Source organism: Ammodytes marinus (assembly GCF_949987685.1).
Source record: "Ammodytes marinus genome assembly, chromosome: 3".
In the NCBI taxonomy this organism is placed as follows: domain Eukaryota; kingdom Metazoa; phylum Chordata; class Actinopteri; order Uranoscopiformes; family Ammodytidae; genus Ammodytes; species Ammodytes marinus.
This window is the reverse complement of record NC_137232.1, coordinates 28522970-28593606: the sequence shown is the minus strand read 5'-3', so window position 1 is coordinate 28593606 and position 70637 is coordinate 28522970. Positions and strand designations below refer to the sequence as shown.

Below are 70637 nucleotides of genomic sequence, written 5' to 3'. Positions count from 1 at the left end.
GCAGCAGAAACATGGTGCAGATTACAATAGAAATGCTCACACACAAGATCCACCGGAACCAATTAATAAAAGGAAAAATAGGATATTTTATTCATCCATGAAAAATATGTAAATGATCTTCTCTAAGACAACAGCACTCTTTTTTTTCCATACATCCAACCTTATCATATAAGCCATAAGCGACCTCGTTAAGAGTGAGTCATATGGCGCGTCAATATACTTATGTGCATATATACTGTATGCATGAGTGTATGAGGGCTGGGGGGAGCCATGGATATTGATCACACATGGATTTTCAAACCGGTGGTACTTCACCGGCTCCATTAGCAGCCACCCGGATCAGGTTTCATTGGGCTGATAGGAGCCTCGTCTGGGAAGAGTGCTGCTGGGTTTTGCGGTGAGAGGAGCATCAGCCTTATACCAAGGGGCAAAGTAGAGGGAGGTGGTGGGGGGGGGGGGGGGGTGATGGAGGAGAATAATGGAAAAGCGAGGAACACAGAACCTCTCACTTCATCGCAGTCAGTCTCTCACTCTCTGTGACTGGCCCTCTTTGTTTTTCTCTTAATGAACTCCCTGCTATCAGTTCTTAAAATGGACAGCCCGGGTCCGCTTGTGCCTTAGGGCGGCGATTAGGAGTTTTTAATGGTGTTGCTGAGTCATATGTGGGCTGGCGTCACTGTAGCCCCGTTTCAATTTGGGTGTTCTTCTCCTTCAGCGTGTCTTCACTTCTCCAGATGATTTGTTATGTACTATAGGAAAAATGATTAAAAATCTAATTGCTGGTCGTTTGTTTTCAAAATACTTACTAAAGCTGATATGAAAACCGAGCTATTCAAGTAAAATTGTCATTGTCAAAATAAAAAATGGGCAATTTGATTTCAAAAAGCATTGTTGCTTTCTATTTCTATGCCTACTTATTTTCTTCATCCCAGAACAGTAGCCTATGGTTGCGTTCCGAATCGCATACTTTCTACTATAGTATGTAGAAAAAAGATTTAGGATGTCCCGATTCTTGTGGCCAGATTTAGGATGGTTAGAAGTACCCGGATGTCCTACTTCATGCGGCCAAGATTGTTAGTGTTGAAAAGTGCATCCTATTTGGGCGATTCTGACCCACAATCCAGTGCGCACGTGAAGTGACGTAACATCGACGAAGCTTCCATATGAAAACAAACGGGGATGCGACGGATATAAAAGCAAGAGGCAAGATCAAGGCGCAATGTTATGATGAAATAAGAGAGTAAAGTATGTCCCAATAGTATGCCTACTGCATCCTAACTAGATTCTTTTTATCGTCGGATGTAGTATGTAGAATAGAAAAAAGAAAGAGTATGCGATTCGGAACGCAACCTATGTTACTGTTCTGTTTCTCAGAGCGATGACCATTTCCATTGCCCTTTAGACAGCCTGTTGGACAATGACCCTGAAGAGAAAACACAGTTTTATGAACACACTGATATTATCATTATACTTCCACACTAACACTAAACATTTGTTTTATCTTCACAGAGATCTTGAATATGAACAGTAGGAACCGCTTGTGTCAGTGTTACACAATACAAGCCACCCAAAAAAAACCTATTGTTGAAACAAACTGTGTCATTTCCTATTTAGACAGAGGGATTGTTAATTGTCTTACACTCATGAAGCAACCAGCCAATGGATGTATGTACCAGTAGGCTACACTTGAGAACACATGGCCCAGATCAAACAAGTTTTGGTTTCAGTGGCTCCTTTTTTCACCTGGCAAATGTCGTTGCCATGGTTTTGACGGTTAGCTTGCTTCACTCATTTGCGTTGCAGTATAGCACCCCTTAGTTAAAAAGCATCTCTCTCTCTCCCCATCTCTCTCCCCCTCTCTCTCTCTCTCCTGCTCCCTGTCTGTCTCAAACTGGCACATCTGTTATTCCTGCCTGTCTATAATCCTTAGATGTAACTGTTGCACCTGCTACTTTTCAGTAGAGTTAACTGAAAGGTTATTTGATTTGGAGCAAGCCATACAGCTGTCATGTGACATGTTGTCTTTGATATGGGCGCCCACGCAGCAAGTCACAAGAGTTGTGGTTGCTCTAGGCATTTTACATTTCAGCGCTATGCTTACTTTAAATCTACATTATCCTAAATAATGACTCTGTCAAGACAAAATCAAAAGGGTTAAACCTCTCAGACAATAGATATGGCCTGACAGGTACGATATGTTGTGTGAATAGACAGCATTTAGGATGCAATCAATGAGTTACTCATTCACAGACACTCAAGCACACACACATATGGGTGATGGACATGCAGACATACACAGACTGAGAGAGAGAGAGAGCAGACAGTAAACCAGTAAAACAGTGGGGACCTTGTGGCCTCTGTCTAGTAGCTCAGTCTCAGCATAATCTGCGGTGGAAGGTGCCACAGGCTGGATGCACTCCTGCTGAGATCAGAGGGCTAGATCGGACAGGAGCGGTATCCCGGTTTGAGTGTGTGTATGTGTGTGTGTGCATGCATGTGTTTGTGTGTGTGTGTGTGTGTGTGTGTGTGTGTGTGTGTGTGTGTGTGTGTGTGTGTGTGTGTGTGTGTGTGTGTGTGTGTGTGTGTGTGTGTGTGTGTGTGTGTGCATGCATGTGTGTGTGTGTGTGTGTGTGTGTGTTGATTCACATGTACTGTGCGAGTGTACATCTTTATCCTATGCCTCACATTCCAAAGTCTCATCTGAGAGCACTTGTGTGTGTGTGTGTGTGTGTGTGTGTGTGTGTGTGTGTGTGTGTGTGTGTGTGTGTGTGTGTGTGTGTGTGTGTGTGTGTGTGTGTGTGTGTGTGTGCATGTGTGTGTGTAGCGAGTGGGTGTGTGTCTGTGTGTCTGTGTGTGTGTGTGTGCGCTCCACTAAATGGTGTGCATGTAAGTGCACTGGGAAAGTGGCAGGGCCTCCCCGAACAAAGGCTCAGCTCTTTTCTGAACAATTAGCTTCGCTAAAAAGGACATCTCTTCCTCCATTAGCGGCACCACGTGCCCCCCATCACTCCATTGTGCAGATAATTCAATTATCCCCACCCCCCTCCGAGCCTCTCTGCCTCCCAGTCCTCCCTCCTCTCGTCTTGCCCTCCCCTCCTCTCTGTTACGCTCTCAGATAAAGCACTGGCAGGAGCCGAAGCTGAGGGGAAAATACATCAATCTGCGGCTTTAATTCATTTCTAATTGAATAAATGAAGGTTGTACATTATAGTAAGTAGCAACACTCAAAGGCATTGCTCACTAAAAGATAATGATCCGTCTGTGAAAATACAGTTGCTTGTTGCTGTATTTTCTTCATTGTTATATAAATGCTCTTATTATTGAGTGATAATAGGAACAAAATGACCTCTACCTACTATGGACTCTATTCAACTATGATGCACATTACAAGACACATTACAGTAAGAATTATTCAGTCTTACCATTCCCTGTGTACACTCATTCTAGTTAACATGGAGTGCATATTACTTGTGATATAAACAATAAAACAATGAGAGGTCTCTCTTAGGATTCATTAAACTGCCACCTTTCCTGATCCGGATGAGCCAGCATCTGTTGCATCATCACCCGTCAGTGATTGCATGTGTTTCAGAACGGCATGTTCTCCAGCTGAAGTGGTGTGTAATTAGTCACCATGCTATCAAAGAGGAACTTACCACACTCACATTTCATAGAAATAAAACTTGTAGAACTCTGGGAAAGGGGAGTATTAAAATTGTGCTTTTGGATGATGCTTTTAGAGAAATTGTAGCAGAAAAGTAAGGGTTATTCCTTTGGTACATAGCCAGGAGCTTTTAGTGAGGGGAAAATACCGAGACATTTCCTAAGGACGAGAGTACTTATTTAGCCAAACACTCACATAAATGTCGCATAAGTATATCCACCAGAAATCATTATTTTAGAGGATTTATTTGAAAGTCAGCAAAGCAACACTTTGAGTTATACATTCCGGGGTGACTACATTGTGAACGCCAAATTTCAATGCACAATGCAACCACTTTTTTTTCAAAATCTAATGTGGAAACTCCAATAACTCAGATTTCTAAAAATACGTCAAAACCTGCAAACGTACAGTGTGTAGTAGTAACAGATTTCCTCATTCCTCTGTTTATTGACTAACAGTTCTTGCCTTCAGAAGAACCCGTCATCACACCGTGGCGGTTCAAATCCAGGACCAGGCGGTGTGAGTTAGCCCATTCCTCCTCCAGTTGTCTGTCGCTTATCCGTGTTTGCGCTCTTGTTTTGTTTTATTGTTGGAGGGGGGAAGTGTGCGCCGGCCTGATTAGCATCACTGTTTCCTCCTTTCCCATAACCCCCCAGACCCCCGCAGGCTGCATGTTTACTTTTAGAAATAAAAAATGGGCCTGCGCCCGTGAGGACGTGCCCCTCTTCAGAGGCGAACCCCCCCACCCTCCAAAGCTCCACATCTCAGATCCTCCTCCTCTCTCCTCCCACCAAGCAGCAGTCCCCAGTCCTGTGACTTCTCCCTCTCCTTACCCATGTTCTCTCTCTCTTTCTTTCCTCAAACTGCATGTTCTCCGCCCACTCTCTCCTTTGCTTTTTCCACCGCGTTTCCCCTCCTCTCCCGACTGTCCAGCTGTCAAATCACATCAAATAAAACAGGCCAATGGTCCCTGAGTGCCAGATCACAGCTGTGTCTGTGTGTACTAAATGGGAGGGCATGTTTAAATGTACAGTGAACTCATGAGTGCCTGGGACTGGATATGTGTGCACGTGTGTGTGTGTGTGTGTGTGTGTGTGTGTGTGTGTGTGTGTGTGTGTGTGTGTGCGTGCGTGCGCGCGCGCGTGTGCGGTGTGTGTGTGCGTGCATGCATGTGTGTGTGTGTGTGTGTGTGTATGCCTGCTTTACTGAATGGGAGGATGCAGTGATACAATGCACATGAGAGTGCAGGGTGTGAATGATATGAATGAATATGTGGAGTGTGCATCACTGCAGGATGTTGGCGGAGTGTGTGTACGCATGTGTGGGATATCTGTGTCTGGATTTCAATGAGATCACAGAGAAGTACACACTCACTCACTTTTTTTTCCCACACGCACACGCACACACACACACACACACACACACACACACACACACACACACACACACACACACATCTAGTACATTTCCACAATGGGGGTATATAACAGGCCATGTGGTGTGAGTGGTGGATAGTGAAGAGCGGAGCTGGGTTAGTGTAAACATCACTATGGCATGGCTGTTGTCAGGAAGCAGTGTGTGTGACATTGGGCTCTGGGCCAAACATGCAATGGTCCTTTTAAAATCCAACTTCCCCGCCTCACATCTGCTCTGTACTCTCTCTTTCTCACACTAGCACATTTCATTTTAACAACACCCAATCCATTACTTCTCGAAGAATTTGACTTGAGTTGTAAATGTTTTGTTACTCACCCAAGTCAAACAAAATGTACCATGTTTCAGTTTGACAGTGAATTCAGATTGTGAGATACATTAGTCAGGCAATGTTCTCAATTAAGGACAGATATACAGAGCTTTGAAAAGTAACTGCTTCCTTTCACTTTGTAACCGTACATTATTTGAAATTGCTAATTCATATTTTTAGAATTCCAATGTGAGTCTAGATTCACTAAAAACAAAAAATTACTGTAATCAATATTGTCTAATAGCTATAATGTATCATAAGACTATGTGAACGGGTCTTTTGTAAAGAAAACACTGTAAGACTGATTGTAAAGCCATTATATAACTGCTTGATTGATTTAAATTGTTTCTGGTTGATTAAAAAGAAATACTTATTTACTCTTAATCAACATTTAAAAACCAGCACAGCCTCAGTGGTTAAAAAAAAGAACATCATACACTGTGACTTCAAATTGCCAAATCACTTACACAGAAGGAAAGGAATCTGAAATAATTGTTAACCCCATGTTCGAATCATATACAAAATGAAGGCTCTGAAATTGCAAGTGCAAATAAATCAAGGGTAGACCGTGTTTTTCAGTTGGAGAGAAATGAGTCAAAGCAACGGCTGCTGGGTGTGGAGACTGTGTCAAAAGGTCCCCTTAACTGCTTTTTGAGGTTAGACTACACAGACTCATAACGCCATATGCCGGTATAGGACAAGAACTTCAGCAGCTCTTTATGAAGACACCAAGAAGAGCTAAATGACTGTAATGTCAAGGTGGCCTCGGATGCGCTTATAGACCTGTGCTCTGCATAGTGTAGGATGGAGCAGAAGTATGAGGAGGAAAAAAAAAAAAAGGTCAGCGCTCGGTCATTTTTTTCCACTCAGCAATGTTTATGTCAACGGTTTAGCGCTGGGAGCGATGGAGTGAGGGCTCCAAAGGAGTGTGTCTCTGGCAACAAACATCAGCAAATCCCATCAAATCCTGCCTCCCTTTAACACACACGCACACACACACACACACACACACACACACCCACACACACACATTTGTGAACACTCAGCCCCTCTCCACCTCTCCAGAGACCAAACCAGAGGCTTGGGAAAAAGATGGCCGCCCTTTGGCCCCCTGTCTTGCCCCCTGCATCCAGATCAGGGAGGTGACGGAAGAAAGCTTGTGCCCCCCCCCTCCCTACTCCCGTGGCGTGCGTCCCAGTCCACTAAAATCAATCACTTTAGAGGACAAGAAGAGGCCAGAGTCAAACACAGGCAAATGCACTGGAAGGAATGTTCCAGTTTAAAATAAAACTCATTTGAAAAAAAGAAAAGAAAAAAGGAATAAATTAGGAGAAGAAAAAAGAAAAGAGATTTGGAAGCAGAAGAATGCAGGGCATTTGGTTGTCGCAAGAAGAGCCGAGGGATAGAAGGAGAAGGAGTAGAGAAACGGGGGCTTTATCTGGTAAAGGCATTGCCCTCAGGGTCAGCATCGCTAACATCCCTCCTGCTGCAGACGCAGAACAAGTCAAGTGTGTGTGTGTGTGTGTGTGTGTGTGTGTGTGTGTGTGTGTGTGTGTGTGTGTGTGTGTGTGTGTGTGTGTGTGTGTGTGTGTGTGTGTGTGTGTGTGTGTGTGTGGGTGTGTGTGTGTGTGTGTGTGTGTGTGACTGTGTGTGTGGAGTTTAAATGATGTGTGTGTCAGGATCACAGACATGAATGCTAGAGTGTGAATTATGGCCCATTTGACATTTCAGTTAAAACAAAGTATTTTGTTTGCTCTAAGTTGTTTGTTCACAATGAACTTCTTTGGTTGCATTATGTATTGAAAAGGGCCTATAGTATGAGTAGAAACATGTATTTGATTTGATTTCTATAGATTATCATTATACATATTTTAGTTTTTCGATGGCTTTATCTAAATGCCTGACAAGTACAATGAAAACCAGTTTAGATTTATCAAAAATGTCTTTAACATTTCAAAGTATTGTCAATGTATGGGTCAAATAAATACAGTATACTTGTCAACATTGACCATAGGATCAGTATCTAATTCTTACCTGAAGGGCACATGTCATGTCCATTGGGCACCTCCTGCATTGGTGTGTCCTGGATGTAAAGGGGCTGTGATGGGTAGTACTGCTGCTGAGGGTGAACCACACCTGGGAAGTGGGTGTGTGGGCCCACTGCCACCCCTCCACTTTGCCTCTGGAGACAAACAACACATGGTCTGGTTCAACACTTAACTCAATGAAAAATGGTAAATGGACTCCACTTATATATAGCGCTTTTCCCTGTTTTTTTTTTATTGTTTTGTACACATTCACCCAATCATACACACATTCACACACCGATTGCAGTAGCTACCACGAAGATTGCAAGCTGACTATCAGGGATTATTTTTTTTAGTTTAGGACAGAATTCAAGCTGTAAAATAAATCATTTCAACAGCGGGGACAGCTTGAATTCCAAGCAAAACATCCCACTTGAACTATTGGAGGGGCAGTGCGACTTGCCAGTGTTTTACTGGTTTGAGACAAATCTGTATGTGTGTTTTCAATACAATAAATTAGAATAGCCAGATTTGTATGAGTTCACCAAAGAAGAAGAAAAAAACAGTTGAGATATGTGCAGTGAAAGAATGCGCTAAAAACAAACAACTCACACTATCCAGTGGCTTTGGCTGACACTGTATAACCTTGGATTTTTTTTCCTACTTTTTTTTTCATTGTTTTCTTGCACAGTCTCAGATAACCCTTGGTTCTAAATTTGACTCATTCAGTTTATCTTAGCTGTGTTGTTTTTATCCTGCTTATCACAGAAATGTCCACGTAAGGGGGTTGCACCAAGGGGGGAAGTCTAAAGTCAGAACTCGGCGGGGGGAACTGGGACAGATATGAAATTCTATGTGGATACAAGAGATAGTGGGGGGAAGAAGATAGCCAATTGGGCCATTTTTAGCATATCAAAACTTTCACTTGACAACAAACAAAAACATTCAATAGATATTGTTGGACATTTTCTGTTTGAAAGCGATGTGAACAGGGGATTGACGTTTTTCTCACAATAGCGTATTCTTTTGAACTTGCCATGTTAAAAAGGTTTTAGAAATGTCTTGGTATGTGCTTTTAGAGTATATGCTCATCTAGTGCATGTTGCTAAGGCTTGGCTGTTCAAAGAGCATGTATTGCGGAAAATGTTTCAGTTAGCCACTATGTCGGCCTCTTATAAGAGTGATGTTAGAGTGTCATGGGTTAAACGTCAAATGTAACTGACAGACTAGACTGGCTGACAGAGTGACTGAAGATCTGATAAACAGGCCCCTTTTTTTAAGCACAGCAGCATTTATCAGTAGCCAGCCAGCTTTATGGATGGTAAACATGACCACAAGGTTCTTTAGAGTTTTGTAGGCGTGGGACGCTGCTTTCTCCTATCAGTGCAGATAGGCATGGAGGGAGCCACAAGGATTATTTATGGATCAGACGAATAGACTGACACAGATAACAGTGGAGATAACATAGGCACCATCAAAGTCTTCCATCAGTTCAAGTGTAGTATTACTTGTAGTGCTCTCAGGTGAGTCAAACTTTCCATAGTGTCAATGTTTGTATATTTCCACATAACCTACAGATGCATGTCTTAATGTTTGCAATATGAATCAGTTAGGTGTCTGAGTCATATTACAGTAACATTAACATTTAACCTCTATCTTGACCAACACAGGCCTTTATTTTACTTTATTTTATTGCTGTTTTTATGGTTGTTTTATTGTCTACCCACAGCAGAAAAATAAAACAAATGAAAGGCATCAGCCTCGATGCATTGATTACAGTACAGTTAACATATAACAAATTTAAAAAAAAGACAACAATCTTAGTTGTTGGATTTAAATTTTCCTCCCTGCTGGATCTGCGAGTGTGATTATCTAGTCCCCTCTTGACATGCAAATGAGCTGACTGATCTCTATGGAATTTGTAGTGTGTGTATCTATGCTATTTATACAAACCGGTTTGTGTATGTGATGCTGTGCCTATAGTATATTTTTATTATCATCAGCCTTGCAATATTGTAACATACAAACTCCTGCACATATGAAAACAAACTTTCACCCAATAGTATGCATACTAAACCCCATATTTGACTCATTCTCTTATGTGTCACATTAACATACAGTACTTTCACATATTTATGTATTCATTTGATTCGTCATTCCTTCATTATCTGCCCCCTAGTGTTCCTGAGATCATTTGCAGTGTCTACATAGCGGACAGGTGTAATCAAATGCACCTGTGTGTTCAAAGGAAAAACACAGGTGTTATTAATAACAAGCATAAAAGGCTGGGCGATCCAGGGTTCTGGTGCTGTGCATGTTGGTTCACTAATGGCTTTCAAACTAAAAAAAAAAACTCATGCAAAAACCAATTCAAATATCTGCCAAAACAAAAGTCCTAAGCTATGCCTAAAAATCACTCCTATATATAATGCACTATATTATCCACAATTCTGAGTGTGGATCTTATGCACTTTACAGCACAATCCTACGAGGGCTGGCTTGGGCTCAGGATGGAGTCCACTGATCACAGGTTTGGCAGCACAATTCCCACCTCCTGCCTCGGGCAAGTCAATGACCCCAAATTGCTCCCGATGGTTGGCCTGCACCCTGCGTGGTAGCCTGCTGCCATCAGGGTATGAGTGTGTTTGCGAATGAGAGGCAAAATTGTAAAGCACCTTGAGTCTGAGGTTTGGGATAAAAGGGCCATATGAATTCCATATAGCATTTACTCAAAAATTCACTAAAAGAGTAATACTTTCTGCTATCAATCCCACAATGGAAGCTTTTCATTTTATAGACCCAGACATTACAGCCGCGCAAGTCAAGTCATTTTTGAGGAAACTACTGATTGTCCCTTATGTACTGTACGAAGAATGAGTGAACCGGGGGCTGATGTTGACACCTTAGTCCTTTGCATAATCATGCAGGTTGCTATGAAGCTGTTTATATTCATCAGAAGAACACTTTTTGTGAAGAAAAACTCATTCAGAAGGTTGACTGCATGTAAGTCCAAACCAAAGCTGCGCAAGAAAGAGTGCTGTAAAAATGTGTCGCTTTTGTTAAACGCACCACAGTGGGGGGGGGGGGGGGGTGGGGGTGCCAGTTTTGTATGATTTCTTATTAATGAAGATCACCTGTGCAGTGATGTGGCTTCTGGTATTTAATTGCTACAGGCTGCTTGAAAGCCCAGGTTTTTTTTTCTTTGTGTTCATTGTTCTGTGCACACAGTATTTGTGAAACTACAATAACGACAGTGCAAATACAAAAAAATCAAACACACACCATGGGCCCCACTGCCTATTTGCTCATAATTCATGTAAATTCAGGAGAATAGAGCTACAAAGGTGACCCGGTTTCACCTTTTGACCAAGTCTGCCATGGTATACAGTAGTCTCAATTTCAAAGGCAAGCCCCACCACCTGAGCCAATTAGGAGTCGGGGAGCTGTATCCTTCTATGTTTTCTATCAGGCCATGGGTGGGGTTGCCATTTGCATATAACCCCAGTCTCTTATCGTAATGTGCCGGCGCTCTGCATACAAATGGAGGCATTTATTTTGCCGCTCCTTGGCCTTCACCCTTCAGATGCTCATCTGACAGGAATCCCAATGTTCCCAACTGTCTCTGACTCTGTATTCAGCTCTCTCATTTGGAAGGCATTAAGAGCCTTGGTGTTCTTGCAAACAGACTGCTGCGAAAGGACATGTGCCGGGTGGCTTAGCCGAGAAAAGTGTTATTCAGCTGGGGATGGTCTGACTCCAATTTGATTGGTTAGTGGCGAGGTTGGAGGCCTACAGGTCTCAATATTTACAATATTACTCCCTAAAGAGAAGTGCATCTTGGCTCAGTTGGTGGTTGTGCAACCCATACAACCCGAGTTCACAGGGGGTTATTTTGCTGTCTTGTGGAACATCGTCTTGTTAAACAGCCCTGTTTCCTAACTTTTTGACGAAATCACGAGGAACAGCATGTACATATACGGAGACTGTTATAGTGCAACTCTGGTGTAGGTTGACCAAACTCAACAGGGGAAATGTTCACATAGAGTGTGAGGTGATGGGATCCAGAGTTGTTAACTGACAAAAGAACGAGCCCGCTGCTCATATGCTCCTTCACACACTCCTGCACTGCCATGTGGCTGAGTTAACTAACACACACACACACACACACACATGCACACAGACACACGCACACGCTCATTCCCTTACATTCCTGGCTTGGCCGTGTGGCAGGTAGCTAAGAGCAGGCCTTAACACTGGGGTAATTTATGAGGGGAGGTCTTACCATTGCGCCCAGACGGTCGCAGGGGTGAAGGGCCGGGTAGGACGAAACTGGATCCATGTAGTAACTCATCACGGACGCTGTGGACAGGAGAAGCAGGGTCTGCTGAAGGGATCAACACGCACACAGACCACAGGCAGGGGTGGAGCAGACCTATCTATCACGTGCTGTATACACACTGTGTGCAAGTGTGTGGTATATGTTATGTGTGTGGGCGTGTGCATCATTGGCGTGTGTATATGTAGGTGTTTGGGAGAGGGGGAGACAGAGGAAGGGAGGGAGGGAGAGGAAAAGGGGGGTCACAAAGGCAAAAGAAGAGGGAGAAAGTGAGAAATGTAAGCTGCATTTAGTGGCTTTTTTCAAAAAACACAATATCATGGCATTACATTGGGTCTTTGTCTGATTTAGGTCAGAGGGGTTTACATGAGTGTTTTTGATGTGTTTGATTTAAGTAAACAGTGCAGATTTTTTCATGTGAGAACAAATCTGAAGCAAAACCATACACACACAACCTAAATTTTCCCTCACTTCTCTCTCTCTCTCTCTATCTCTCTCTCTCTCTCTCTCTCTCTCTCCATATCACTCCCTTCTCCTTGTGCACAAAAAATGCCTCCTCCTCTCTTCTGCCTCACCTCTTCCTCCTCCTCTTCCTCCTTCCTTTTCCTCTCCTCCTACACACTCTGCTTATCACTTGACATTATTTACTTGAAGCAGCGTCAACAAAAGAGCATTGAAACTGAGCGCAAGGATTACATTACAGTAGAGGAGGAATGGTGTATATGGGCAGTGGCAGGTCCCATCCTCCTCACATTCATATGTAAAGCAATTTGGCATATCTAGTTTGTGGCAGCTGCTGACAGACTGAGGAGAAGGCTCAATGCATGCAGATGTTCATCGGCTCAGAAAGATTCAGATGCTCTTGTTTTGAAGGAAAAAAAGAAGGAAGAAAAAGTACCCATACACAAGTGCATAATGTGAAAATCAGTTATGTCATTCAAAAGCATGCACTACATTTATGATTTTACATTAATTTGAGACTGCAAAGCATTCATGTTGACCTATTTAAGCATTTTGTTGTGAATAGATTAGCTAATAATATTGCATATTTTGGAGTCCTCTATTGTAAGGTAGTTCCCAGCCCACACAAAGTGAAGGTAAACGAAAAGGGAATTTTCATTTAAAGAAATGGGTGAATATCATAGATAGTAAATAATAGGTGAATATGCAAGCAACTTTATTTTGCATTGCAGGACATTTTGATTGCTTCGGCAGGGTCGCGAAAAAATAATCAGAGAAGAAAGAGGTTTAAAGAAAGCATTGCTGCTCAATCAAAAGCAAAAAAAAAAAAAAAAAAAAAGGCGCTGCACGCTTTATGAGAATTCCTGGACGGGAAAAACCAGAAACTTTCAAAGCCAACACTTTCGCCTTTCATGCATCAAAGGAGCGCTATAGTACCGATAATATCACACAATCATCTCACCCTGTCACTTCATTTACAGTTCATAATTGTTTTGCACAATAAAACTTTGCACTTACCGACTGTTCTGCGGTGAGTGTGTGTGTGAGAAGTTTCCTGTAAACTGGACGCGCTGTGGGCTGCTGAGTGTGACAGCTGAGCGGGCTCCTGGACTGCAGAGATGCCGAAGTCTACCTGCTCGCAGCGAGTCCCACGGAGGAAGGAATATCATGCACACTTTTAGTCCCTCCCTCAATCATACGGTGGTCCTCTCCAAATTATTATTTTTTTCTCCCCACTCTCTTTGTAGTCTTCGGATTGCACAGGGAGTTGTGGTTCACATGCAGCCAACACGGCACAGGTGTAGACGTGTAGACAGAGCCATGTGAGGGTCAATAATGTTTGTGTGTGTGTGTGTGTGTGTGTGTGTGTGTGTGTGTGTGTGTGTGTGCGTGCGTGCGTGCGTGCCTGCGTGTGTGTGGGTGACACCTAACTATAGTCTTAACATCCCTCTGATAAAACCACTTTGATCCAATATTCCAAAATCATGTGACTGTGAGCGACTTATATGTATCCAATGTCAAGTCAACTAGGATGTTTATGTAGCACAAGGCAACCACACAGGTGCCATTTAAGAATCATTCCTTAACTAACAAAGATCTATATGTTCATTGTGATTCTGGGGGCAATGCTGCGATAAAATGGCCTGTTTAAAATGTTGGCTAATTTGTTTTATTTGTTTGTTTGTTTTTCCCGCTGGACTTAAAGCCAAAAGTCTCGCTGAAGAAATGAAGCAGGAAAAGGGGTCAGGAAAACATCACATGATGTGGGGGTGTGATGAAAAGGACAATGGATGTTGTCATCTGAGAAAACATCTGTGTGTGTGTATGTGTGTCACATCAGGTAGAGGTTTGTCTGAAACAACAATGCGTGGTGGACATTCCTGTCAATAGATATGTTTTAAACTTAAAGCTAAATATTGTTGCTTTGCTGGTAAAAGTCTTCTGGCTGCTGTATGTATTGTCCTGCATGGTGAACCTCTAAAATCTGGCATCGAAGAAGCCTAAAGCGAAACCATTTGAAGAACGCTCGTTGTCAAATCAATTACGTTCCTGGTCTTGCCAGAATGCACCTCAGAAGAATCTGCTTCTTGAATATGTATTTCCCCGTATCACTGACTATCATATCATCCTCCACCTCGTACCTCTAGCCAAAACCGACAGCCAATGCATGTGCGACACTGATTAAAGCTATGACAGAAACATTGACCACTCTTCTGCGAAATGAGAAGTCCTCCCCCCCCCCCCCCACACTAGTACAGCACAAGATCTACATCCACCTTCTCAGATAGAGGAACCTGATAACCTATGTCAAGGTTTATCTACTTGCTTATTTATCGTGTTATTTGCTTATTTATCTCCACACTGCAAGGTTGCAAGCTTTCCGCTGCATTGCAACCTAACTCCAGTATCTCTCTTTTCATGTCTCTCTCTCTCTCTCTCTCTCTCTCTCTCTCTCTCTCTCTCTCTCTCTCTCTCTCTCTCTCTCTCTCTCTCTCTCTATCAGCCTAACACTCAACACTTGCGAGTCTTCTGAAACACCTTACGCCTCCATGGTGATATCCGTGACCCCAGCGCAGCATTTGTTTGAATTAGAAAGTGCACAGTTCAAACCTTCTGACAGCCTCTGCTCTTAACAGTAAATCTTAAAAGTCTGGGGGTAAGGTTGTGTGTGTGTGTGTGTGTGTGTGTGTGTGTGTGTGTGTCTGTGTCTGTGTCTGTGTCTGTGTGTGTGAGAGTGAAGAGCTGAGGGGGGGTCAAGTCCAAGGTGAGAGGCGTGAAGAAGTACCATAAGGGGCTCAGTGGCAGGGAGCCTGTATTTTCTCAGAGCTGGTCTGAATCCCTCTGCGCTCTGTATAGTAGGGCCTCATCTCTCTCCGCGCCCCCGGGGGACACAGATGGGCAACACGTCGAGGGCAAAAGGCGAGGGGTATGACTTATTGCCATGTGGAGAGCAAAGCACGGGACGCGCCCCTCGTCTGATGAGACCAAATTGAATAAAAGGCAGGGGGATGAATGCGATCCAGATCTTCAAGACGATGCCCCGGCAATGCTGTTTCAATTAGCCGGCTCACCAGTTCAAAGGCGAGGGCCCTCGATACACTTCTGCTCCGCATGAAGCCACTATCATCACGTTGCCCCCCCCCCCCCGCCCCTTGTCTTTCACCTCCCCATCATGGTGCCACCTTTTTCCGATCAGAGAACTGACTGCCCGTGTGCTGGCTCATGTTATGCATTAAACAGACAGTGAACGCCTTGCCATTCCAACCAGTAAAAAGGCATCAGTCAAAAAGACCTGTAGGGGTTTAAGGGCCCTCACCATCACTTGCTTACTAAAGTCTTAAAGTGCTCTTGCATTTACGCTACATCGGCTCTGAATTATAGTGCGATGGGCCCATTTTTACCTGAATTGCTCCGATCCATACTTGTCTTCATAGTTGACAGTGTTCAATGACACATTCCTTGCCTAAAGCCAACAGTAGTTTAAAATCTTGACCATGGATCTTAACCTCTCTACCCAAGATACATTATCAGGAGTCACAAAGGGGTCATGTTCTTATCCTTACCATCTGTTTAGAAGTGACAATCCCACCATTCAGTACACTGATGTATTTAAACCCCTTTTTGGGGTACCTGGAACATCTTGAAGAAAACACTCAAATAAGATAAATACCTTCAAGCCATGGTTTACTTTAAGTCCGGCCAAAATGAGCAAAGCATGCTTTCGAGACACTTATGCCACAAACCTAATGTTTCAGTTGAGAAAACCAACGATGGTCTGACAACTGTATATGGGACTGTCCTGTAGCCCTTGGGTTGGGTTTGGTTGTCCTGTCTAGTCTGGATGTTGACGGATTTCTATCATCTCAAAGCTTTATTTAAATCAGATGTATACGTCAAACCATGCAGTTCTCTGTCCTAGTCTGGTTTCCTGCGTCTTTATGAGCAGCGCCAGACTGTGAATCCTTTTGTCTCATTTTCTCCTTTTGGATCTTCCAAAGATAGCGCTGACAGGTGATATTAATGGTCTTTTATTAGCATCATCCTGATTGCTGCAGATTTTTGGAAGTAAGAGAGAGAGAAAGAGCAAGAGGGGATAAAAAAGGAAAAGGAATATGGAAGTCCTCCGCCCACCGCTTCTCACAGGAGATCGCCTCTCTCTTTGATAGCCTGCCCGAATCTGTTCCCCCCATAGAAACTGCCCTGCAGATGTTGTTGCTGTATGCAGACTACAAAGAAGGAGCCCTTTATGAGATGGGAATCTATTTTGGGCCTCAGTGTTTCCGAAGCGGTGGTGCTCAGTGAGAGAAGCACAGGCCTAATCTTTCTGCAGATGAAAACTCTGTTTTATTCCCTGCCCATGATATTTTTAGATAAAAGCCCAGTTCTAATGAATAAAGTGAGGATGTAATATTTTATGACAGTATCAATATGCCATCACCGCGGTGGGCTTGGGCCCGAAAAAGCCGGCGTTGCTGTTGGAATCGGCAGAAAGAAAGTGGGGGAATATGGGTCTGTAACGTCAGCGAAATAAAGAACATGGAGAAGCCTTTGAATCATGCCTGACTTGATGCATTTAGAAGTGTTTGTGGTTAGGACTCTCACCCTCACCCACATAACTGTGACTTTGTTGCACTGTTGACTGTGAGGCAAAGGTCTTGGGAGCCATATTAGCTTTTGATATTATCTTTAATTAAAGCACCAATCCCTCGGCCAAGTTGTCCAAACAGTCCTAAATAGGCCTTGTAAATCAGACAAACATCCTCGATATTTGATGGGTCGAGAGTGTGCGCTTTAGCCTCCAGATGGTTTGTGTTTCTCAAGCGTTTCACAAGGGATGGTAGTGGACAGTGATCTTCTGTCCGAGTGTGCCTCTTGACAGAACCAGTTCCTCCAGAACACACGCTGAGTCATTGGATTTGTGCCTAGGTCGCTCTTTTGCCTTCTTCTTTTGTCTCCTCTGTGAGTGGGTTTATCTGTAGGCTATGTGTGTGCACATACTGGCTTTTGTAAGTCAATGTTGTGTTTAATTAATGGCGTGCCGAGAACCAACCGATTTGGCTGTCTAATGCTGCACATTGCAACAAGAAAAAAAAGAAAAGCCGGGACAGCGAGCAGTGGCAGACCATAGATTTGCATGTAGTGTCTGTCATACTTCAAAGACTTAGAGATCAACTGTCCTTTTCAAAACGTATACCTTCTTGTGTGAAGCTAACATTGCTTGGCTAAATAATGACCTTACGCCGGTCTTTTATGAGGAAAAAACAAGATGAGAGTGTAGTAAGATGAAAGGAAAAAAGCAAGATGATTAGGGAGGGAGAGAATGAGATGCTGAGTCCAACATGTCCCGGTTGATAAGCTGCTGGACTGGCGCCAGAATACTCCCCCAAAATACACACATGTGCGCGCACACACACACACACACACACACACACACACACACACACACACACACACACACACACACACACACACACACACACACACACATACACATACACACCCCACCCAGTGGCCAGCTTGACCCCCTCCCATCCCCACACACACACACACACACACATACACAGCACCGACACTCCAGTGGTGTCTAACGCTCACTATTCCTCTTCATTAGTGTCCCAGAACGAGATGCTTGTCATGTAATTAGCAGAGGAGGTTTTTCTAAATGCCTGTGTAACACACAGTCTCATTAGAGAAGTGAGAGAAGGCTGCAGAGAGAGGTGGAGAGGCAAGCCTGGAGAGGAGAGCAATCAGTGAGACAGATAGTGAGAGAGAGAGAGAGAGAGAGAGAGAGAGAGAGAGAGAGAGAGAGAGAGAGGGAGAGAGAAAGATAGAGAACACATGGTAGAAACAAGTGTTGATACCAGCAAGAAAATAAAGATACATGATGAGGGGACATGTGTTGTAATCTACTGCGCCAAGTAGGGACATGCGTGATAACTACTTGGCCTGGACACAATTATAACGACTTAAGCCGAGTCAACATTCTCTTAATATTCATGAATGCTACAAAATGCATTTTTGGCTAACCTTGTTATTTTTGCAGAGTTGTCATAATTTAAAAGTGATGATCAATGAGACAATGTGGATAAAAGGATGTAATAAACAAAATACGTAAACTATAATACTCCTACTGGGCATTGAGGATAGCTAAACTGCAAACGTACATTTCACATGTTTTTATGTTCTTTACAAATTGTGCACAATCAACCGGAAAAAAAATACAGATGGTGTCAGAGATTTTCCTCAGTTAGGTGGCTCTCACCCCTCAGTGTTGATAACTGATGCATAAACCGTCCATGCACACAACCCTCCATGATTACACTTTGTTTTGCTAAGAGTTCGCCCCCTATGCAATTAAAGAACTGGTTGAGCAATTGCAGCTTCTCAGTATTTCCCTGGTCACTTGTTGTGAGAGAGCGAGAGGTATCATTAGCTCCACTACATCCACGTCGTGTTGACACTGATAACAACATCAGTGCCGCTAGTAGACCTGACGGCTTCGTTCAGCTCATCCAGCCTGTGATGAGGTGTGTGGCTCGGGCTGCAGAGGAGGGCTTATCAAGGGTGATGAGAGGGAAGAAGGAGCCGCTTGTCAGTGGCTGGTTTTCAAGAGAGTCTGTCTTGTGTCCTAGTGTCTGATATCCTTCCCCTATCATACTTCAATTTCAACATCACCCCCCATACCAACATACAATGTCAAAATTATATTCCAAAACACGGTTTATGCTTTGCTTTATTTCCCACCCACCCAGGTGACATAAAGGATAGGTAGCAATTTTAAATTAAAACCTAAGCCCAACCATATCTGGAACTCTATTCGAATACAGAAAATACAAGATTTATTCATTTGACCCAGGTCAACACATTGCTGCTATTGTGAGCAGATTGCATCTAAATTAATCTCCCATGGCTGTATCTCTGTCTCGATCATCTGGAGGAGACAATTATGGCATACTGTATGACCATGGAAATGGTTATTCCCCCGCGGGATGATTTCACACTATTAGCTTTTCGACAAGACAAGCGTGTATTTGATTCAGGATATTCGCCCAGTCGCACTTGAATAAGATCACATGACTGGCATTTAGTACACACTTGTTGGTAACTTCTCATTTAACATATATTGCATATTTTAAAGCCTTAGAGCCATTACATATATAAGCCATTTCTACCTTACAAAAAATGTTCTCATCTGCAGTATATCTAACAGGGTCAATGTATATCGAGCATTCCGCTTACCATGAATCCAGTAGAGTAGCATAACGTTATTGATGACAAAAATGCTCCATGCATGTTTGTATAGTTGGATGAGTTAATGAGAATCATTTTGAGAATGCTTTTGTTAGGGCTGCCTCTGGCTTGCCTTGGACGAGCCCCTAGTTATGCTGCTATGCGCCTAGCCTGCCGGGGGTCTTCCCCTGATAAACTGAGCTCATTGCACCTCCTCCCCTCCTCCATCCTTACTTAATTACATCCCATTAATGCTTGTTATTAACTCTGTATACTCCTCTGAGCTTTTGTGCCCTGGTGCTGCTTTACTCCTACTGCTACTGTTGTCATTGTGTTGCATTCTTTATTACCATTGTTGTCAATTGTAGTTGTTGCTGTGCATCTCTGTGTCTCTCTGTCTCCCATCTCTCTCTTTCTCATTCAATCAAAAGGTCAAGGGAAATGGCCGCCCACCTAAAGCCAAGGTATTTCCTTGGTGCCAATGCTTGCTCATGGGGGATTGCTGGGTCCCGTGGGAGTATGGTCTAGACATGCTCTATGTGAAAAGTGCCATGGTATAACTACTGTTGTGATATGGTGCTAAAGAAGGAAAATTGACCTGACTTTTCTTGACAAGATGAATAACTTTCTCAAGCAGCTCCCTACTTTTTTCTATGCTACACAAAAGCCCCACAAAACACGTGCTGCTGGGCGGAACCAACGGATTGAATGGCCGAAACATACGTTCGGACACAATTCAAAAATCCAACTCACACTACCCAACAAAAAGGAAATTGAATACAAATGGAGTTGGCCATTAATGACATTTACATAATTGGGGATACACTCTTGAACAAAAAGCACATACCTGTTGCCACAACTTGTAATAGGGACATTTTGGAATTGTTCTGACGCAAAACCCATTTCAATTGGTGCGTGCATTGCTTGCCCCACATCTTGATGACCAATAGTTCAGTTGCTGAGCACATTTTAGGTTTATGAACAAAGTCCTGGGAATGCCTTAATGTCCATTGCTGAGAGTGGAATGGAAAAGTGTGGCTGAAAGCTGATTTTAGACTAGATAGCTCAAACATTTCACCGAACTCTGACAACATAGCATTTTGATGGATTGAGACCAATCAAATGATTGACATATGGACAGGGTATTTTCCAGGTGCTGGGGATAATCCCTGAAAGAGCATAATTTAGTTCATCTTCCAAATAGACTAAGGCAGTTTTAGTAAAGGATTTTGGCTTGAGTGATTGTGAATCCTGTTGGAATAACTTTAAATTGAAGGTCCGCTGCCTGTTTAATGCTTTCTCTTTCAGCTCAACATGCTTATAGCTACACTGAAGGTGCATTGTGGAGAACCAGTTAGAGCCCAACATAGGATCTTGTTTGTTGTCCACGTTGTGAAGATGGGTATGAATCTTTGATTGTCCTGTATTCTAGACAGACTGTGCCATTGTTTTTCTCCCTTAACTTACTGTCATGACCAGTGCGAATATGATGCTTTATCATGCTTGTGCAATCTCTTTCCTCTGAAATATTTAGTGTTTGAAATTGAACAGCACATACAGATTACACTACATGCCTCTTTAACTGGTCAAACGATGACAAAGAATGAAACTCACAAAGGTGTTGACCAGAATGCAGCTCAATGTCATCTCTCGGGGGATTTAAGACTGATACAACAGTTTAAATATATCTGATATAGTGTGCCACAATGCAGACTGGGTTTTGGCATGTCAATTGGAAAAGGAGAAGCATGTGTAGCCTCTGACGAGGATGATGGTTCAATTCATAGCTGGAATCTTAGTCCGTATAAGCACAGAGACATTACAGCAGGCATTCACTTTAAGTCATGTCCCACAGTTGTAGTGCATAGACATAAAGGAGGGTGTTTTTCCAGATAATCCTATTCTTACATGAATGGCTGTTAGTCACCTCTGACAGCTTCAAATCCGCTGCCATAATTTATTTTCAAGTCTGATTCCAATGGTTAACTTGCCTATGACGATTAGTCCCAGATAAAAAAGAGATAATATACTATAAAAAAAAATTGCATTTCAATGATCAATTGTGCATAACGATAACTTGAAAACATTGTGAGTATAGTTTTTCTATTCTATTATATCTACTTGATGTACTGTTAGGTAGTTTAATCAATAACAATGTACAGATGAATGGAGTGTACTAAATGCACTGTGAGCTAACTGCTGTAAATTGCCCATATCTCCCAAATCAGACTGCAGGTGAACACCACAATCATGCCCTGCGCTTGTCAGATTTGATTCAGTTTTAAAGACAAGAGAAAGGGTATTTCCAATAACTTAACATGTTTACCAAGTGAAAGACCTGCTTAAAACAGAGTTCCTGTGGGGGCTAGTAGATTGGGGTTTTCTCTCTTACACTTTCACACATTTACTCCCACTCTCAATCTAAATCTCTCTTCATCTCCATCTCTGTCTCTCTTTTCTCTCTCACGCACAAGCACAAGCTGCGACGCAATCTCTGGCCCATCTCTCACCACTGTCTGGCAGGGTGGCGTTTCTTTGTTTCTCTCCCAACTTTTCACTCCCAGCCTCATGCTCCCATTTCCATTTCCAGCCGCCCCCACTCACCCACACCTCACTCACCCCTTACTCCCACCTCTTACTCTGCAGAAATGGGGTTATTTTTAGAGCTCAGTTGATAGTTTAAGGATGTTAAGTCCACAATGTGCCATGGATTTTCAGGGAGGAAACAGGCTATTTCTCTTTTTGCCCCCTAACCTCCATTCAATTTCCTTTTTCTGCATCCTCTCCTTCCTTCTCAGGAGCCCTCTTTCCAAAACCCCCGCTTACTAAGACACTTTCTCTCCCCCATGCAACCAAACCACAGGCTCTCTCTAAGTAACCACCCGATTGTCAACACAACACTACCGGCATACTCTCACCTCTCCTCCTCACACCTACACAATTGTCTCGTTTTCTCATTCTCTTTCTCGACTTTGTTCTCTCTCTTCCTAGCAGCGAGCTTGTCTTGCCTCCCCTACATGTAATCTGTAGGTCTGCATGTCATCATTCAGACTGCTCACCCACTCTGCCGCCTGTCCATGGATGGAAGATGCTTTCAGCATAGCACCTCACAGTGTTGTGTTACCAAGCCTTATAACACAGTGCATGTACAAAACAATAAAAAGCATGCATGCACGCGCACACACACACACACACACACACACACACACACGCACACACACACACACACACACACACACACACACACACACACACACACACACACACACATACACACAGTACTGTACTGTATATAATTCAATGCTGAGACAACAGTGATACAATTTTGAACTCTGTTTTTTTAATTAAAAAAATAAAACTATACCCAAGCAGGTACTGCTAGAATGATCTTACATATGAGCTTGCTTCATAGGGAACACTAAGCTAAACTTGTGGAAGTTACAGTTATGGTTAAGGGTCATGGAACATATACAATAATGTTAACAATGCTGAATTTGTAATGATTTGTTTTTGTTGCATTGGCAGACTCAAAGGCCTGCACTTACTGAGAGGAGTTTTAAACACAAACGTGTCCTGTCACACTTGTTTCACAGCTCAACTCTGCCCTCTATCACTGGATCCCCGCAATGCAGATACACTTCATCTTGAACTGTAATTTTCAGCAGTAGCATGACACTAACCCAAATTACTTGACTTTGGATAAAAAATCCAGATGTGAACTTTTAATGTTCTCTGGACTTTTTCTTATTTTCTTTCACTTTGCCAAATTGGAACAAAAATCTCTGAACCTATTTGTTTAATACACTATACCTATGTACGGTTTGAGCTGACTAGGTCTTCTGTCAGAATGCAATCAGGGGGCTGGCACGGCCACCTACTAGCTTCTGTGCGTCTCACCAGCCGTCTCAAATAGCTCTCACCATATGTTAACACTTTACTCCCCAAATACCCATGATGACAGCGTCGTTCTGTCTCTTTAAGAGCCGGCGTGGAATGCTGTGGTTAGCCTAGGCGTTTGAGGGTAGTGCCCTCACCCTCACATAAACACAACCCTTAAAAAGTGACTGACTGACTCACTCTCATTCTCCATGTCCCTTTACTCTCGCATTCTTAGATGCCTCCCTATCCTTGTGACAGTGTGAGGATTTTTTGCTTATGTTGTTTTGAGCCTGTTGCTTTCATTCTGCTTCGCTTGGGTGTTTAGAAGAAAACAATGTCCTGCCCTCATCTGGCAGGCACTGAGTCAGTGCACGGCAGCGTATGTTTCCTGTTTCACACGTTTGTTTGTGCCACAGGTGAAAAAGGGAGGATGTTGTTGTTGTGTTTGGCCTCTTTTAAGCTTCAAACAGTTCAGAATAAGAAAGAACATCTTATTTTCCAGATGTCAATCTCTTGAGGTCGTATTTGTTTACTGTCTTTGGATAGACCACAGGTACCTGATATCTTAATGTGTATTACACATAGATTTGAAAAAAGGAAGAAAAAAAAGACCATTTGCACTTTTTTAATTATGAATCACCTTAATTATTTAGTACAAAACAATTTAATCACCACTGCTTATCCACAATGTCTCCCATTCTGAACAAAGGGACTGCCAAAGTCCTCAATGAGCTGCTTCTAGCTTGAGCCAGAGAGCCCTCTAGTGATGAAACTTGGCAGTGGCTTTCCATATGAATAGGATCAATAGGCAAGCTCCCTTTATTAGATCCAGATTTGACCGTCTGAAGGCACAGATGAATGATTTTTGTAGTCTGGTGAGCAGCCCACATCGAGTTCAGCCTGTCAGACATGTCTGGGGGGACGTGGGGGAGGAAAAGAGAGACGCGGGCCTCAAAGTAAAAGCCTTGAGAATGCGGGACAGGGGTAAACCCTAAACCTGAGAGCTCAGCCCGGGCTAGCAGCCCTGCCACGGAACAACACTTTTCTTATTGAGCCGGCGGGCCAGACCCAAATGAGAGGTGACAGCATATTCATTTCACTCAGTGTTTTTCTTTAAGGGCTTTTTAAAATGCTGCTGAATGATGAGCGGTCAGTGGATTTATAGTTCAGCGGATGATTTAGGCTTTCTAAATGGCACTGCTTTCCTCCTGCTCTCGCTCGCCCGGATTTTTTTTCCACAGGAGCAATCATTTTCAGGGGCTTTATTTCAGCCTCATGTTGTTCATGTAGGGATGACTCCCCCTGGCAACCGGGATTGATTTAAGAAGTAAAAAGGGAGCACCTTGTTTCCCAAGCCCAGTCTGGACTAGAGGAGGCCGGGGTGTGTCCACAGTTATACAGCTGAATTGACAAATGATAAGTGGTCTGGGAAATCCATGTATACTGTATACCTCCAGAAAAAGAAAAAGTCTCAGTGTTTTGTGGTGTTGTGAAAAGTGATCATATGGACACTCAGTGCAGAGGCACAAAGCCAAGAAACTTAGAACTAGACTCTGGCCAAAATACACTGGCATTTCATTCGTCGAGGTGCATACCAGAACATATTGTATGTAATGACAACATGCGTGTTGTCTCGACACCACATGTCCCTCCACAAACATCCACTCTCCCAGGCTCTCATCTCATTCTAACCCCCCCCCCCCCCCCCTCCCCAACCCCCCTGGCCCGAGGGCAAGAATACCAAGACTGAACGGATGAGGTCACAGAGTGGACTTATCAGACCTGATGAGAGGCAACACATCAGGAGGGCATTGGGAGGTCGTTAATTTATAGGGATGCTATTACCTTCATAAATGCGTGACCCATAAAATGACTGCCTTGCTTTAATTTAATACTTCCCCTCGCTAATTGTCACTGCGCACACAAGCGGGCTGCTGTCTGCGCTCCCTCTGAGCTCTTCTCAATGGACAGTTACCGTTTGGAGCTTTGATAATGTTTATTCAAACTGAATTGTGTCCTGTAGCTTGTAGTGTAAAGTTGGGTGAACCGTCCCAACTGTTAAAGGTATAGTGTGTAACTTATGTTGCCCCCATGAGGAATTCTGAGTAATTGCAACAACACTGTCGGTGCATCTACTTGTACATGAGGTAATACTTCGGTGACCGCGCATGGACTTTATAACCTTCTGCTGTATGTCCAGGTTTTCCTCTTAGCAGTAGAATCAATAAATTAAACATTTCCTCTGCGCTTCTCTGGATATTTATGAGCTTGTGCGCCAGTGTCAGGGGGTGACACACGTTTGTGAACGCTGCCATACTGAGAAATGCAGAGAGAGTTCTGTGGAGCTGATAGGCTTAATCAACATTGAATCAACTTGTTTGGCGATGGCTTGAATGTTACTGACATTCATTCATATGAGAAAGTTACGCACTATAGCTTTGAATTATTTTGTAAGGATTGTTTAACCTTTAGCTTTTTCATGATTACAGTTTGTCATGTGTTTGTGTCAAGTGAGGGTGAAGTTGTAATGGCCTTCCTGAAAGAGGTTTCACAGTTGTTTTAGCATGAACATCATGAAAGACATATCCCCATTCCCCTCTCTCTCTCTCTCTCTCTCTCTCTCTCTCTCTCTCTCTCTCTCTCTCTCTCTCTCTCTTTTATTTTCTCTTTCACTCTCTCTCATCTTTCTCTCTCTCCCTCTCTTTCTCTCTCTTTCAATGAGTCCTCTCTTAAATCTTTCAAACTGTAATGCAATACATACATACATATAGTACAAATATTTAGGGTGGAGAACTTCCACTCTTTTTTGTGCTAACAATCTTTTCCAGGTCTGGCTCATGCCTGGAACTCTTGCGTGAAAATATTTGATATTCTGCCCTGCCTTCCCTGGTGCCACACTGCCATTTTCTCTATCCCAGAGGAGTGAAAAAGAGAAGAAAAAAAGAAAGGAGGGCTGGAATGGGACCGATCTCCATCTCCAGATCATCTCGCGCTTGCCCCTTCAACTAAATAAATAACTCATTACAGTTCAGAGTAAGGAGCTTCATTTACTCTGGCCGATGCAATCGCAGATGTCTGTAGGTTGCCCGCATCATCTCAAATACAAATGTTTTTTAGTTGAATCCCTAGAGTAGAAGCTCTGTAATGTTAACATACCACAAACCAGTTAGGAGGGACTGGCAGTGGGAAGCTGTTTGTTACTGACTGTTCAGATTCGCTCTAGAGTAGGATTGAATTTGCTATAAAAGTGCAAAAGGGGGAATGTTTGGGTTTTTTCAACAATATTAAATCATATACACATTCTGAATAATCATTAAAGATAACCAAGACATATTGTATGAAGTCCTCAAATGGGGCCTGAACATCTCAGAGCCTCATTACTCATTACATGTCAATTCCAGCCTTGTCTTGAATCAATGGTGTAAGACTTGACTAAAAGCTTCTCTTTTTTGCACCCTTAAAACACACACAAAAAGAAATGTTGCCACATAGGTCAAAGCAATTCAGAGTCAGACGTTTTACACCTGGGGTCACACTTTACAATAAGTTACACACAAAAGAGTAGTTAATGTTAAAAAAATGGTTGTGTTTTGGAACAGTAACTACTCTTTTTTGCGTACCTTATTGTAAAGTGTTACCACACCTGGGATATCTACACATTTAAGAGTGAGTTCTGATTTTTATTAAACTCATGAACATCAAGGTTTCCATCAAAAGCTATTGTTGGTGAAATGGGTACACGTTCTGGTGCCCTAATTAGACTATTGATGCTTCTATTTGATTAATATTAGTGTGAGTATCGATCAGTAGACCATAATACACTACAAACTCAACACATAATGGATTTTATTTTATTTTTTTTATTTTTTTTGAGAATGTATTAGTTGCTGTTCAAATGTGTTAGAAAACTTATTCTACTGTATCCTGAGGAAGGCAACACAGCAGGCGCATGAATGCCATGTTTCAGTAAAACGGATGTTGGGATTTCCGCCCATTGTTTCGTGCTGGGAACACTATTATCAATGTTGTTGTTTTTAATCATTGCATTAGGAAACGGTACTACAAACAGAAGGTCTAGCCGGTGATGAAAGAGGACCTTTTTACCAGATGACCCCCAACAACACTGTAAAAAGTCAGTCGGTAAAACATTGCATTGCCTTCAAAGATCATGGTTTTTATATAAGTGATTTTTTTCCACTTGTGTCCTTATTGTATTCATTCCAAAAGTTTCCAGACTTTTTAAAGTGTATTTTATCGCCACCTGACTATCATCTCTCGACCAATCCACGAGAAATTGATGGCAGCTGGCTGGCTCGCGATTTGACTGAAACATTCACATGCTAGAAAGTAATCATGAGAAAAAAACGATCTTTTTTTATTTTATGGTGGGTACATGAAATATACAAATTACGGCAACAGACCCCCAAAATCTCACGCGCATCTTTGGCGCATAGCTCACGTGGCTGCGTAAAAACAAGTTACAGGTGACTTCTCTCTTTCACTTTGGTTGCCCTGCATGCGTGAAATAGCGACCTTGATGAGGCTATAAAATGTCGTGGTTGGGCGACTTTCCTCACCGTGAATTGCCCCACACATCCTTTGGTTGGGGAGGGGGGGACTGTTGGGTCTAAGATGAGGCCAGCAGTGTAAAGGAAATGAAGTTAGTGAACTGAGTGGGGTCAACTGGGCAGGAAAAAGACAACAAAAAAATCCGCAGCAAAGGAACTCGTGCTCCTGGTAGTAGCCTATTCCTAAGGGAACTATCACCACCAGGACAGACTGGAACATGAATGAAGATCTGCTGTAGACAGTCTCCTCTAGATCCTGCTGATGACTGATTATTAAACTATATTGAACTCATTTGAAGTCAGTATGAATGTGTAGTAGCCTAATGTTTTCATTGTTGACTAACTGAAGGGAGGGATGTTGAAGAGTAAAGGTGAGCAAACCGAGAAGAGTACCTTTCCAGGCTTGATCATGGTGGATGATTATTTTCCCAGTGTATTTAAATATATCAAATAATGTGCTTTCTGTGCGTACGTAGCAAAACAATACACCTGTGAACACACAATGCCACTTTCTTGGAAGACATATTGTGTTGTTTTGTAATGTTTGTGGTGCTTCTGTAGTTGCATCAACTGTTCACATAGCGGTTTACCCCAAATGCACATGTGCAGTCAGTGCTGCGAGTGTAATAGCAAATAGGAGATACAGATCAATATGGCAACATTCTAAAAAAAAACTAAAGAAAATAAGCATTTTACATTTTTGTCAACACTTTCCTCCACCAAAAGTCTCTAAACAGGCGATTTATGACGCTCTTTCTCTCTCTGCTTTTCCCCTTATTTCATGGTTCAGTGGCCTCACACGGCAGGCAAGGGGTTGGTTTTCTCTCGCTGCTCATTGGTCGCGGCTGCTTCCCCGTCTCAGCAGCAACATTTCCATTCATACACCCTGCGCTCCTTTTCAGCCCCTTTCAAAATAACTCACTGTCATCCTCCACATTTGGGGGGAAACGGCTTTGCCTGGACGGGACTAATTGTTTAAAATTGTTGGAAGGAGTGATTTGAACGAAGGAGAGAGAGAAGGAGAAAAAAAATATCAAACGACCGACATAAAAGAGACAGGTGAGTGAGAAACTAACACACATAATGGATTGTCGTTTGCTAAAAGACCTGCTCGACCTTTTCTGCAGCATAGGTGTGCATGCAGGAGGAAGACATATTATTTTGCTGTTGTTTTATTGCTTATATTGATGCTTAATCTCATTGTAAAAAAGAGGGAACGTAAAGCGATAACAAAATAAAGACTCCGACTGTGAACTATAAGTCTGAATTATCTTTATCGTTGCGCTGATGTTTGTGTTTTATTGCATTTTTATTCACAGTGTTACTTTATTCTGATTTCTGAGTGACATCTTGAAATCGAAATAAAAAATACACTGAGCTTTTTGTCGGCGCACTTCCTCGCAGTCTCACTACATAGAAGTCCGTTTAGGCTGTGGAGAAAGGGAGAAAAAAAATGGTCTGCGTATTAGCTGAAAAACAGTTGGCTCTCGTTTATGATGGATAACAGCAAGGTAAGATGCTTAAAATGTAACACTAGAGGGGTCCCGGCCCACGGGGCTGTCTCGGAGGGAGGTTCACGCCGTTACTCACCAGTCCTCCTCCGCCTAATTGGCTGCAGATGCGGTGTCCTATGCTCTTTTTACCGCGTAGAAATTGGATGCATTTGGGGAACTTTATGAGGCGAGCACTAGTGCGTTCGCCTGCAGGAGCCGAGAATACCTCCTTCCGTGGCTTATTTATCATGTTAAAAAAATGAAAATTCTGCTGTAAAAATGAGTCATTTTAGTGCTATTAAAATCCTGAAGGTATAGCCTCTTCCTGTGTGATTTTTTTGTATTGTTTCATTGTTTTTTTTGCTGAATTCCAGTCAGGTATTGGCTTGAGATCACAAGGGCCCTTGATCTGCATCCACCACTAATTTCGCTTAATTAAATGCACAGTCGGTATAAAAGGCCCTTGATTGTATATGTATAATCCTGACAGGCCCGTGGCGCGCATATAACAGGAGAATGATGCCCCCATGGCCTTGTTAAGACATGTGTTGAACTTTAACGGTGCGTCCTGGATGCCAATGTAGTGGTCCATATACCATTTCATTTGCTTTCACCACACAGTCCATTGCCTGTAAGAGCCATTTTGGGATAGGTATGTGCCACCGCCTTCCTAATAATTGCACGGGGAGGGAAGGGCTAAAGACACCGTCCTCTAAGTGCCCTTTCACCCCAGACTTTGTAAGCTGCACTTATTAAAGCGAAAAGTGTTTCAATATGTGGTAAGCTTTAGGGGGAACACGTGATGGGGGTTGGGATGTGGGGCCTCCTCTCCTTTCTTGGCTGCCCAACTCCTATTGGGGAGACTTTAAGGAGTTATTCATCCATGTTACCAGTAGGTTAGCGGCGTAATTTCCATCTGTTGATGTTGTTAATGTAGGCCTAGGCTATACGGACGGCAGTAATTAAAACCTAGCCGTATCTAATACATCTAAAAGGGAAAAAAAACAGGTCTCTGTGAATGAATCAGGGGATTGTGTGTGCAGTCAGTGAGACACACGGGGGGCCATTAAGCAACACTGACTTGCCCTGACTTTATTTTGGTGGAAGTGGTGAGCCCTCTATGTGGAAGTTCACAGAACCCGCAGTGCTTTGTGAATGCAGAACGAAGCTGTCATGTCAAGTGCAATGACATCAAGACAATCCACACCTGAGTTTGTTCTTGTTTTTTTAATCCGTGACAAGGGAAATATTGGCAAACATTGCAAATATGCATGAAAATAATACACAAAGCATCAAGTTAAAATCGAAATAATCAAATTATAATACTTTTCTTGAGCTATAATTAGTTATATTTTCTTTCTTCTCAGGGCCCATTGGACACTGAACACCCTTGGGCCTGTCTGTCAAGTAGACATGTTTCAAACTGTCCCTGACACGTCGTCTTACGTCAAGGTAAGACACCACCGTCTCTTCGATGCATGTTGGAGGGACACACATGGGGTCCTTTCATTTACTACTTGAGCTGCGATGTTCAAAACAAATCTCTCCATATTATTATCCATAGTTGCAAAAGACTGGCCTGACTTTGAGTTGAAACAATATATTTACATACTTCAGAATGTGTGTTGGTATAATTCAAAATAATAATAATAATAATAATAATAATAATAATAATAATAATAATAATAATAATAATAATAATAATAATAATAATAATAATAATAATAATAATAATAATAATAATAATAATAATAATACATAACACTTGTTAAAAATATAGTCTCGTAACATTACAATTTAAATGCAACACCTGCAGCTTTACAATTCAATCCAACATTCTGCTGTTATGGCGAATTATCATATTTGACGTCATGAATCTCTCTCTCTCTCTCTCTCTCTCTCTCTCTCTCTCTCTCTCTCTCTCTCTCTCTCTCTCTCTCTCTCTCTCTCTCTCTGTCAGAGTCCAGAGAATGTAAATAAAGCAAACAGCGCACATCTGGTTTTCACATAAAATCTGCATCGTGTCTCACATGGCGCAGCGTGAATACCTGCAACTGCCACATAACCGAGGCACTTAAAACTTAAATATGTCTTACTTTTTTTCTTCTTTCCTTTATATAAAACCATATATGACTGTACAATGTAGCATACACACAATGTCAAGTTCAACGTACACTTGCATTTAGTGCAGTTAGGGTCAGTTAATTTGGCTGTCTGCGTTCAGTTTGCTCACATCCATCATAATAATCTGCCGCGGGTGAGTGCTCGGATTGTCCCTCATTAAAATGGGCCATTGTGCGGAGGTTGAGCTATGGTAATGTCTTCATAATCAAGGTATTTTTCCAAGGGCGACTTGTTAATGTTTTGAAGACTTATTTCCCCCATTGAATAAAGGCTCTTTTCATCCAGCCACAGCGTTTGTGCCACTGCAGAGAGAGAAGGAATCGACGTTTCAGGGCTCAGAACAATTACCGATGTGTTGTAAGGGAGTTGAATAGCGCCGAATGTTTAAGGGGTAAAATATGCTTTTAAATGAAGCTTTCTGCTCCCTTAAAAACACAGGATGAAGGACAGACCTGGGTTTGTGGGACTATGGATTTTTTGGGAGATAACTTTCAATTTTACAGTGACTGCATCTCACAGCTTCTTTGATTTACTGAGGAAATGCAGCCTGGATTATTTCTGTTTGTTCTGATTCCAATAATGTGATATATTTTTGATCCTACTACCGGGATCCAGGGTTAGCGTGTAGGCCTATTGTTTGCGTGCAAGTGCCATGCTCGCTGGCTTACTCACATTCAGCGAGATATCGGTCAGAATGTGGCACGCCTCAACAGAAAATTTAAAGAAATATTCCTCATTCATGCGAATCCACGGCCCAGCATTTGGTTTTGTTTGGGTAAGGCCAGGCGAGACTGGAACTCTCCAATAAAAATAAATCTCAAATTAATTATGGCCTAGAGCGAGGGGCCAGACAGTTCGTGCTTATATGCTGCTGCAGTCTCCACTTTTTGCCCTCACTATTTTGACTCGTGCTGTCTTCTAGCCCGAGAGGAGGAATGAACTGAATACAAGTCTGCATGTCTAATAAACAGCAAACGTCGCAGACTTATATTGACCGGGACTATTTTCGTTGCATAACATTGTGCTGCATATGTAATTTCCCACATCAACACTGATCAAATGAGGTACCCATCTGCAACTTTAGATTTATGGACTACATTATAATTTTAAATAATTAACATAATTTAGTGGGGACAATTCCACGTGCATCTCGACTTTGATACAGTTGTTTCCCCCTTTTGATTTTAGAAGTGACATTGGCATTGATCCACTCGACAAAAATATCCCTTGATTAAAGAAACTCTCTTTTTAAGCTGATGTCCCTTTTTTTCCATTTCCCTTCTGACATATTCTTTCACCTGTTAGGCCTTTGTAACAAATCAAAATCTGAATGCTGCACTTCCTCCCAAGAAAGACTGTAACAGGATTCTCCATACACTAAATCTTCATATAGGCAAAAAAAAGAGAAAACAAATAAAAAAGAAAGGATGGGCCTTAACAATTGAAAGACTGCTGAACATAAACCCTGCTTATATAGTGTCCGCCCACCTCTGGCTGGTTGCCCCATGCAGTGGAGAGACAGAGGAGCTACTGGCTCGTGGTGTAGGCTAAGGAAGAAATGTCTGGCTGTCTAGTTCCAGCGTCAAGCCAGATGTTCTGTGGTTCACTGTGTAAACCAACTTGCATCTGTTTATTGGCCTTCCAAAATGTTTGTTACCACTGTATTCATTATGGTCTTGGTAGGTCTTGGACCCCCAGCTGCTAATAAAACCTATGACTGAGATGGCAGGTATTTTATCACACAGAGGGAGTGATGTTGTTTGAGGCAGGCACATAACGTTTGATTAGAAATTCAGATGTTGTGAAGACAACGTGAGGGTTTGTATTTTTAGTTTGAAAAGCAACCTGTACATTTGCAGGCATATTTCATGACACTGTTTATCTCAATTATTTACACAACCTCAACTCATTTGGGGCTCTACAACGCAGTGAAAGGATAGCTTGCTTTTTTTCTATGAATGTAAACTAGTGACGTAAATCCAAAGAGGATCACAGCATAACATGTATAGAAGGTCACATCTTAAGCACCTCTTTAATTTGCCACTTCATCACTAGTCTCCCTACAATAAAATGAACTATATGAAAACCTTTGACACTGGAATGTATGGGGGGAAATAGAAGCAAAACCAGTCACTGAAGAGTTAAACAAGGTGTCTCCCTTAATTACGCGAGTCTGAACTGGCCTCAGGCAGGAGAAGCCTTGACCCTTAGCAGGATCCAGATGTGGTGGTCCCAAGGGTGGGGGCCCTCAGCCCCGCCAGACCCCCAAGTCGAGAGCAGACAGGCCGGCCCTGCTGTCAGTCGTTGCGGCGGCGCAGTCTCTCTCTGTTTGGCCACTTTCTGAGGCCGCTCCCCAAGGCAAAAAACCCCAACACTGCAAGAAATGTTCCCTCCTCATCATTTTGAGCAAAATTGCATTATATAGTCTAACATTATACAAACTGGCAGTCTAATGAGTTACATTCACTTTTGTCCAAAGTAAAGCTATTTTTCTATCAAGTGGAATTTTCTTGATGGTGGATTGATGGGAAGCCTCAAGGTTGAAACAATGAAATAGTTCATCTGGGTTAAAGTGAATTTCCTTCAAGTCTCTTACTTTTGTCTTCAAACACTAACAAAGAAAAGACTGAAATGTTGCATATGGCAATACATATGTTTCATAAAAGACGTTTCTTGCAGTGTTACTGGTCTGGTCACGTTCAGAGCTGGCTCCATATAGCATCTGCACTAAAATGATGCTTGAATTGATAAGAGCAATTTCATACGGTAGACAAGAAAAATCTGTGTGGGGGTGAGGATAAGGGGATTCCTAATTATTCACATTAAAGTAGGGTAGAATTCACTACAACACTTCAATTATGTTTTTAATCGCAATAAACCCTTGCAGTTGTGTCTGCTTTTCAAGTGCGCTTGTGTTGATTCAGACTGTGTTTCCCCCCATTCAGTCCTGTACTGAACAGCAGACGCACACGTGTAGAGCAGACCGTCATAGAACATAGTGCGGTTAGGAGCTGAGCGCTTGAATTTTTATTAATGGTGTCTCAGGAAAACTTCACAGAAGCTTCTCAGAGGGCTGTAACACAACTGGCAAATACTCATGTGTTCAGGTATCTTCCGTGCTTTGATTTAGAGCTCCATCAGCAGTGAGTCTTGAGAAAAACAGCTGTCCAAATTCAAAGATAAACTTCATTTAATGTATCCCTTTCACTATACAATATGGGATATAATAAATCGGAGAACAGGCTGATTTACAGAGGGATGGAGGCATGGCCAGATGCGAGTCTAAAGTGTAGGCGTGAACCATAAAGCGCTCTAAAACATGAGATCACATAACTTTTAGAGTGCCCACAGTGCGACTGTCAACCGCATTCCCGAAAACCTCAGTTAAATGTGTACAGAGAGAGATAATTCATAAGTCGGACAAATAGTAAACCCCGCCACACCATCTGTGACATTACTGGGAAAGCAAAACACACAGCCCTAATTCTCAACGGCAGCAGGCTTTACACAGCAATGGCCGTGCACAACGCAGGCAGTCATCCTGTAAATATTTCCGAGCAGAAAAACATAACAGCGGAGCGAACACTCAATTGTTTTCCCTGCTTATCTCTCTGGGACAGTATCCTGCTTTTTTGAAGGCAGGGCTTTCGGTGACACACAGCTTCCTTCTCAACCTTCTCAACAGTGGTGACTTCACTTCCCAAATTTAGAGGAAAGAAAAAACTCAATCCGGTAAAAGTGTCTCTTTCTCTCCGCCACATACCGGGGGCTGGAATTAATTCAGGAGCGTGTCATGTTTGGGATATTGTCGGGGTCCGCTGAAACTGCCGCAAAATGGACGGAACTATTAAGGTAAGGGTGGAGAACGGGGTGTATGAGTTTTGTGGGAGACTGCTTTTTCGGAGTTGCGCCTCCTTTTTTTAAGCAATGGGTTGAAATGCCCCTGTGTGTGTCGGTCTGTGAGCTGGGACCTCCGATCCGACGACGATGAGCGGCTTTTCTCTCTCGGTCTGAAAGCGGTAACCAGATTTTCTTTCGTTTTCATCTTTCTTTGAAAGTATCCGCTTTTCCCTTTTTTGAACCCAATACGCTGTCTGGTTGTGAGGATACGCTACGGTGTGGATACAAGGCTTAATCAGAATCACGCTTTGGATTTTCTGGGCACACAAGCGCACAATTACGCACGTCTGGGAAGACATAAAGGAGTGGCTATTTGTTTCAGACATCACCTTGTTGACTGTATACTTTCAAAAAAGTTATCCTTCGAGTTCAACGATTGGGTTTAGTCTGGGCAGCGGGGGATTGAGCAATAGCCATGACTGGATGTACTGCTGGATACGATGTGTCGAGCTGCGCAACAGCGGTGTGGCACATCGCCCGGCTCGGTCCGAGGATCTTGTCGTGGGTCAGAATCAGTGATGGTTTGGTATTTACAAAATACATATTCATAATATCTGTGTTGTTGTTGTTGTTGTTGTTGATTACTGTGGCGTCTCTTCCCCCGTCGCGTGGAGAGAGGTTTGTGAAAGGGAAAGGGCAAAGCTGTCATTTGGTAACTGCAGGCAGTAACTGCTCCGTTTGCAACACTTCAAACCGCAAAGCTTCACAATTATACCTTGGCCTGCTCCTCATATAGTTACACAACCTATTTTGAAACGGTATGTTGGTAGTCAAGAGCGCCGGTTGTACATTAACATTGGCTACTGCAACCCCGACAGTCAAATTCCAGATGCATTATGGCTGCAGCCGCCACCAGATGTTGAATGGCAAATCCAGATTAGTTCACCCCGCGGTGCGTTCAGTCTGTGTCCTCTGCATAGCAAGTGGAAGCACGGCAGAACGCAGCATCTGTGTTTGCTCTTATTGTTGCTGAAAAGTAATTCGACTTGTTTTCTTTAGGAAATGTAGAGCAGCGGGTTGTGCGGCGGCTGGGTGTGGTGTGGAAGTTTTGGGGAGAGTGTAAACGTTGGCCAGACAAAAATGTCAGGCCGCATATAGTCACTTAAATCCCGTCATTCACCGCTCACAGCGCTGCCTGGGATTGTTTTATTTTGTATCGGTGGGATGAGTGCCATGCTGCGGGAGGAGGACATGGACGCCTCAGACTGGATGTTTGTAACACGGCAAGACAAAGTTGTGAAATAATGTAATCATAATTGAATACTTGGGTATAAATGACTGGCCGCTAGATGCATTCATGCTCGCTAAAAGAGAGGAAGGGCTCTCTAGCCATGAGAGCTTCCTGTTCTACACAATCTTTTCCTGACAGGTTTCCTCTTCCTCCTTAAACAAAAGACAGGAATGCCCCCCTGGGTGGCTCCTGCTAGATGGCTGTGTGTGAACATACAACAATCACACGTGCAGTCTGGATGTGGAGCTGATGCCTCTATGCGCCAGACGCGTCGTGACGCATTTGGAGAGATATGGTTTGACTGATGTAAACAGTAACAGTGGTGGCTCCCAGCAGGTGTCACACTCACACAATGCTTACAAGGGTGCGTGCAGTCTCTTAGCTGAGCTGTGATTTATTTAATGTTTTCGCCCTTTGTCTATGGCACTTCAGATTGATGGGCTGTATTGGAGGAAAACAATAAACATAATTCTTATTTATGTTTTCAGAAAGCTGTTTCAAGGAATAGGTATACCCTTTTTGATTCTGGACCTGCATGGGGTTTTAAGTGAGGAGGTTCGGGAGACAGTGTTTAAGAGTGACACAAAAGCATTTGATAAGTATCTGTGGACTTTGTGACAACTGAGTGTAACCGCTGTAGCTCTCACTGGCAGCATGTGTGTGTGTGTTCCCCCCAGATACTGGATAGAAAACACAGGCATTGGTCTGTCATCCTTTCAGCTACTCTTCACGCGAGTGGTGTATTCCTATTTTTAAAAACCCCGCAATCTTGATAGGCGCACACCACTTGCCAATCATGGCTACAGTTGTGCAGACTGATATGTCGCCGTAAATATAATGTGCAACCGTCATAATAGCTGATTGGGCCCTTATCGGGCTGTAATGAGACATTCCCTCACTCTTCTACACTTTATCATCCACAGACTAGCTGGTGTGCTCTGCTCAGATAGTGGCTCCTGCTGCCAGGGTTCAGACTATGATGGATCCACTGATGAAATCACTGGAAAATCTAATTCTGGCAAGAGGGTTAAATGCTCTGGAGAGGTTCAGCTTTTTCTGATCCGCCCACTACTCCTGAAGAGTATTTTGTTTAAGTTTTAGTTTATAGAAAACTTTGTTTTTGTGCAAAATAGGACTATTGTTCTAACTGTTTGAGAAGAAAGATGTATAGCTGGAATGTATCTGTTATTTGACAAGCAGTTCGACTTTTCAAACTTTTATTCCACAGTGTTTACAAAAGGTGATTCAAATGCCTTATTTGTACTATGGCAAACACAGCAAGTAGTGGCTCTGTGGCATTACAACAGAGGGCACTGTAGTGCAATTACAAAATGAAATTTATTTTCCACTGCAAAGGCTTTTTAATGGAAAATAGTGTAGACTTCACCTTCAGCATTGTTTTTAGTAGATCAGTTGTCATGTAAAGTACCTGTAATCGTTTCATTAAAATGATTTAAATTTCAGTCATACGAAAACATAAATTCATTGTGAAATCCCTCAAATCATTTTCTGTTCATAATGGATAAAGCAGCTATAACAGCTATAAAAGACACCCAGCTTGTGGTTATTGTATGTTAAGAACGTTTTTTTGTCAACATTAAGTGAGAGAGCATATAGGGTTGTGTGTGTGCGTATGACGTATATTATAAGTGATGTGAGATTATGAGGATTTTTCTTTAATAAGAGTACACTTTTTGAAAATGCGAAAAAGGCCACCCTTTGGAAATATTGATAGATGAATATCAAGTAGTGTTTTTCCCCCTGCGGCAGATATGTGGCATTTTGGAATGAAATAATTCAGTCCTCAGGAATTAGACACGTCTCGGTCTTGAGCTGCGCCATCAGATCCTATCACATCCAGATGTGTGTCAGACTGGGGGCTTAATACTCAGCAGAAGCACAGGACTGTAATGATTTCACTGGATATTCTAGCTTATTGTTTTTTGTTTTTTTTGTGTGTATTTGTTCGCCTGATTATTTTTAACTATGATGGATGGAGCAGTTCTATCAAAGGCTGACTCATTGAATTATTCTTAAGGCAGTGTCCTCTTTCTTTGCCAGCTGAAAGCAACCTGGCACAGGGACTGAGATGGTGGCATTGCCCTATACTCTGTTCACTGTCAAACGCTAAGCAGTGGCATCTGTACATTTGAATGCAACCCATCAAGTACGTAATCCACGTGTTACTTCCAAGACATTACACAGGGAGCATGTTGGAGACCATAGATCTCGGCCAGCCCTTAGTTTCCACGTTTGTTTTCTTTAATAAACTTACATTGCTCCAGCTGAGGCCACAGCTGAGGGGTCAGTGTAGCAGTGACCCCCCCCCACCCCCCCACCCCTCATTGCTTCTGTTGAGTCTTCGGCGCTCAGACGAAACAGACACATTAGAAGATACTGACAATGGGAGAGAGACAATACTTGTATAATTAGGAATCTTGTAACATTTTGTTTGGAATATTTTGGAATTGTCAGCTCATGCAGTAAACATGACGATTTGGGAAGGGTTTTTGTTTTGTTTAATATGTGCACCAATGTGTTCATTACTGGTAGAACAGCTGTATGTGTTGACTAATAGTGTCAGTAAACCAGGAATATGGAATAGTAGCGCCCAAGCTTACAACCTTGTCTTACTCTACTGTGGGCATGATTGAAGTCCTCCTAACATCAACAGGAAGCCACAGTTGCTACGTGGGGTGTAAACACAATCTACTGAGGATGCCAGACTGCGATATGACCAATAACTGCACATAATTGCTGTAAACAAAAATACACAAGAGATTGAAAATGTTACATCAATTTAACATCACAAGTTTTCTGGTTCGTGTCAGACGAGAGACTCAGAGTTGTATCAGCTCATGTTTGTAGTGTTTTCTTATCAATCTTATTGCATGACTATCTATGCCTTACCTCTTGAAACAGTTTGACGTTTTGTGAAATACGCCTCTTTGCTTTCTTTCCTAAGAGTTAGATTAGACGATTGATACCACTTTCGAATCTGCCAGTTGCATACGAAAGTCTACCCAGAAGACAGTTAGCTTACATTTAGCATAAGGTAACACGGGGACACAGCTAGCGTAGCCCTGTCCAAAATGAAATAAACAGCCTGCTAGCCCTTCTAAAAAACTCTTAAATTAACACCTTTTGTAAGTTGTTTTGTAGCTATTTATCTAATTTATTTAATACATACAAATAAGTGTAAAGTTATGTGCCAGGAAACCAGCAGAGACTCCAGGAAATCATAGCCGTGGCCCCCACCAACACAATAGGACATAACTCCATGTAAATTCTTGTTTTTATGCTTTGGCATAAAAAATAACTTTAATACGTTAATTAGCTAGCTTTATAGCTGTCGTGGGTGTATTTTGTTACAGCTGGATGGAAAAAAGCTAGCCTCTCCAGGCTTCATGCTAAACTAAGCTAGCCACCTGCTGGCTGTCGCTTTATATTAAAGGAACAGACTGTCATATATGCAAAAAGGGTGAAGAGGCAGTTCCCAGAATATGAAGGTATTTATATGAAGGGCATAATGGTTAGAAGGGCTATGTTTGGGCTTTTTTGGAATTTGCTCTTGTAAAATGAATCGATGAAGACATACCAAGTATTTTTTCCTTTCCACCAATAGGAGGCGCTATCAGTGGTGAGTGAAGACCAGTCCTTATTCGAGCCTCCGTACGCTGCTGCTGCCCCTCTCCCCAAGACAGACATGACTGCATCTGGTGCACAGGACTATGGCCAGACCCACAAAATCAACCCCTTACCCCCACAGCAGGAGTGGATCAACCAGCCAGGGCGGGTCAACGTCAAGAGAGAATACGAGCACATGAATGGATCCAGGTATGACATGACAAACGCTTCCTGTGTCTTTAAAATGCTTCCGGTGTTGAATAAGATATGGGTTTTTCTTTGTTAGAATTATTTGAAATTCTGTGTTCTTCGCTACAGCTGCGGCTATAAATGTTGACATTCAACAGGCCGTTTCGTTAGGAAAACTTTTTTTTGTTTTGCTCCTAATCTTTGACATACTTGGCTCGGGCCAGCATAGGGCTTAAAACATCTCGTGCCAAAGTCAATGACTGGAAAAGAAAAACCCACCAACACCCAATTTATCTGCTGATAATATTTTCACAACTTTCTTGTCCTTGTGTGTTTATGTAGCAGGGAGTCTCCCGTGGACTGCAGTGTGGGTAAATGTAATAAGCTGGTGGGGGGTAACGACACATCTCAGATGAACTATGGAAACTACATGGATGAGAAGAATGCCCCTCCCCCCAATATGACCACCAATGAGCGGAGAGTCATCGTACCTGCAGGTAAAAAAAAAAGTTTTTACAAAAATCATATATGTATTTTGATGAATGAGGTTGAATATGCTTGCACATTCATTAAACAGTGCATCTGTATATTCACTGCGTATTAATACAGGTGCAAATTGGTTGGTCTTTTTTTCTGTGCTGCTGCTGCTGTAATTATAAACAGAATCCCTCCTCTGTTTTGGTATAATTCTGCCAATGCTGTAAATGTTTTATGAGTCTCATTTCTATTTAGCTAGTTCATGGGCTAAAGCAATGTTCCGATGTTTTATGTCACTCGTGGGAGCACGGCTGAATGCGTGCAGGTAGAGAGGTCTGTTTATCCGCCAGACCTAAATATTTTTTTAATTGGTTTCACAAATTTGATCTTCCAGTATGTGAAATAACAGAGTTTAGGGAGTAACAAGTGCAGTTTTGGGGTTTAAAAAAGTAATCTAAATGTGTAAGTCAATTACATTGGCTATTCAAGTGTTGGTGCTAAACTGATGCATAACGCTCACTCACCAAATAGAAGTTTCACACGTAGGCCACTCCTTAACTACAAGTGGTAAAGTTTGGGTTTGGTTCCGAGATTGGCCATGCAGTGCATATCAACTTGGGTCAAGAAGTTCTTGCTAAATACTGCATTTTTGTTTATAGGTTGTGTGTTCATTTATACACGGTGATGACGTAAAATGTGGTGCAAAAGTTTGAACAATCACAGGAAGGGATTTCAGAGTGAATACTACCCCGTGAAAGCGTATTTATTTAAAAACCTAATATTAGTCATTCCACTTAGGCAAACCCTACCCATGTGGTTAAAATAAAACAAAGGATATTTACGGCTATTGGAAACAAGGTCTGCTACTGACATGAAAATTCTGTTTCCAATTTCTCCATTTCTCCCCATCCCCATATACTGTACCTTCATCCGAATATGTCTTATGTCTTGCCTTGTGTCTGTCCTGAAACAACTGTTATGGAGTCAACACTCTCTCTCTCTCTCTCTCTCTCTCTCTCTCTCTCTCTCTCTCTCTCTCTCTCTCTCTCTCTCTCTCTCTCTCTCCTCTTCAGACCCGTCGTTGTGGTCTCAGGACCATGTGCGCCAGTGGCTGGAGTGGGCCATCAAGGAGTACGGCCTGGTAGAGATAGACACGGCCATGTTTCAGAACACAGATGGCAAAGAGCTCTGCAAGATGGGCAAGGACGACTTCCTTCGGCTCACCACCATGTACAACGCCGAAGTGCTTCTCTCTCATCTCAATTACCTCAGGGAAAGTAAGTAGTACATTTTGTTGTGCAACTTCAGCGTAAGAACAAACAAAGAGGCATTTTAAGACGAACAATGGATGATAATCAAATAAGGGTTTTTTTTTGGGGGGGGGGAACAAATACTGAACTCCAGTAATAGTTGTTTGACAACAGAATAGAGAAAAATATTCAGAATTCTGTAGATGTGTGTGCTCCTACCGGTATTTCTTCTTCTATACATCCCGCTGTTTGTGCTTGAGTCAAAGTCGGCTTGCACTGGCATCCATCTTTGCCAAAGAATGGAAGTCAAAATCAACTTTCAGTCAAGACACAGAAGCCTCTTTTTATAAACTTCGTTCTACTTTTGGACGAGAAGTGAGAGGGGGAAAAAAATGCCAAAACCGGGCAAACAACATGACACTTTTTTTTTTTTGTCATCGACCGCACTTTACTCATATTACCGTCAATAAACAATGAAATTGCCTTTACTGGAAACTCATTCCTCCATTATGGCTACCCAGTATTAAGCAGAGCTCTGGAAAAGCAAGACGTTTCCCCCCCCACACCCCTTCTCGAGATAACCATCGACTACATCCCCCACTTGACTTTGCAGCGCCTTATTCCACATGGTCCAGAGAGATGAAGCCCAGGTGCATTGCCTCAGGAACCACGCTAGGCTCTGCAAAAGAAAGTTGATCTGCAATTTGCAATGGAGGCAACCAAATTTGAGCCTCGTACCTTTGAAGAGCTCCTCGGTGCAATCCTGCTTCATATGTTTCTGCGGGGGAAACTAAGCCATTTGCTGAGGCAGTATGCAAATGACATTTTAATATAAGTTGTAACATCTGGCACGGCTGTTGGTTTGAATACACATGGATGTCTAGAGCAAGACAAGACGTACAGTATAACCTACACATAATGTAGGCAGAACAGTTTGTTCCTTCTTGGAATTCTTTGAATTCTGTGCTTTTAAAATAGTGAGAGCTGCTTCTGCTTTCTGCTGCGGCTGCGGAATATCATGACACCACGTTTTGGGTGGAGTGACTGATGGCTCAAACTAAATTTAACATTACTCCCCAAAAAAAAAAAAAAATTGCGATGGGCCTCTTTAGCGTGATGTAATGGGAACTGTATTTTGTGGGTGTCAACAGTTTTCTCTGTGCGCGGCGGCGTCTGGGCAGAGGGAGATGCTTGTCATGAGTATATAACAGCCTCATTGTGCAGTGCCTGCATGCGGGTGGATCTGTCTGACCGCCACTGGGCACACTCCGCCGAGCCGTTTTCATTACGGCCACTGGCTGCGGGGACTTAGCCGCGGCTTAGGCGTGCTGCACCGCGACTTCTGCCCGTCGCTGCCCTCTCTTTTCTTCTTTTTGATTTAAACCTTGTGTGTTTTGGAGACAGACAAGAAATGTCTCAGGAATCCTTCTCCACTTGCCAGTTTAAAATTGCTTTGGATCCGTTCCCGACAATCAAAAAAAAGATGAATGCTCCCGTCCCGTCCGGTCTTGTCTCATCCCCCGTGCCTGGACTGACTGACTGACCAGTTTTCTGGGGCTATAGCTCTCTCTCTCTGAGAAAGCGAGCAATGGGTATTATTGACAGCACCAGCCTGAGGGCAAGAGAAAACCATGTTAATAAATGAACGTCTATGGAATAGAGAGAGAGAGGGAGAGAGAGAGAGAGAGAGAGAGGGAAGAGGTGGAGGAGGAGGGCCCAGGCTTTATGCATCAGACCCTGCAGGGTTGATGATTTGGAAACTAAAGCTGTTCTCTCTTTTCCCCCCGCAGCACAAACAAACACAATCATAGACGTCCAGAAAAGTAGACCTCTGGCTTCACTCACGGGAGCTGGAGCTGGGCCCGAGCTTTTTTAAATACAGAAAAGAGAGAGAGAGGGAGAGATGGAGTCAAGCCCTGGAAGTATTAGTGATTACAGGTCATGTGGTGTCTTCCTCCAAAATCCCATTCACAACTCTTTCCTAGATTACCCCCCATTCTCCTCTTCCTCCTCACCCTCCCAAAAAAACATGGATGGTCCAAGGGGGCACTGCAATCATTTCATACACATCTGTGTGCACATCTGTGTGCATCATTTGGTTCTGTTTATTGAACCCCTGATTAACATTCCTAAGGAGTCACTTTAGCGGGGCCATGTACGCTCGGCACTGGGCAGGGACACACTTCCCCACCCTGCTACTACAGCCATACCATAACAAAACATTCCTGCCACGTCATAGCACCAAAATATATATATCGCCCACACTGGTCCAACTGCGGGCACAATCTAACATCTGTCTGGCTATACCCAGCTGCTTGCAGTAACGAGGGGTAGTTGCCCATGCATTATTTTGGCCCCGACATTGTTGGTCACTTATCCAGATTTTTATAAGTGATGGCCGCCCGCACCCCAATGTGCTTTCAATTTGGGGTGCAATTTGAGAATTTGTTCAAATTAGTCTGTCAGGGAGGGACCGCGGACTGTTTGCTTTATCGCACCCATGTAGGTCGTTTTGATACCACATGTGCTGGAAACGGAGCAGAGCGAGAAAGAAGAAAAAAAAACAGACAACGGAATACTGTATCCTCCGAAACACAGAGATGCAAGAATACAGCGATGAGGATAAGAGAGGGAAGAGGGCAGAAGCCAAACAGGACAGAAAGTAACAAAGCGGAGAATTGAGAGCATATCTACTTTGGATCTAACAAAACGTAATAGAAGAAATTGGATAAAGGAATATAACCCTGACAGATACATTTTACGGTAGTTATTTGAGGACAAGGGCAAGAGGGTGTGAGCAAGAGAACCAGTTATAGAAAGCGAGCGTGAGATAGAAAAAAGCAGTGTGTGAGTGTGGGGGGGGGGCTTCTTTTTTTTTAGATGTGTGTGGAAACGGTCCGAGGTGGTCATGATTGAGTGCCGTTGGAGAATAGCAATAGTTCTGTTTCCCAGCTGTCGCCGTTTCTTGTGTGTCTGGATGGATTTACAGTGAGGGAGTCAAGACTGAGAGCAAGAGAGAGAGAGAGAGAGAGAGAGAGAGAGAGAGAGAGAGAGAGAGAGAGAGAGAGAGAGAGATAAGTCTGGGCACTGCTGCTTCTCGCTCAAGAGTGGGGGACATTCTCGAGCCCTCAATAGTTTATACAGACCATAAACATCTGGGCTCGAAGGCTGAGTAGGGAAAAAGGAGGTCTGGAGAGCTCTCTCTCTCTCTCTCCTCCTGCTCCCCTCACAACATTTTTATTGAGCTCCCCTTGCATTAGTTCTTTCTATTGGCAGATTATCACTGGTGCAGAGGGGCTCAACAGCCTGGCTCTGAGCCCTTTACTGTTAGCTGTCTGCTGGTAGCCACCATTACAGAGCAGTTTGAGGCTGCTCACTTGACTGCCTGGGTTCAGACACCTAGCACAGCAGGAATGCATGTACATATCACATTAGCATAAGTGGGGCTGGATAATAAGCAGTTGCTACGTATGTAAACACTATGATGAGCTCGTCTGTAATTTGAGATAGCTGCTTAGACGTCCAAAATAATAGTGCTAGCAAACTTAATTGGCACTTAAAAATGTTGATCGGCAAACCCCTTGGATTTCAGTGATGTTTTTTTAACGTCAATACATTTTTTTTTACAATTCTTTCTTTCTACAATACCTGTGTGTGGCGATTACATGGTTAAGGTAAGGGGGGTCATGGCAAACAAACTAGGGTATTGTTTTGGTGCCAGACAGTATACCCCAACAGAAGTGCTTTCCAGATGGTCGAAACATTTTTACCCCCCCCCCCCCAAAATACACACACCATTTTCCAACCTCGGAATGGGGTGCTTTATTCCAAAGATGCAATCTGAAATTCATGCAGCTACTGGTCGGGTATGTGGAGGTGAGAAAGCAGTTTTAAGGTTAGGCAACTAAAGCACTTGGTCAATGTCAGCAGGTCTCAATTGCGGTCTTCAAAAGGATTGTCAGAAAATATGTTAACTGTTAGTAGGAGAGGGAGAGATGTGCGAATGCATTCTCCTTGTCAACTCCACACACTTTGTCGATCCATCCCTCCACCACAACTGCTTCACTAAAAGGATGTGTTGACCTATAACAACATCACTCCGCTCACCCTACTTTATGTGCTCTGTCTTTTTAGGTACTGAAGCAAAAGACTTATTGTGTTGCAACCTGGTGATAGTCTCGAATACCCACCTACCAGCCCAGTATCCCTATTAGTTACGATCATATTGGACAATTCTGCACTGTGAGATTAATATCCTATGCCAACATTTACTGCCAATGCAGGAAGTAGTGTGCCTTGTATGTAGCAAGGTGCAAAGTAAAGTCAAGGTCATGATGTTGGACGGATGTGAAGTGCATTTGAATTTCCTAAGTGAGTTTGTGCCCAGTAATTTTGTTTGAAAAAACAACAACTGAACTATGATGGTAGGAGATGGAGTGTTGTAGTAATGACATGACCTTTTAGTATAGAGTCGTGTAAGGGAGTACAGATTCAGACACTGTATTACTGTTAACTTGACCACTATATTCATCTCCAATATTGTCTCATTGAATGTGTCTTTACAGATGACCTGCTAACGTAAGACGCTAGTGAGCCTATGTTCAAGTCAAGAATATCCTGGTTTTGCTCAGGGTTGGCGCTAACCCCATTTGTAACCTTTTTACTTTGATATTTGGTCAATTTAAAATGTTTTGGGTAATTCCAGTATTTTCTCATGGTGCACTTGAGGACGAAGCTCACTGTTCATACCAAAGAGAAGAGATCAGAGGGGTTGAGTTTGTAGTGCTGTTTTGCAGAAAAGCTGGACACTGTCTGTGGAAACATTGGATTGAAATGTTGGTTTTGCCCAGGCAAAGATGTTCTCACTTGAGTAATTAGTGAAGTATGTAAACACTTTATCACTCATGGAATGATATGTAATGTGTTATTGATTACATGTTTCAATAAGCTGCCCAGAACTGCTAACAAACAATTTGTTTTTGACAGTATTGGGCATCAGCTTAGACAATGCTCACATGATGTTATGGAAGGTATCGGACATTTTTTATATCTTCTTTTGGTTTGGGCGACTTGGCGGAAATTTCTCACGTGCTCTATGAAAAGCTTGTATGAATACAGAATACTTAGTTCAGCTTCATCCTTTAGAGCTAACGGGATGACTTACTGTTGACCGGGGCCCATTTGGCCCTCTTGGGGTGGCAAGATGCCCAAAACTGGGTGACTGGAACCCTCCATGTATTGACAAAGCTCAGCCCAAATGTTTGAGGCAAAGGTATCATATAGCTCTAGAGAATAAACAGCAGGGGCCCAATGGAGGTCAATCGCAATGCTGAGCAAGCTCCTTAAAGATCTCTGTCAATATTATGGGCGTGCCAAACTGGGGGACGACGAAGCCTTTTCCAAATGAACCATCAGTCATAGGAAGGAGAGAAAAGAAAATAGTTTGTGGATGTTATGTAATCTTCTTGCAGACTGTTGAGCAGATGTGAGTGGAGTGGGGAAAGAGAAGAGAGTGAGGGTCTTAAAGGCTGAACACTGGCCAGTCCTCCCACTGTGCTGTCAGATTACCGGGACATGTTTGTTTTCTGAGAGAGGAAGAAGTCGTCCAAATAAATAGGCAAGCGCAGCCAAGACTCCCTCCACCAAACTGTCAGCTGCGGTGTCTCTCTCTCTCTCCCTCTCTCACCAACTCTCACTCTCCCTCATACAGCAGCCCCGAATTGCTCTGTGGGATGGTTTTTGAGGTTTTCTCAGCAATGCTGCCTGTTTGCCTGTCTGGGTCAGCCCACATATGTGGCACACAGCGGGAAAAGGGTTAACAGCCCCTTTCCCTCCTCCCTTCTCTCCCTCTCTCTTTTTTCTGTGAGTCCGTTCATCTTTCTAGATGTACACTTTCTCCCTCATTCCAAAGATGGTGCTTTTGGTCGCTCGCTTTGGCCCCGTGCGCTAGCGTGTGGAATTATTTTTGTATGGGGAGCTGCGTTTGATTGCTGTGCAGGGACCCTGGCTGCTTCATACAATGGCTCCCCTGTTCTGAGGCCCCCAGGTTTTTCTAAACTAGACCCAGAGCCTTGGGGGTGCCGTGGAGTAGGTATAAGTTGTGGAGGGGTGGGGTGTTGGGAGGTTAGAATACATATGTGTGGAGCACCTCTCTCCTTCCCCCAAGCCACCCCCTAAAAAAACAGACCCCTAGTATGCCACCATGGGCCCCCTTCAAAACCCCCAACCCCAACAGCAGCCCAGTGAGTTAGGTAAGGTTCCTGCATCCAATCTAAAAGAAAAAGCACATCTCGAATGTAAGGTTGCTTTGGAGTTCTTCACTCTTTCTCAGATTGCCCCATTCAGAAAATGTATCTCCCCTTACTCAGCAAGCTCTCCATGGCCGTCTGAGTGCTAAATCTTAGCGCTCCCCATGTAGTAGCCGCTCTTGTGTTTTCTCTGCGCATTTTTGGCTCTGTTTTTCCACTCGCTGATTTATGCCTGGGGGCAGCTAAAATTAAGAGCATTTTGGTGCCGCCCAGGGTGCCTGTGTAAGTGGAGGAATGCAGCGCAGAGTTCTGCTCCATAAGGTGAAATAAATAGGCAGCCGTATGCAGACTCTTGCCTCCCTGAATTTAAAATGTCGGAGTTGAATTGAAGTAAAAATATGCTTTTTTTCCTACACTGAAAGGGCTGACCGTGCACTGGATTTGCTTTATTTTGGAATAGATTTTTGTGTCATGGATTATTTTCCTTTTTGTGATTATTTTGAAGACAAACTAGGACTTGAACACAATTCAAGAAATGAAAAGGCTCTATAGTGCTGCTCGACAGTAATAAAGCTGAACCTTCTACTGCCACCTGCTGGCTATTTGTCTTACCCTCTGAACTTGTTGTTACACACATACACAATGGTTGGTCTAAACGGCAATTTCCACACAGCACATGTATCATGATTAATAAAACAAATTGAAGGTTCTCTTTTTTCATAGTAAACACTAATAACAAACAAAAAGCTAATGCTGAACTTTTCAAGTGCAATACTGTACAGTATAGGGTGTTCTGGTAATCACTGGATTATCTCATGTAAGAAAATGAGCATCATTCTTAAACAAATTATTTATTATTCATTAGTTTGTCCAACTCTATTTGTCTCATTTTCTTTCAGGTAGCTCATCATTATCCTACAATACGCCATCTCACACAGACCCGTCCCCACGCCTGGCGGCCAAAGAAGGTATGGAAACTTATTTTTTTCTCTTTCTCCCTATGTTTTTTTTTTTTACATCTTTCTGTGTGTATGTATTTTGATTGATGTAACTGTTTTATATGAATGGGCCAAGGTGCGATTGTAAGACTGCCTATGGATAAAGAGAGAAACAGGTTCATGCGGAGAACACGCTTGCGACTATACAGACCACTCACACACAAATCAATGGCGGTCACTCATTGCCATTGAAAATGCTTGGTGCAGGTGCTGCTTTTGTGTCGTTCAAAATTATATGAGCCAAGCCACACAGTCTCAGAATAGAAGGTATTACAAACACAAAAGCAGGGTGCTGAAGGGGCAACAACAGACGGTGAATGTGGTGATTATGGGAGAGAAGGGGTACGTATTACATGTGAATGAGGTTGTTTGCTAGTGAGACAGGTGTCCCAGACAGGTGCTATAGAAGCAGCAATGTGTTCAGCAAACACAGCATACGTTTCCAATTGACTGGAGGGTAACGGGAGAGCAACCATGCAGGAAATGCAACAGCTATATGCTAAAAAAGTAAATAAATGCTGTAAACATTATGTGTGAAGGAATAGGTCATTATTAGCCTGACCCGTGTATGTGTTAAGGTGAATGCTGGATACTGACCCACAAACAGACGTATCTTAAGACGTGGTTGTTAAACAACAACAACAACACCTGTATAGTAGTGGAGGTAATTTAACATACAGGTTGGTTTCTTTTAAAGGTACATTACCTGAAACAAGTAGAAACAATATAGTTATCAGCTCACCTCATCTGGAGATTTGTCATGTTCTGGTTGTTGAGATATTTGTTTTATTCGTGAATACCTTTTCTTTCTTTTTTTTTTTTTGGGGGGGGGGGGTGAATTTAAGCGTAAAAGACTTATTGACTCTTGTAAGATGCTTGGAGTCTTTGCTTACCAAAGATTAAATCACTACATCGAATTTGCTCATCGGATCCGCATTTAAAATTGACAAATCTTCAGTGAAGCAGTGATGCAGCATTTTAAATTAGCCATTTTGTAGTCTTGGTAACATTGCACTCTAGTAGTAGAGGTCTTGAAAAGGTCCATGCTGGCTTTCTAAGAACAACGCCCACACAGCTGCCTTAGGATGATTGTCTCTTTCCTCTGGACACCTTTTCACTCTACAAACATTATTTTGCGCTGACATAACACCAACTAGGGTTGAAGGCCTCATGCCTATCTTTAAAAAGGAGCTAGGCATCCTTTGCGTCGGCTATACGGTGTCACCACCAGAGGACTGTAATAACAGTGATAGCCCTCTGCACAGGATGAGGGGCCCTATCAAGGCAGGCGGAGAGGAAACCCTAGGCCTGATAAAGTGTCCGAGAATGCCCTCTGCCTCTCCCCTATCTGCCTCCAGTGGTGAGCGTGAGCAGGGGCCGTGTAGTCGTTTCTCGCCTCTGCTTCGTTACCAATCGACCCAATGGGCAGGCCAGATAAGATTCTGCTCAGTCACCCCGCGACCCCGCTCTTCCTCGTTTCTCAGCGCCAGGTATTTAGACTGGCAGGAATTAGACGGTCACTCCCTTTAACAGCATTTTCCCCCCCTCACAAGAGGTGACTTCTAATATGGGCTCCTGTAAAACAGACTGCGCCTCGATGATCCCGGCTGATGTGACATCTAATTAAGGAAAGCCAACTGATCAAGAGTATGGAAATAGAACAAAGTGGTCCGCACTCAATTTTAAATGAACTCCTTTGTTTTGAATCTTTTCAATTCAAGCTAGAATAATGCAAATGACAGTATAAATACCCACATTAAAGCATTACTTTTAATGCAAAATCGAGTGAAAAGGTGAAAGTTGATGGAGAAGAAAAACATCAAACTTGGAGTTGAGGGTTTGTGACCCGGCAAATAAAAGAAGTCTTTTTACTTCATGGGAAGCCTTTATCAACATTTTCTCAGATCCGCACTGCCAGATGTTCAACTTCATATTGCCTTTAGAGAACAGTCAAATACCATTCAGGCTCTTTGGGGTAGAGTAAGCACGAGCATGCAGCAGGAGACAACCCTTAATCTGCTCCAGACTCTGTGGTGTAAAATGCAATGTTATGAATAAAAGAGAGCATATAAAACATGGAATGCAGCAGCTATGAAAGGGAACGTGTGTGTGTGTGTGTGTGTGTGTGTGTGTGTGTGTGTGTGTGTGTGTGTGTGTGTGTGTGTAATGTCTGTGTCTACTATTATCCTGTGGATAGGCAGTATGCGTCGGTGGGTTCCCACGTAATGTCTTAGTGCGGCATGTCTAACAACATGCATTGGCATTGCTTTTGAGGGTGAATTGGAAAGTATGTGTATATTGTACGTGGCATTATTTTGATGTAAATGCTGGAAGTACTGCTTCTTTCCATGGGTGTCTGTACATTTTCAGCTTCTGTTTGTTTCAATGCTAAACCCGGATTTTTTAATTCCCTCATATTCTCCGCTGCTCAGCGAATGAGGGAAAGACAAATATGATTCACCTCTGTGAATGTATTTATCGCTGCCACGTCAAAATGGCAATGCAACTCGAAGTGCGCCATTAATACGCTGTTGAGAATTCATAGCTTTCAATTGCTCTCCTTTTCCTTTGGAAATGAAAGGGATGAAATCACGAAAGACGGAATTATCTCTTTCAAAGGTAAGCGATGAAAAAGGTCAACTAATAATGTTGCACATAGCTTTTGCCCTTTGGTATGTATGAATGTGTTTATACAGTATTGTGTGTGTGTGTGTGTGTGTGTGTGTGTGTGTGTGTGTGTGTGTGTGTGTGTGTGTGTGTGTGTGTGTGTGTGTGTGTGTGTGTGTGTGCAGCATTTTTTACTGTCCCCCTGTTGCTCTGAAACCTTTTTTCACCTGACTCTTCTCGGTTCTGGGTGCACTCACTGAGTCTAACTCCTGTGCTTTGCCATCATTCTCCTCCTCTTGTGGCTCCTTCCTCACACAGATGTCTTTTTAAAGCACCTGTACGCCGATTAAACAAGTTGACCCTGTCTGGGTCTCTCTGCTTTGGCTCAGGCTCTAGGGTTAAAAACAGTCCAGCAACTCTCTCGTCTCTCTCCTTCTCATCTCTTTCTCTGTCTAGCTCCCTCTCATATGCTTAGTTGTTCTCCCACTCTCTCTCTCTCTCTCTCTCTCTTTCTCTCTCTCTCTCTCCCTGTCTAGCGCACTCAGGCCTTGTTTTGACTAACCGGTCCTGCAGTCAAAGTCTCCCAGGAGCGTGCACCACACCCCAGACCAGAGTGGAAACTGGCTCAAGTCGCAGTCAGAGCGAGGCCTGGAAAAATGAAGGAGGGGGGGGGCTGTGTGTGTGTGTGTGTGTGTGTGTGTGTGTGTGTGCATTCAGGTCTGTGTCTGTGTCTGTGTTTGCGTGTCTGGCTCGCCCCTAGTACCCCGCGACCGCTTGGGCTTTGTAAAATGCTTATGCTTTGTTCAGAGCTTTCAGTTTCACCTCCATATACCTTTTGCTAGTTCCAAAAGTTTCCCAAAGCGAAGCGATTACATTTGGCGTAAAACACCTTGAATTGTCACTATATTCTCGCTTGAGTGGTTAGCAAAGGCGAAAATTGCTTGGGAGGTTAATGCACAGTAAATCTGTTGCCAACAACCACACCATCAAGGGCATCTAAAAAAAAAGTAAAACATCTGAATGAGGCCATATTGCGGGGGCATCTCGTTCGTCCAGGGCCCATACCAGACAGTAGCTGGGGGTTCGCTGCCATTGTTTTCTTTTCAAATTCCAAAGTTGTGTTTCGTCTGACTCTGGCTGATTTTTTTTTTCCTTTTTTTCTTTTTTCCTCCTCCCTTTGCTTCAGAGTATTCCTCTCCTCTTTCTCTTTCAAACCTCTGTACACACTTAGTCACTGTCTCCATCTTCAACTATGTCTCCTTTGCCTTCACTCTCGTCTTGTCTCTTCTCTTCTCCCCCACCACATCCTCTCATGTTTGTAAGCCCCCTCTCTTCTGCACGTATGGAGGTAGCCCCCGTTGTGTTTTTTTTTTCGGGGTGGCGGAGAGTGGATGGATGGATGGAGGGGGGTTAGAGGGGGTTGGGGGTGGGGGGGGTGGCTGGCAGTGAGTAGAGGGGAAAAAAGGGCCAGTAAAACAAAGAGAGGTTGTCTGCAGGCGAAAGGCAGGCAGGAAACGCAAGTCTCCCAGGACTCTCCCCCAGTCGCTGCTCCTTGGCTATCCTGCCGGCCCACACCAGATTGAACCTGACAGCCCCGCTGAGCCACGGACCGCCAGCTTGTTATTTGTCCCCTCTTCTCTCTCTCTTTTTTGTCTCTCTCTCTCTCTCTTTCTCTCTGTACCACTCCACTTTCTTTTTATTCACTTGATCCTATTCCAAATTGATTCACTTTTCACTATAAACTTTGCTTTGTTTCCAGCTCGAATCCCTCATCCACACTTTTATCCGTAGGTTTTTGCTCTGTCACTAATCACACCGTCTTCCTCTTTTACTTTACCTAATTTCAATATCAAAATTTTATTTTTGAAGTCACAGAGACCTGAACCCCACTCTTTGTCGTTCGCATGGAAGGGGACGGATGGGGCTTAAAACCTCAGGGGTTAGAAGTTTACAAGTTAAAAAATGAGTGAGGAGATCAAGAGGGCCCGAGCAGCAGGGAGTCTCCCCATTGGTGAATACTGTGCTACCCAGGAACAAGGGAAAACAAGGCAAACAAAACATCCTTTGAACGTAGCACGAGGCCCATTTTTGTATGTGAAGAGTTTTAACTGTTTCATTATTGGATTATTGAATGAGTAAAACATTAAAACACTTGTGTGGCAGGTTTCAAGGCAAGCTTTGTTTTTATTTGTTAGATATATTATACTCCGGTGCTCAGTTGTGCTAAAAGGAGAAATAAGGAGGTTAATTTGTGTATTTGATTTGATTTATTCTATTCTATTCTATTCTAGTCTAGTTTAGGAAAACATAGATGTCTGTGTGTTCTGATCCACAGGAGGGCAGCATTGTACAGTGTTCAGAGATGGCCCTACGTGAAGTGGAAACTGATGATGAATTTGATGTCATTGGATGTTCCTCTGGTTTGACTGCCTGAGTTTGTATGGGTTGAGATGGAAAGCAAGGGCCAAATGTGTTGTTGCAGCAGAATCCATCACCACCGTCTATATCCGTCAGATTAAGCCTGAAAGGCATAGCGCTCTCACAATGAGTCATTTATTACCGTGTGTTTTGCATACCAAATGCATTTACTTTTCCATGAATTAACATACAATGAGATCTCTATGGTTTAGATGAATACAGGAATTTCCATGTGACTGAATTTGCTTGTTTGATGATTGATAGCTTAGCAGCATGTGAGTTATGCGAGCGCACTGGTTAAAACACAGTTGAGGAATAATTTACATAATACACATACATATTAAAAAAAAATTAAACCATTTATAGTGTGGGATTACACTCACTCACATCTGAAATGTCAAAACATAGCATCCTAATGATCTATTCAGATGATTAATCATGCATATTGTGGGAAGCCACACTTCTATGCACAGTTTTTTGCTCCGGGAGGTTATTGACCTGATTCATTTAATGATTGTGTGACCACATGTTGCGGCAGGTTCTTCTCCTTTAAGATGTTATTAATCCAGGGATTCAAACGGTCAACATTGATTGTCAATACGTAGGCTTGCTGCTTCTCAAGAATCACACATACACTGATGGGAAAAAAGCCTCTTGACCCGTTTTTCAAAAGCTTCCCTATACTGTACCAGCCGCCCTCTGGGGGGAAACACTGCTGACAAAAAGATTTGCAGATCATGATAACACTCGGAGTATAGTGTTGCACTTATCACACAGTGTAAATCATATCTGGCTACAATGCACATCACATTTCCCTGTGTTCTGGCAACAGCTTGAACTGCTTCAGCCCACAATAATAGAAAGCATCCAGAGGGCGCTGGCCAGGTGCACTGTGTGAGTATACTAGGGCGTTTTTGAGACACTGCCAGGGGACCGGTACATCCTCTGTTTTATCTGCTCGTGCCAGAGTGATAGATTGTTACTGGAAGCAGTCCAGCTTCACAATCGGTCAGGTTTGAGCCGCAGACACACACGGCAGGTTGAGCCCATGCAAACTGGGCCAGGTTGGCTGTGTGTCAAGGCTTCATAAAAGCTGCTTGTGTGTGGAAAGGCATGAGTGGGGAGTATCATGAACATGTATTGTCTCTGTGTGTGTGTGTGTGTGTGTGTGTGTGTGTGTGTGTGTGTGTGTGTGTGTGTGTGTGTGTGTGTGTGTGTGTGTGTGTGTGTGTGTGTGTGTCTGTTCTACTGTTGTACGTTAATTTGAGCTAGTCCCTTTTTGTGTGGTCAGAGTGTTGCAAGCTGCTTAACCAACTGTACCACCTGTCAAACATTGTGCCATGTTCTTTTACGCCGTCAAAGGGCGCCCAAACGAAACCACATTATCATTGTGCAGATATCCTGTGAAGAGCACCTTGAACCGAGTTTTGATAGATTTATTGAGGCCCGTTTGGCACTGATCTCTGATGTTTTTTCGCTGTGGCAGTTGTGGCCTTGTGTTAGGCTCTCAATGCAGTCACATAAACAAAGGGGTAATACTCAGACTTGGGATGAGAAAACTGCCTATTACTGTAGTTAAAAATGATTCTGAATAAACGTCCCTTCTTTCCTCTCTCTTTGTCAGACCCTTCATATGATGCTGTACGACGGACAGGGTGGTCAAACAACATGCACAGTGGCAAAGGTGAGGACAATAAAAAAAGGGGTGATTCTACATTTCAAATAATGAACTTGACCTGTATCACTGGGTATTCTGTGCAGATTTGTACAAATGCTATTTAACCTTTAAGTTTAAATCACAGTAGACTAGTTCCCAGAACAATAGTCTAGCTGGACGGACTCCAGCCTACATACATCAGAACATGAACAGACCGTCATAGATAACTCAGTCCAGCCAAACTAAATTTATGTAAATAAAGTGTTTTGTTAAAATCAAAAATCTCTCTCTCTCTCTCTCTCTCTCTCTCTCTCGCTCTCTCTCTCTCTCTCTCTCTCTGCAGGCTCACCCGTGGTTACTCAGAATGTGACCAAGACCGCCGAGCAGCCCAGACCTCAGCCAGGTAATGGATGATCAAGTGTGCTCCTTGTTCTATGTAGTACCAGCATGAAGCTAACAATGCTACCACAAGCCATTAACAATGGATATCACCTTCAAGTTGAGCCATTTGACATAATACAGCTTTTTTCTTTTCTTTCTGTTAATAGTCAAGACATCCAAGCATGATTATTCTGTTGTTATAAGAGAAAACTGAGATTGTGAAATCTGTGTGTGCTTTTCGTATTTGTTTCCCTGATCGATTCAAGTGAAGCTTCTTTTTTTATTGTTAGACATTGGTACTAAGCTAATAGACTGAGCTAATGTATAAAAGCTCAAATCAAGATGTGTACATTTGCCTCAGAACCCCTCCCCCCTAAAGTGCTTTGCCAGCAATTTAATAATAGATTGTTTGGAATCTCCTACCAGGCTTTGAGTGTTTACTAGTGTGTGCAGTGTTTTTTGTTTCTTTTACCTTTCAGCCACAAATCTATAAGCATGTGTAATAGGTTTTCCTGGTTCTCATCTCATTATAAGAGGGTGTGCGAATAATAATATATACAATAAACACACACACACTGATACAAGATTTTAACAACCACATAATACTGTCTCATTTCATCATTGTTCTGCAGTTTTTTGTATATATCATAATGTATTCATTATTGTTGTTTAATCATATCATTAGCTGTTGCACATGTACATGTTTATTGTTGTTTTCATTTGTCCATGCTCATTAGTAACATACCATAACAGTAATAATGTGTAGAGACCAACAAATGCTTTCCCCTTTTCTCCAAAGATCCTTACCAGATTCTCGGCCCCACCAGCAGTCGCCTAGCCAATCCAGGTAAGATCTAAGTCTTCATAATGCATGTGCTATGAATAGGAAGTTTTGGTGGAAAAAGCTGTGCTAATAATAATTAGCTCTAGGTTAAAAGAGAAATAAGTGATAGGGTCCTTTTAGCTAACTTTCTGTCAGTGACTGGAGTTAGCAGTCCCCTCCCTCGTCCCTACGTCACCATCGCATGAACGCGCAGCCGTCTTTGCCGCGATGGAGAGCAGCGAGTCGTCGTTCACCGGCAGAGACCCGCCTCTTTATTGCGCTATGCCTCCTGATCGGATAAAAACAAGCGGGATACTCAAATGTTAACTGGCCATTACTGCAAAGCTGAATGACTGGGAGACCTGTGTTATGAACTGTGCACACTGTTTAAGTGATTGCTGTATGAATATAGAGAGATTTAACACGTATATTAACACAAAAAAATTCACTTATACTTCACCTTTAAATGAGGTTGCAACTGTTTGGTCACTGTCTGTCAATTATGCGTCTGCTCCACCAATCAGGTTCCGGTCAGATCCAGCTGTGGCAGTTCCTCTTGGAGCTGCTGTCCGACAGCGCCAACGCGGGCTGCATCACCTGGGAGGGAACCAACGGTGAGTTCAAGATGACGGACCCGGACGAGGTGGCGCGGCGCTGGGGCGAGCGCAAGAGCAAGCCCAACATGAACTACGACAAGCTGAGCCGTGCGCTGCGTTACTACTACGACAAGAACATCATGACCAAGGTGCACGGCAAGCGCTACGCCTACAAGTTTGACTTCCACGGCATCGCGCAGGCGCTGCAGCCGCACCCCACCGAGTCCTCCATGTACAAGTACCCCTCGGACCTGGCCTACGTGCCCTCCTACCACGCCCACCAGCAGAAGGTCAACTTTGTGTCCCCGCACCCTCCGTCCATGCCCGGCGTCACCTCCTCCAATTTCTTCGGACCCACCGCCCCGTACTGGAGCTCGCCCACCGCGGGCATCTACCCCAACCCGAACGTCCCGCGCCACCCCAACACCCACGTGCCATCCCACCTGGGTAGTTACTACTAAAACAACACCCCACTCTCACCATTCATCCACCACCCTTCTAAAAAACTCCCTTTTCTTCAAGTCCACACTTGCTGACCTGCACTCCCAAATGACGACGAACCAATCAAGACTTAGTTGAAAGAGGGCATTCGTTCCTCTGAAAAAATGTTGCTCCTAAATGAAGGATAAAAAAGGAGAGCTGAAGGATAATTTGTTTTAATTGTTTGTAAGAATCTATAAACAACTGGATGCTATGGTCCAAAATGGAATACTACTTACCTTTTACAAGACTAGCGACTAAACTAGTTTGTTAATGTTTTTTTTGGACGTGCGTCTGAGTTTCCTGTACCTCTCTCTTTCCCATCCTCCAGAAAGCTGGACCTACAGGCGTTTTTTTTCTTCTCCAAAATCCCCCAAACCCAAAGCCTTAGGAGAAGAGAACAACTTGAGTCCATCTGCCTCCTCGCCATGCTATATTACCAGACATGGGCCTATTATTTATAGGTCTCAATCTACATCCTCCTCAGTACATTATGTACGTTATGCTTTAAAGCATCAGCCTTTTTTCCGCTCGTCTACAGCCTTGTTGGGGTTTCTTATTCCCACCACTGTCTCTGTCTGCCCCTTTTGTCCATCTGCATCTTTTTATGTGTGTATGTGTGTGTGTGTGTGTGTGTATGCATGTGCGTGTGTGCGTGTGCGTGTGTGTGTGTGTGTGTGTGTGTGTGTGTGTGCGTGTGCGTGTGTGCGTGTGTGTGTGTGTGTGTGTGTGTGTGCATGTGCGTGTGTATGAGTGTGTGGAGAGTCTTCTGGAAATTCGCTGGACAAGGAGGAGCTCTCAAAGAGATGGACTTTTCTCAGCACTGAATGAAATTTGGCAACTGGAATATGCCATTCACAATTTAATTTATCCTCCAAAACTGGAAGGCTAGAGAAGAGTTAGAATGCCGGAGAAGGAAGCGCTGTATGTTTTGCTGACCTGGGTCAACTCAGTTACTAAATATGCTTTCTGTGTGTGGTGTCTGGAGTTCAATTTGTACAGTTGGCTCGACTGGGCTGAGGAAGCTGAGTCAAGATGTAATTGAAGTAATTTGCAACAATAATTCAACCCAGGTCAGAAGTTTTCAGGGGGCCACACACTAGGCTATTAAATGTTTGCCATGTTGTTGCCTTTCAGCCATGCCATTTCCAGATGTTTGTTGCTCGACCATGTCAGTATTAATGTGAATGTCTTCTGGTTTGTGAAACACGCGTAAAAGGGATACCCTGCAGCAAAATCAAACTTTGTCAGATGTTTTAACTTTGTTAAATGAAAAAACACCATGTCTGCCACACATATCTGAATCTAAAACACGAAAATGCCTTTTTTTGCAGTTGCGGTTATGTAGATGTTCCCTACATAATAAGACTGTTTGCTGTTTAGATGTGTTTTAACCAAAGTGCTTTACAGTGTTATGCATCCTGTTTTAGTGTATGGTATAATGAGAAACCTCACTGTGCCTTAACTGCTGATCTATCACATAGTATATTCTCTTCATTTTAGACAAAACAGTTTTAGATTTTTAGAATGCATATTAAGATACAATATCACCATCTCCATATCTCACCAGGAATCTGACAATTTTTGATTTTGAAGTGCACGTGCAACACTAAGGGCTGCCACGCTGTCTTCTTCCTCTTTGTAGGCCAGTCAGGACCGTATAGGTCAGCACAGAGATGTGGCTTAGTAGTAAGTCATGTTAATTGACAGTTGAGGTGCATTTTACCAGGGCTGGATCCTAGTTTGAGAGCAGCATGTGTGTGTTTGAATGTTAGTTTCTCACTGATCTAAAGCCCAGCAAAATGCACATGCATCGCACATCGGGATTTCATCATCATGTAAAAGTATCATATCAAAACATATCCATCTTCAGGTGTTCAAAGCTGTTAATAGCAAAAGTATTAGTCTTGAAAATACTACTTTGGACTAAGTAGTTTATCAAAGAACAAAACCAATAAAGTATGACGAGATGAAACAAAGAAATCCTCAGATTCGCAAACGCTGTGCGTTTGTCAGACCTATTTTTTATTATTTTATAAGCATCAGACAACTAGGCATTAAAGCAACTTACTGTATAAATTATGCAGAGTTATTTTCATATGTGACACAGTATAAAAAGTCAAGAGAATTAATACGAGTTGACCTCGGTCAAAAATGCAAACCTTTAAAGTCCATTTCTGCTAAGTAGTTTGTTCAGCATTGTAAGCGTGTTTTATATCTGTACATTTGGGCAATACATTTTAATTTTTTTGTTTTCTTGTAACTGTTATTATTTCTGAAATTTGGTTGTAACATCCTAAGTGCCATTATGCACACATGGTATTTTTTTGTATTCCCGAAACCACAAATGCCTGCTTGAATCTTTATCCAATATCCAGGGATTCCTTTACTCTATATGCAACATGTGACTATGGTGGATCTTTTCCATTGTCAATCACAGTTAATGCCAAATAGCCCTGGGATCGGTGCCTTTTCTTCTGTGCATTAAAGAATGTCAGGTATTTTATGCAAAATTACACAAACCGTATTCATATCCACAACCAGCTTATCCTGAAAACGTAAAGCTTTAAAAGAAAAAAACAATAAGGGAAAATGTAATTTGTAGCATGAAGAAAGTATGTACCCGTACCACCTTGTTTCACAAGCATTATCAATGAAAAGGGATCTGTGCTACTCCGTATATGCAATGTATTTTGGATATCAAATATATATATATAAATATATATATATATATATATGTGTATAATTTTACAATTAACCAACGTATTATTATTATTATTGTCATTCCTGCAATGTATGAAGTAATACCTTTTGAAAAAGGGCTTTTGTATAGGAAAATGTGACAAAATAAATGTTTTTACCTCTCAAGTCATCTTCCATTGCCTGCCTGCAGCTTCACCAAAGTCTAGTGCCTATCGGGATATTTTGAGAAAGAAGATACGCAACACACCAAGGTTTAATAAATATTTTGCCTCAGTTGTCTGACAGTTGAAGCGATCGATTATGCATTTGTATCGTTGTTTAGCCTATTTCCCCCTTCAGGGAGCAACAGTGATGTATTACATTTGTTTTTAAACTTTGCAACAGTGCAGATAGAAAACAGTTTTATGTCCCTCCTCATTCAAACTGTGTTTATATATGCATTAAAATACAATCAAGGCACACTTATATTCTAAAAATCTTTTCCCTTTTTTTTGTAGTTGGACAACTTAATCCTCCTTTGATCCTCCTTGAAAGGCTTGTTATCTTATTTTGATGTAATCAAATGTATGTGCAAACACCATGACAAGACACCATGGAAATGGAGTGCCCTATCTTGAAAATATATATTGAGCTGTTGGTTTCTTAGGGTAAACTTAATGCAGTGTAAAACAACAGTCCTGTTTCCAGTGTTTTGTCCATGCCGATTACCACATATTAATAATGGTAGAATGAACAATACTCCCGTGTAAGTTTTTGCTGGCTGTACCTATCAGGTTTTAAATCAGCAGATCATATATGCTGCAATGTTGGAAATACCAATAGACTGTTGTACATCTGTGAAAGTATCCTCAGTGTTTGACAAGAAATTAAATGTAATTCCCATTCAGAACACTTGTTCCAATGATAGGTGTGGTTAATTTAACAACTGGTGTTTTTTTTGGTTTTTTTAATGACAGCTACAGCTTTGCAAAGTGCTCTATTACTATAACGCTCATGAACCGTGTAGAGAAATACCAAATACATTCCACAGACACATTGAACAGCAACAATAAATGGTTGTGGAGTTGTTGTTTTAAATTTAAATATACTTGTGAAGCATTAATCCTCTTTAAGCTGTTTAGTAATTTCACATATGTGATGAAGCCTGTTTATCACTTTCTACAGCACCATCCCTGGGTGCAGACACTCACATAAGAAAATATATGCAGTTCACTACAAAGGCCTGAGTGGGAGGTCCACTCAAACAAAACCTGTTAACGTTGCATGCAGTATGTGCAACTCGCTCTAAAATGGAGAGTTTTGGTTTCATGTTCAGAACCTGCAGTCAAAAAAAAAAAAAACTCTTATCTCTCAAAAACTTCCACTCAGTAATGTTTGGATCCCTGTTTGCTGTCACAACTTCACTTTGTTTACAGATGAAACGCCGTGATAGGGGTGGGCACCTGTCGTTAAGTTGTTTGACCTTTTTTATCACAGTCCTTATGACATCAGCTAGACAGAAAACAATACAATGACCCAGACATGTTATGAGTGCAAAAATAGCCTTTATTTCAATTTATCTTTCCCCCCAAGATAAAATACAAAAAACACAAACAACATTGACCTCCATCCATACTATAGACAGTGCTTCATATAGCCATGTTTTAAGTGTTGGGAGAGCTTTGTTCTCCCACAGTGTCTTCACTCAAGAAGACATAAAAGCTACATCCCCCACTGTTTGAAAGGAGTAGCCCCTGAGCCCAACCCTTTGCTAGTGCCGAAGTGTTTGAATATTTAATCGTACTCAACTAATGGTTCAAGTCCAAGTGTATATTTGTGAACAGCAACCTATAGCATGAATTATTGAACAATCGCTGTATTATTTCTCAGCATGAACATACAGTCGCCCTCAACCCTGGTCCTTCAAGTAATTGCAAGATTTAAACACAGTGTTACACAATTGCTTTCTTTTCTGTCCCTACATGCTAAAGGTAAATCAGATTCAGTCATCTTCATTTGTAGAGCAAATGTGTTGAACCAGGTTACTGGAAAAAAAACATTGAACCATCACCATCTTGAGTGACCTGACCTCCTGATTAAAAGCAGGTTTTTTGGGGAGAAGTCGCAGCCGTGTGAACTGCTCGTTGCAGCGCGTTGTGAGCCGTTGCCAAAGATTTAACATGTCAAATCGCCAGGTCCAGTTTTAGAACATCCAGGCCAGCTCGTTACGAGCAGTTGCAGTTGCTTCTTGTTGCGAGGCGAATCTTTGGTCTGAACTGGGCTTAACATGCAAACAGTTCATGACAACTGTCCTGACCCACAGACGGCTTGCATATCTGTATCTAACACAACATAATCACAATAAAATAGGTGTTCTATACTTCATATATAAATGCTACTGCTTTTAGGTAAGCCACCATTCCTTGATCACCTCGTCATTCTTTAGAGTCTTGGGGAGTTCCTCACTGAGACGTACAAGCCTCTACCAGTCTTTATTTGCATTGTTCATTACAAAGTATCCCACCCTTCACATTTTAGTGACATTGAGGTGATCATCGATATCAATCACTTCAAAGCCTTGGTTGTCATTTCCATCTCTGGAGTGGTGATGATGACCCTTGATGTTGTGGAAACAGTAGGCGCAGTGTGCAGTGGCCACTGGCATCACCTTGGAGAAGTTCGAGAAATCTACTCTGTACTTTCCCTCCTTGCTTCTGGAGATGATGGGCAGGAAGTTATAGCCCCACATGATCTCCATAGGGATATAAGAGGTCCGCACTTGGCAGGAAGAGCTGGTGGACTCTGCAGTGCCATCCAAGAAGACCACCAGCTCGAAATCTTGTGTGTGGATCGTGTCCACTGCCATTTCGAAGAAGGGACTGTTCTTGTCGATGATATGGTAGAGTGTGAGAGGACATACGAAGAAGAGGTTGTCCATCCCAGCATCCAGCATGAAGTCGATGTTCACCTGGTCCATGATGATTGTCTCCCCATCTTCTGAGACTGTTGTCCTCAGCAGCTTGCCATAGATCTGACTTCCAATCATCAGGGTCTTTCGCAGGTTGGCTACTCTGATGGACAAGCTAAGAGTACCATTTTTCGGGCTTATGACCGCCATGTCACTAAATGTAATGGTCTTAGCCCTCTTTTTTGGTGAAGAGATTTTGGACAGGATTACTCCACACATGAAGCAGTTGATAATCGCTCCAAGGAGAGACTGGATGATGAGAACAGCCACAGCACCTGGGCAGTAAGGGGTGAGCGCTCGGCCACCGTAACCAATGGTTGTCTGGGTTTCAAGGGAGTAGAGGAATGCTGTGGTGAGTCCTACAACATTATCAACACATGGAGTATGGTTTGATTGTTGGGTTTGCCATGCCAGGTCACCGTTATTGCGGGCAATCCAGTACCACAGCAGGCCAAAAATAAACCAGCTGAGCGTGAACGAAGCGATGAAGAGCAATAGGACAAAACGCCACCGGATCTCCACGAACGTGGTCCAGAAGTCTGCCAGGAAGGCAAAGTGATCGCTGTACATGATGTTTCCAAATTCAATGTTGCAACGACCATCTTTGGTTACTAGTCTGCTCCTGCGTCGTCTTCGCTCTGCCAGACAGTTCTGGAAATACTTGTTCAGAAATCCCACCATTTTCCATCAACCCACGTCCTACAAGACAACACAACAGGAATATGAATATACAGTATATACATCATCTTAGTACATAGTAGAAAAGCAGTCATTAGGCAGTTGTGGGAACACACAGTTTCTTATAAATTTACTTGCATTACTGTGATGATAACACAGATGCCCCTTACTCATTTACTGTAACTAAATGAATGCAAAAATCAAACTACCTGTGACAAGCGATAACTATTGGCTCATAGCTGACTTGTCCTGGCAGATTGGACAATTCACCTGGTATTTTTTACACCCCGAACAATAAATGTACTAATTTAAAATGCAATAAAGTTTAATAGAAATAAAAGATTCCAGCTATGCTAAATAAAGAAAACCCCTGATTCGGCACAAGTGAATACTGGAATCCACTACAATATAATAGTTTCAAGATAACAGTGCCAGTTGCTGAGAGGGAGATGTATAAAGTAGAGTATACAAGCATATATTGTACCAAGGACAAATACTTGACTCTGTCATCATCCCATCTCATTGTGGACTCTTTCTATGAAGTCTCAAATGTGTCAAGCTGCTATGTCCCACTACAGGCTTTAATCCTTTATAAACGACTATAATCCTGGGGTGGATGCAGCACTGTAGTAAAGACGTGAAGTTAATAAAAAGTGAAAGTTTCCACTGAAGTGCAACACATAAATCCTCCAAATAAACCAAATAATATGGGACTTTTGGTCTCAAGCGAGTGTCTCAACTCAAGGGTCAGCTTTGTTTGCTTGGTTTCAATGATGCAAAAATAAACGGTGCAATACAATGATTTGTGCAAACCTGTCCAGAAAGCCAGCTGCTCATGGAACTTACAATATTCAACTTTATTTTTAAGCTCTGAGTTCTTGAGTGTGGTGCTTGATGGATGGTAACTGGCAGTATTGGCTACAGAGAAGTTTCCAAATAAGTACGGCCTCTGTTCCTGCCAGGTCATGCAAACTACCCATTTGGATCATAGTGTGCTTCTTAGTGAGTGTGAAGTAGGACAAAACGATCAGTGCAGAGAGTTTATGTGTTTGTTGTCAAGCCTCACAGTTCACATCCAATCATTATGCCATTAGTAATCTGATAATCACTCTGTGAAGCTTGTATTCAGGCTTTAATCCTTTTGGAAGAAAACCTAAGCATTCCACACCTAATGATTAGGTCAGCATGTTATCATACTGTAACAAGATAGGTGTTGGAATCATTTCCTGTTAGTATTTTAAGTATATGTATCATGAAATATTGAAAATGATTGCTTTGCAGTTAAAACTTTAAATTCAATGAAAAGAATACCTGTTTGGTGGGAAGCATCCACACTATATGAATAACAAGCTTTAAATGTATTCACTGCCAAGAAAAGTGTAAATGCATTTCAACCTCAAGAAAATTTAAAGAAAGAGTTAAAAGAAAAGTTTTAAATGTGATAAATCAAGGACTAGCAATTGATACACAAATTATCCTTGTAAGAAAATAATCTCTATTTTCATTGGACTACTTTTATTTATTTTTCTTTGGTCAGACTTCTTGAATGTGCCTTTAATGTTGGTCATTGATTTCCTGTATTTCCACTGACATGTAGATGTTACAGCCCACATGCTCTGAGTCTCTAAAATAAATGTATTGTGTTTCAGGTTTAAAGATGTGAGCATTTTCTGTCCTCATTAGTTCACACAATAGAGTTTACTGCCTCCTCACTGCAGACTGATTTAAAGATGTGTATTCCTCAGTTGCACGGACTCACTTAAGTATAAAGAAACCAGTATGGTAGAAACAACTAAAAATCAAGCCAGTTAGCAGTAACAGTGTTGCTTATTTTGCATTGATGAATTCATTGATTACAAAGTTGCAACTAGTGTAGGCTTATTCTAATAATGGATGTCTACTTTCATTGTTTGCATAAGTTAAAGTTATAGTTGCATAGTTTCTTGTGACTGTAACACAATTTCAGCTACAGCAGGGATACAGTAAACACTACTTGGGGTAAGAGATAGACGGACCGATCAATTAATTTGCAGCCACTCTCCTTTATTTTTGGAAAAGTCATATTGACAATACAAATTACAATAGAAGGAATTGTACCTGAACTACACATGGCATGCTCACCATATCCTGGCAATGATGTGGTTCAGCCAGACAATAATTAAATACATTAAAGTGATCTATACTCAGTCCAAACTCACCTCCTTGATTTGAAGTGAAAGTTGATTGACGTACTTTCCACAGGTCAATGAGTGGCAAACTCCCCAGCCGGTATGTAATCTTCTATTGTTCACAATCGATCGAGACAGTGTAGGTGTGTCCTGTCCTCATGCATGTTTACCGACACCTGGGTGCATTTATAGTGTTGTCTCGGTGCACTGGAATCAGCCAGGTGATGTTTACGCCCACAGACACAACCGGCCCTCCGCCCCCCAAACACACGCATGCATACATATCCTTCCCCCGGCTCTAATACGTTGTTTACCCCACAGACGCCTGGCACCAGGGGCCAAGCTGACCTCTATCCGCCACACTCCCAGTCCGCTACAGTCTAGGGAGTTACCATGGATTTACTGCTGGTTGTTTTTTTATTTTGTTTAATTTGAATTTGAGCTTCATTCGTGGAAGAACCTGTCGAAACAATATCCAAGTGAATGTTGACAAAATAATGATGTGAATGTGGACAATGTAAGAGGAAAACCAGTATGAACTGTATCAGTATAGGGTCACATGTGTATCTGCATCTCACAGACGGGTTTCATTATTTACTGTACACACACACATGCACGCGAACACACAAAGACACGCTCACAGACAAGCATAGACACACTTTAATTGGCATGTTTTAGGAAAAAAAAACTATTTTCTTTCATCCTAGACATTTCAGTAGTGAGTGTGTGAAGATGTCAGCTGCAGGGAAGGGACTTGGAAGAAGGTACAACACCTCACAGATTTTCATCACCTGACATTAACATGTTACGATGCTGTCCCTGGCATAAAACATTGATCATTTGTTCATGCCTGTATTACTCCACTTCTCTGAAAAGGTTGGCCATTAAAAAATATGTTTAACACATCCCGGCGACAATGTTGTCACAATGAATCAAACACTGCTGAATGCAGTCGTCTTCCTCCGAGCTACAAACACTTCCCCCTCTCCAATAGAACTGCAGTGCTGTGTCGCGATAGAATACGAGGGACCATTGAACATAAATAGGTGATGGAGCGAGACAAGGGTATATGTGGGTATGAAAAGGAAGATGCTCTAGATCTAAACAGATAGCTCTCTCTAGGGGTCAGACTTGAACCAAATCAGTGCATGTGGCCAAGGTGTTCTAAAAGAATGTGTTGGGTGTCGTTTTTCAACTCTTGTTCCCAGCATAACATGTACTTTAAAAGCGGCTGTATTAGCTTACAAGCTGCAGAATGTGTTTTCTATTGAAGGGAACAATACATCTCTGTTGACATAAACCAAGATTAAGCGCCACTGTATTCTTTTAAATACATGCAATTGGAAAATGGTGAAAAGTTGGTGAATGGTGAAAACCTTTTTTTTTGGAAGAGGTGATTTGCCTGTTTGTTTAATCCCTTGCTTTTAATCCTTTTTACATCCAACAAAAGACCAGCTATTAGCAACCAAACCACATAGCTGCCCATTGTTTGGCTGGTTCAGCAACTCAGGAGAAGTGGGGGTTACATGTGATCGAAAGCAATGCAATCTCGGACAACATCTGCCAGTGGAAAATAACCACAGATAGGGGGAGGGTCTTTTACGACTTCAAAGTAATTGACTGAAGTATCATAAATAGCTCTGTATCATTCTTCTAAAAATGTGTGCATTTGAATATAATATATTTTCAAATTAATACAATACAGTGCAACATGTACAATCAAACTGAAGTCTTCAGAACAAAAACAAGTACATACAGTCATATGAAAAAGTTTGGGAACCCCTCTCAGCCGGCATTATAATTGACTCTGCTTTCACAAAAAAAAGATAAAAGTGGTATGTCTTTAATTTACCAGGAACAGCTAAGTACTGTTTTCCAAACAAAGATTTTTTGAAAAGCAGTATTTGGTTGTATGAAATAAAATAAAATGTGAAAAACTGGCCGTGCAAAAATATAGGAACCCTTGTGGTTTTGTTGATTTTAATGCCTGTAACAGCATGTAAAACTGATGACTTTAAACACAAAGTTGGTTGGATTATGTTGTTAAGCCTTGAACCTCATAGAAATGTCTGTTTAATCATGAGAAAATGTATTTTAGGTGCCTAAATGCAAGTTGCACTTCTCTTTGACTCTCTGCTGAAGTGAGACAGAATGGGATCATCAAAACAGCTCCCAAAAGATCTGAAAAACAAAGATTGTTCATTGTCATGGTTTAGGGGAAGGCTACAAGAAGCTTTCCCAAAGGTTTCAATTGTCAATTTCGACTGTAGGGAACGTTGTCAGGAAATGGAAGGACACAGGCATAGTGGCAGTTAAACCCAGGCATGGCAGACTAAGAAAGAAACAGGAGCGGCATAGGTGGAGGATTGTGAGAATGGTTGCACACAACCCACAGATCACCTCCAAAGACCTGCAAGAACATCTGGCTGCAGATTGTGTATCTGTACATCGTTCAACAATTCAGCGCAATTTGCACCAAAACATCTGCTTTTTATAAAGACCAAATAACTTAATTTTTGTCTCATCAGTCCAAAGCATTTTCTTCCAATATGAAGCTGGCTTGTCTAAATGAGCTTTTGCATACTCCATGCAACTGTATCTGTGGCGTGGGCGCAGAAAGGGCTTCCTTCTCATCACCCGGCCATACAGATGTTTTGGTGCAAATTGCACTGAATTGTAGAACCATGTACAGATACACAACGGCACTAGTGTGAGTGCGCCCTGAGGGCGCACTCACACTAGTGCCGTTTGCCTGTTCCGTGCTCAGCACGATTCAGCACGATTCCCCCCCTCCCCACTCCCCCCGCAGGTCCGTGCTCACACTGCTCGTGGCCTGGGCACACTTGCACCTTGCCTACGTCACCGTGCGCGTTTAGGATTTGGAGCTTAGTCTACTTGTAGGCTATACGACTGTTTGTGAATATTTTCATCCGGCCAAATTTGCATCAAATATTCCACTTCCACATTAGAGCAACGAGAATCCTTAAGCTATTGTTTTTTTTTTAAATGTAGCCTTGACGTAATAGGTCGCGGTGGACAGTCTCATATTTGTGCAGCACGCTGTTTATTATTAATATAACGGCCCGTCATCAGACCATATGTATCCGGATGGTTTTGTACACATCGATCGCTCCATCAAATCCAAGTCAGAACTTTTTGTATGGGCAGAGATCGTTTTTTTAAGTGTCTTTATAAAGTTTCTTGTTAAACCTTAGTGTAGGCTATACTGTTTCCTTATCACCGGGCCGCGGTATGTTGTTTTGGGTGCGTCTCCACCGCCATGCGTAAATGCAGTTATGACAGCTGACGGGAGGAAAAAGAAAAAAAATCATCTGACGAACGTGAGTAAACACGAAAACCTTTTTGCTGTGCTTTCTGAGCCGACCTAATTAGCTCTCTCCCTCTTTTATTAGCCCACACCTAGGCTTACACACACGTTAATTCTCACACATTATAGCTACAAGTCCAAGTGTTGGGCAATTCTGGTGCCGACTAGTAAGGCAGCGGACGTTAACGGACAATGCATCCTTAATAAATTCACGTCAGGAACGCCGCCTGTGCGCTTGCTTGTGCGCGTGTCATCTCATTAGCATCTGTACTTTGGCCACGGCACACCTCTCCCAGGTGGCCGTGGCCAAGGGGCTGTTCCGTGCTGGAATATGGTTGGCGTGGTCACACTAGGCCAAACGTTCTAGACTTTAGTATGCTAATAAGCTTTGGCACGGGGCCGCG

General features: G+C 42.6%; 2 protein-coding genes across 8 annotated transcripts; one reads left to right on the top strand and one right to left on the bottom strand.

The window, feature by feature from the left end:
* Window positions 1–28831: 28831 nt before the first annotated feature.
* Window positions 28832–61912, top strand: fli1 (Fli-1 proto-oncogene, ETS transcription factor). Of its 7 annotated transcripts, none has more exons than XM_080024931.1 (10): window positions 28832–28969; window positions 30771–30855; window positions 40284–40495; window positions 40820–40971; window positions 42025–42228; window positions 49349–49417; window positions 56097–56156; window positions 56473–56532; window positions 57310–57357; window positions 57858–61911. In XM_080024931.1, exons 2-10 carry the CDS (start codon window positions 30817–30819, stop codon window positions 58388–58390), a joined length of 1377 nt encoding a protein of 458 aa, XP_079881057.1. In that variant the 5' UTR covers window positions 28832–28969; window positions 30771–30816; the 3' UTR covers window positions 58391–61911. The 7 variants fall into 7 exon arrangements, with proteins under 7 accessions (XP_079881057.1, XP_079881056.1, XP_079881059.1 ...); XM_080024930.1 differs by having other exon boundaries at window positions 40817–40971; window positions 57858–61910; XM_080024933.1 differs by lacking the exons at window positions 28832–28969; window positions 30771–30855 and adding an exon at window positions 35244–35379 and having other exon boundaries at window positions 57858–61910.
* Window positions 61913–62634: 722 nt separating this feature from the next.
* LOC307248657 (ATP-sensitive inward rectifier potassium channel 1-like) lies at window positions 62635–67063 on the bottom strand. Its single transcript, XM_080025100.1, has 2 exons — window positions 66936–67063; window positions 62635–64758 (listed from the first exon to the last, which is right to left on the bottom strand). Exon 2 carries the CDS (start codon window positions 64738–64740, stop codon window positions 63619–63621), a length of 1122 nt encoding a protein of 373 aa, XP_079881226.1. The 5' UTR covers window positions 64741–64758; window positions 66936–67063; the 3' UTR covers window positions 62635–63618.
* Between the last annotated feature and the right edge of the window lie 3574 nt (window positions 67064–70637).

Excerpts from the sequence above, each read along its gene's own strand:
- fli1 (XM_080024928.1), top strand. The coding sequence starts at position 35,843 with ATGACTGGATGTACTGCTGGATACGATGTGTCGAGCTGCGCAACAGCG. Across the intron at positions 49,418-56,096 it reads ACGCCTGGCGGCCAAAGAAG|ACCCTTCATATGATGCTGTA; the intron begins GTATGGAAACTT and ends TCTCTTTGTCAG. Across the intron at positions 56,533-57,309 it reads GCAGCCCAGACCTCAGCCAG|ATCCTTACCAGATTCTCGGC; the intron begins GTAATGGATGAT and ends TTTTCTCCAAAG.
- LOC307248657 (XM_080025100.1), bottom strand. The coding sequence starts at position 64,740 with ATGGTGGGATTTCTGAACAAGTATTTCCAGAACTGTCTGGCAGAGCGA.